The sequence below is a fragment of the Magnolia sinica genome, chromosome 10, assembly GCF_029962835.1.
Source record: "Magnolia sinica isolate HGM2019 chromosome 10, MsV1, whole genome shotgun sequence".
NCBI lineage: Eukaryota > Viridiplantae > Streptophyta > Magnoliopsida > Magnoliales > Magnoliaceae > Magnolia > Magnolia sinica.
In genome coordinates this window covers 77943477-78015565 of record NC_080582.1, presented here as the reverse complement: position 1 = coordinate 78015565, position 72089 = coordinate 77943477, and the positions used below count along the sequence as shown (strand labels likewise).

General features: G+C 40.3%; 3 protein-coding genes and 1 pseudogene across 8 annotated transcripts; 1 reads left to right on the top strand and 3 right to left on the bottom strand.

The window, feature by feature from the left end:
- Positions 1-7875, top strand: part of LOC131217619 (probable monogalactosyldiacylglycerol synthase, chloroplastic) — a 13954-nt pseudogene extending 6079 nt beyond the window's left edge.
- Positions 7876-9161: 1286 nt separating this feature from the next.
- Positions 9162-9673, bottom strand: LOC131217618 (pyrroline-5-carboxylate reductase-like). The gene is made up of 2 exons (XM_058212561.1): positions 9479-9673; positions 9162-9394 (listed from the first exon to the last, which is right to left on the bottom strand). Exons 1-2 carry the CDS (start codon positions 9534-9536, stop codon positions 9162-9164), a joined length of 291 nt encoding a protein of 96 aa, XP_058068544.1. The 5' UTR covers positions 9537-9673.
- A 17536-nt stretch (positions 9674-27209) lies between these two features.
- On the bottom strand, positions 27210-33333 carry LOC131217617 (F-box protein SKIP23-like). Its single transcript, XM_058212560.1, has 2 exons — positions 33263-33333; positions 27210-28506 (listed from the first exon to the last, which is right to left on the bottom strand). Exon 2 carries the CDS (start codon positions 28446-28448, stop codon positions 27210-27212), a length of 1239 nt encoding a protein of 412 aa, XP_058068543.1. The 5' UTR covers positions 28449-28506; positions 33263-33333.
- Positions 33334-36281: 2948 nt separating this feature from the next.
- On the bottom strand, positions 36282-69782 carry LOC131217072 (uncharacterized). Of its 6 annotated transcripts, XM_058211813.1 has the most exons (10): positions 69440-69782; positions 69271-69360; positions 68606-68686; positions 67247-67326; positions 66507-66556; positions 66011-66128; positions 62430-62474; positions 38198-38301; positions 36678-37696; positions 36282-36452 (listed from the first exon to the last, which is right to left on the bottom strand). In XM_058211813.1, the coding sequence occupies exons 1-7, from the start codon at positions 69453-69455 to the stop codon at positions 62466-62468; spliced, it is 444 nt and encodes a 147-aa protein (XP_058067796.1). In that variant the 5' UTR covers positions 69456-69782; the 3' UTR covers positions 36282-36452; positions 36678-37696; positions 38198-38301; positions 62430-62465. The 6 variants fall into 6 exon arrangements, 2 of the variants coding, with proteins under 2 accessions (XP_058067796.1, XP_058067797.1); XR_009157189.1 differs by lacking the exons at positions 36282-36452; positions 36678-37696; positions 38198-38301; ... (2 more) ...; positions 69271-69360; positions 69440-69782 and adding exons at positions 62579-62652; positions 66948-67019 and having other exon boundaries at positions 66011-66054; positions 67247-68004; XM_058211814.1 differs by lacking the exons at positions 36282-36452; positions 36678-37696; positions 38198-38301; ... (1 more) ...; positions 67247-67326; positions 69271-69360 and adding an exon at positions 62579-62652 and having other exon boundaries at positions 66011-66054.
- Between the last annotated feature and the right edge of the window lie 2307 nt (positions 69783-72089).

Sequence of the window (72089 nt, the reverse complement as noted above, 5' to 3'; positions counted from 1 at the left end):
GCCACTCATACAACCCTTCCTTGGTCTTAAATGCCGTTTTCCACTCATTATCGGGTCGGATACGAATCTGATGGTACCCGCTCCTTAGATCTAGTTTAGAAAACACCTTGGCCCCTTTTAACATATCGAGCATGTCGTCCAACCATGATATTGGGAACCGATATTTGATGGTAATTTTGTTGATTACCCAGTTGTCGACAGACATGCACCAGCTTCCATCCTTTTTTGGCATTAATAATGCTGGTATAGCACATGGGCTCATACTCTCTCTCAAGAGACCCTTACGGATCAATTCCTCCACTTGCCCGTGAAGTATCTCACACTTCTTTGGACTTATCCGATAATGAGGTCGGTTGGGCAAGTTAGCCTTAAGGACGAGATCTATGTGATGTTGGATATCTCTCATCGGGGGCAATCTATCAGGTAAGTCTTCAGGCCAGACTTCTTTGAATTCGTTTAGCAACAGTCTTAAGCTTGGAGGGATGTTTGAGGGTTCCTCTTCCTCGCCCTTCACCACTATGGCGTATACCTTGCCGGTTTCCTTGGATTCCTTCATGAAATTCCGAATGGTCAAGAGGGAACTCCCCTCCACTTTAAAGGCTTCAGGGTGGTTCTCTGGTGCCATAGGGGCAATGATTATTTTTTGACTATCCTTGATGAATATGTAGACATTGTCTCGTCCTCGATGGGACGCATCACGGTCCGACTGCCAGGGTCGACCGAGTAGCATATGGTAGGCTTCCATGTTAACCACGTCACAATGTATCTGATCCTTATAATGTTTGCCAATTGAAAATGAGATAGTGCATTGTTCAGTTACGTTGGTCTCATTCACCTTTTTAATCCAGCCAATTGAGTACGGGGAATGATGTTTCATCGTGGGTAGCTACAACTTGTCCATCATCACTCTTGAGACGATGTTCTCACTGCTACCACTATCTATGATCACATCACAGACCTTTCTGCTGATAGTGCACCGAGTACGAAATATATTATGTTGCTGTGGATGTAATTCCTTTCTTGGGGTATACAGTAATCGCCTTACAACGAGAGATTCGCCACAATACTCTCCCGTCACTTTATCGTCACCTGCTATTTCTTCAGTGGTTTGTTCATATTCATCAAAGCCATGATCTTTCTCTATGGCCTCATCTTCAGTGCCCCCTTCGTTTATAGTCAAGTGTGCTGCAAGACGTTGAGGACAAGTGTTTGATAAGTGGCTTGGTTGGCCACAGTGGTAACAATTGTTCGACCTTGGCCGAGCATAAGAATTTGGAATCCTATTCGGGCCCGCTGTTGTAAGTGCTGCGTGTTGAGGTCTGGATGGGCCACTCTCCGTATCACGGTTTGCGGTTATAGGAGGTTGAGGACGTTCTCCTACTGGATCTTTTTCTCGTGCCGGCACTGGATCTTGTGTGGGACCCGTCATGGGGGGTCGAGTTGAAGGATAGGAATGAGCAGGAGCTCTTGCAAGTTGTGTTTCTACCCCACCCGCCAATTGAACCGCTTCATCCACGGTCCCGACGAGGTATATCTGAACTCGGTCCTGAATTGTCGGTCGCAACCCACCTATAAATCGTGCCACCTTCTATGACTCAGATTCTGACAGATCGTTTCGTGTAGCCAACCGCTGAAATTCTTCAGTGTAATCGGTGACGGTTCGACTTCCTTGTTGGCAATTTTGGTATTGCTGAAATAATATCTGCTCATAATCACTGGGGAGAAATCGTGATCGAAGAAGACGTCTCATCCGTGGCCACGATGAGATGGGCGCCTTGTTCTAGCGGGCTCGTGAGAGTTGTAATTGTTCCCACCATGTAGAAGCACCAGATTTTAATTTAAACGCTACTAATTTCACCCTTTTATGATCTGGCACGTCCATATAATTGAAATATCTCTCTACTTCGGCTACCCAATCAAGAAAATCTTCGATACGTAATAAACCGTTAAAACTAGGAAGTTCAGCGTTACCTCGATAGTCTCTTTCAGCACGATCTAGATGATCGCCTCCATGGATTGGTCGTCGGGCAAAACCCTCATTAATGTTATCGTCGCTGGAACTTGAATCATCTAGTATAGCCCTATGGTTTGCCACTGATAGTGCTCTGCAATAATCGGGGTTACGTCGTACAGCAACCACGGGTGGTGGAGCCACCATGGGTGGTGAAGCAACCATAGGTGGTGGAGCACCGCCATCTCTCAGGCTGACAGCCACTTGTGCAAAACATCAGCACCATGGGGATAGCGAACCCTACCATGAAAATCACATAAAATAAAAATCAGGCTCATCCATACGTTAGTGAGATATACAGTTGGAATCAATTCGGGTGGGTAGGAATGTCCAACATTCATGTAAGATTTGTGATGCAGGGATGAACGTGATGAGGTCGATCACCGTCTTCCTCAAGGATAACTACTCCGAATCCACAGAACTTCTTTGGACTCTTCACAGACACTTCTCGAATTCACGAGGAAAGAAAGCAAGAAAATAGAAATAAATTCTAATAGAATTAGAAATTGATTAATGAATGAATAAAAATGAGTTCACAACCCTTTAAATAAGGGTACCAAGCAATAGGAAAGAAATCAGAATCAAACTACAACTAAAACTCTTAGAATCTGTGACTTACTATAAATAGTAAACTTACTATCTATAGACGGTCGTGATGCCTACTAGTGCGCAAGGTTTTCGACCAAAAATAGTAAGTGTCCTATTTGGCTTCACCAAACCGTTCTCCTAATTATTCTAAGCACTTTTCATGTTGGACACAACTCCTAAAGCCCAACGGATGAAGAGTTATAATTAAACTAAAACTTATTATTTATAGTAAAAACGAAAATAAAACAGGGAAACGACCGTCGATCCAGGGGTTTTTCGCAAATCCGGCTTATGCAACCTGGCATAGCGGGGCTGGTTGGTTAAAGTAGCTCGTTCTACCCCAAAATCATATATTAATTTTAAGTCAGATAACTCATTCCGGATTGCGAGATACGCCCGATCTAAGGTCCAACGGTCCGGATCACTTCTGTCATCAACCGTGCCTTTTCTGATCCATCTTGGCCATGAAACTGTCCGCGACGCGCTCTACATCAGCATGCAATGGCATAATCGCATAACTATGGCTTATGCAGTTGCACACTTCTTTGTGCGACCGCATAAGCCCTAATGGCACAATAACCACATATGCCACCATGGCATATGCGATTCATTGGTCCAAAATGGCATATGCGATGGCATAATTGCTTATGCGATCACATATGTTAACACTAATCAAGAGTTAGTGACAAAAATTATTGATGTTCCCTCGTTTCATAATGAGATAGTAGAACTCAAATTGCAGTAACACACACTATTTTATCAGACTATAATTGCAGTTCAAGTGATTGGTCGTTCCTAGCTGGGTTGTAATTGTTCTTGTATTATTGAACTCTGTGCTCCTATTGGTAAAATTTGTCTACTTTCAAATAATAATAATAATTGCAGTTTAAGTCAGTGGTGCATCCAAATGCAGCCTCAGGAATTTTCTAGAACTTCCATTAGTTGGAATTTGTATAATAGGATTATTGAACTTCTTAATCTAGATTGTGTTTAATACTTGCATAAGCATTAACAAGCTTTGCTTACAGTAAATGCATGGTATTACTTCTATATCAAACCTAGTTTTCCAGATGATGTTTTTCCCTTCTCGTTATCATTTTAGGGTTCCTCCCACTAATTTGGTGTCAGCTTTTAAATGGTAGATTGGAAAAAATTCTACGGTTGTCTTCCCATTAGAGATCAACCTTCATCTTTTACTGGGCTCTAGGGACCGTCCATGGTCGAGGCTCATACTAACACCACTCACATGCTAGGTCAGGTCTACCCGGTATTGACCCCTAGCCCAATTATTACACACAAGCTTGAAAGGACAAGCAAACATGCGTCATGAGCATGGTCTTCAGACCCACTCATTTGGGTCCAAGGAGTATTGGCTCACCAAAGTCGTACTCGGGGTGTTGAATCGAATCTAGGGCTGCAACTTGGATTCAGATCAGCCTGAACCTGACTGACCCAACCCGAGTTTGGGTTGTTAGGGTCCTTGGTTTGGATTAGGGTTGGAAAACTCCAACTATATTTAAAATCAGGTTGGGTATGGGTTGAGCAAATTCGAGTCAGGTTAGGTCGGGTTCAGAATTATCACATGTATTTGGGTTAGGTGTCGGGTCAATTTAGGGTTGAGTATGGAGGAATTTAGGTTGGGTTCATTGAAAACCTCCGGTTGGAATTCGGGTTGGGTCCTTTTGAGGTCAGATCAGGTGGTTATATTCACTACAAGAAAGTGGGCCATTGCCGGTACTTTTTTTTGCCGATGACTAGCACGAACTGCCAGCAAATGTAAGAATCATTAATCACGAAACTCTTTGCAGCGCTAGTTAAAAGCAGCCGCTAGCAAAAGGTGCGGAAAAAGCTTTTTTAAAAAACAGAACCCTCGTTCTTATATTCTCTCCTCTGTTTCTCTCTCTCGCCCTCCACCCCCGTTCCCTCTCTCTCTCTCTCTCTCTCTCTCTCACTCCCAGCGCCCTGTTCCCCTATTCCCTTTCCCTCTCTCCCTCTACAACTTGGAGCAGATCTACTTTAGATTTCCTTTTGCCTTTCCCACTTCACTAGTTTTTAGGGAGCTCTCTTCTTTTGCGATTTTCCAGTGCGTAAACGAGGATTTCAAATCCCTAATCTCTCTTCTTCTGCAATTTTTCGGTGCGTAAATGGGGATTTCAAATCCCTTTTATTGTCTTTTCCAAACCCTATATAGGAGTTTGACGATTCCTGTTTGCGATCAAGGGCGACTGCCTTGAGCATGAACTCCTCACCATCGTCAAAGGTGATATTTCTCCAGCAGGTGGTTCGGGCTCTCACTGCCATCTACTTTTTCGCCGATTGGAATGGCAGATCAATGTCATCATTTGGCGAAAGGGGGGTTTTTGAAACCCTAGCATTGTAGGAAGCGTGGAAGCAACGTACGCTCGATCGAGCAGGGGTGGAAGTCGAGGCTGGGAGCAACCATAGAAGATGGTGGTCGAAGGTTTGGATCGAGGATTTGAGTAAGCCACGTCATAGGATGACGGATTTAATGGCTGCCTGAGGTGCATGGGTCACTGATTTCTGAGGGTTGCTGGATTTAATAGAGGATCAAAGACGTAAGCCAACGAAGAAGAAGGCCCTGTGATTTTGCGATCTGCGACGGTGGTGGACTGACAATCGGAGCAGAGCTCTGCTCTTTGTTATTGTAGGTGCGGGTGAAGGCACTGTACTTGCATCAACTCAGGAAGACTTGTTGAGTTGACTCGATGCAGTCCATTTGCTAGCTGTGACAACAGTAAGTCCTTTGATTGTGATGCTTGCCCTTCCTATTATCTAAACATGCTTGTTCTGTTTATCTCGTTGCTGAAAATAAATCAATTCCTCCATTTGCACTGATCCATTCTTATGTGTGGGGAGGGTCTGCTGCCGGATTTTTCTCTATTCAGTTAGATGTTTATTTCATTTATCAATGGTTTTACTAAGTTTATATGGAAATATCTGATCTGCAGCATAAATGAAGTCCCATAAAGAATGGAGATTCTGAGTTGTCTACAAGGTGGAGGCATACCCGCAATTTCTCACCTGCTGCAAGCCAGTTAACACTCTACAAGGTGGAGAATCTCTTACAGCCTGTTTGAAGGCAAGTAGAGTGTTGGCAACAAGGAGATCATTGAAATTAACCAAGATATGTTAGCTACATAGACTGGTGTGTAAAAAAAAAAAAAAAAAAAACTAGGATTCATAAGGGTCACCTTTTCTTTTTTTTCTTTTTTTAACGTTTTGATAAGAAACCTATAGCTACGGATTGTCGATGTACATAATCCCTATAGCTACGAATTTAATTCGTAGCAAATGTTAAAAGAACTATGATACCAATGGCTACGGTTGTACTGTGGGCTAGTCCTATTTAGCTACAGATATTATCCGTAGCTTTTGACAAAATTTCTGGTAGTGTAACAAAAAAACTGACAATTTAGCGGCGGCCAGCACAACCGTCAATAAAGGTCCTGACCGCCGGTAAAGCCTTTACCGACCAAGGCTTTACCGGCTGTTAGCAGACCGCGGGCAAAGGATTTTCCAGCGGTTTTCTGGGTCTTTACTGGCGGTTTTAACCAGGGTCAGGTTGATCCTCAACCCAACCCAATCCACCCGAGTTGCACCTCTAATTGAACCGGTTTTGACCGAGTCTGAGGTGTCAATCTATGGTCATGAGGGGTAGTTGCCGGGTACAAACATGAATGGTCATGCTCGAGTAGTTGGCGCCACAAAATCGCTGCGACCCACCATTAGATTCTCACCAACTCTACTCACATGCCATACGCATATTTTCGAAACAACATTTACCGTCCTCTTCAGTTTAGAATTATTGTGGATCTCCTTTTCACATCAATGTAATTGGAACTTTCAATCTCCTCAGGGAAGAATTCGTACTTTGAATTTTCAGGTGAAGGGATTCGTTACTAAAATGGAAGAATGCATGGGTGCATGTGATTGCATTATAACAAAGGTAAGTTTCTCATGAAGGTATTGATAACTTTTAGTGTGTCAGCATGTATAGTTTATCATGCAAGGTGAATTGACATTTGCAGGCGGGTCCTGGGACTATTGCAAGCCATGATTGGGGGCCTTCCTATAATTCTTAACGACTACATCGCCGGGCAGGTATGATTGATTTCTGCAGTTGTATTTTTGTCAGTTATGTTTAGTTAGAGCTGGTTTAAACACTCAAGATTCGTCTTCGTTGAAATGTTGCACCTGGATCGCTAGGATCTTTCAAACTGAAAGACTGTTGGGGCATCCCCAGCTGCAGTGGGGCCCATCAGATTAATGGTCTGGATCACTGAACCATGGGCCCGCTTCTATAGAGTCAATGCCTTGAGACATTGTTCATGTCTGATGCATCGCCTGCTGTTTGAGTAAAAAACAATGGATTTCTACAAGGAGAGTGATCCCAAAGTGTAGGCAGGCTTTGAGCTGTTTGGGCCCCACCACGATGTATGAACCCTGGATGTGCCAAAAATCATGCCAATCTAGAACTCAGGCGGGCCATGCCATAGGGAAAAATGCAAAATCATGCCTAAGACCTCTATATCCATGTGATGTGGCCCACCTGAGTTTTGGGAGGTCCATCCTGGTGGGGAGCGTCTGATGTATGGATTGGATTGCATGTACCACCACGGTGGGCCTTACACACAATCTAGAAGATTTTAATGGGTGGGTGTCACCTCCTGACCGTTCTGTGTGGGGTGGCCCACCTGATTTTTGGATTGGACTGATTTTTTGGGCTCCAGGTCAAACTTTTGAGGGTGCACCTGATGGCTGGGGTTGTCATGCATGCATCACAGTGGGCCCCATCCTCCTTGACACCAAGTTATGGTAGTGTCAATGCTACAGGATCATTCATTTTTATAAAAATCACCTATACATGCTAATGTCACTCTATGTTTGAGTGTAAGGTTGCTCGCAAGGTATATATCGTAATGGTAATGGTAACGGTAGTCATAATGGCCGCTACAGTTACCTTTACGGTGTGGGGAGGCCGCAACAACAGTAATTTTTTTTATTATATAAAATTCAATCGAAACCTGTATTTAATTTTTTAAATATTGGAAACATAAAAATGATGCCATACAAATAAAACTGAATATTAAACAAAATTTATATTACTAGACAATAAAAAAAATATTATATTTATTACAATACACATCTTCACTTGAGGGTTATCTGGGGGGCTTATGCCATACAAATATCCTGCAATTTGAGTCCGAAGATTTGTGCTATGCAAATAAACTGCTTCAAAATGTTCTTAGGCATAATGTATGTGTAGCCTGCCTCCTATAATCAGGAATTACTCACATAAGTTCAGTTTCCAGAACCTTGAAAGTTAAAAAGTGCATACAATGGAAAATAGCCATAATTATTTACCTTAATGTCCTCGGTGTTCACATAAATATGATTGACTGCTATAAGTTGGCTTGCTTCTTTCACCTACACATGAAGATTTGCTAAAGATTATTAGCCAAGTGAAACCGGCAAAGAAGCTTCTCAGCTTGATAGACTTTTATTAAACATATCACCTGCTTCTCAATTTCTGCAATCTGTTGCCTCTGTTGTGAAGGTGGAGTTATCTCAGCCCCCAGTATTATATCACGAATTTCAGACTATACCAATGCCGAGGCATTTACATTATTCTTCTTGGCATAATCTGAGAGTATAAGATCTCTCAGAGCAACCTCAACCTGCATTGAAGGAGATATTAGCAACTCTCATAACAATGACATGCAATGCCAACCTCACACTGACATTACAATAAATGCCATAGATGATGCAAAGAAGAAAAGATTAGAAAAGAGATGGTGATCGATCTATCCAATTTTCAAATGTGACCCACCTGATGAGTGAACGGGCCTGATTTGTTGGCCTGGGCATGTCAACAGTGCATCCCACTTGTTGAATGACCTGGATCTTGAAGGTGTACCACATTAGCACATTTATGGGGAATGTCCTCTTCAGTCTGATTTTCAGGTCTCTAAATCATATTGATCTCTTACATGAGCAGAAGAAACTGCAAGAAACTAAAGAAATCACATTGCCAAGATGGGTGTACACATCAATTCCCAAATAGGAATTAGGAACAGAGCAGAAAGAGGAAATCAAGATCAGAAAACTTGAAGTCTCAAGTGTCCGAGATGTCCGACATTTGAGAGTGGAAGTTGAAATTCAGACTCCCAAGCCTTGAGGTGGACTCTGATTCTACAATTGACATCAATAGAAGATAAAAATAAATAAATAAGAGGAAAAGCTTGGATGAGATAAAGGAAGACTGTTAGCAAATATCTGAAAGTGTCGTTTCTGGTTGCCCATTAAGGACTGTAACCCATTAATAGATGGCGTATAACCCTGCCAGTCCAACATGATGGGTTCCTTCGGTTTCTAGAACATGCAATTAAATCATGTGTGAACGAATCTACAATGGAGAAAATGGAAGATGTTTATATCAGAACTACCTCTCTGAAAGCTCTCGACTCCGATTGGCAGCAGCAATGACTGCATTCATCAAAGTTCCACGAAATTCGTTGTTCTCCAACTCACGAACACCAAGCTATGTATCTTCCATTGGAGTGACATCATCTTTAAGTTGTCCTAGGTGCTTTCCTGAATTGATAGCCATAGCAGCTGCTTCCAAAACTGTTTGGGAAGCTAGCTTCAATGCAAGATCTTGTGAAAGACCAGCAGCAACTCCTCCATCAGCCATAGCCTCTATTGCTAGAAATATGTATGCTGGTCCACTGCCACTCAAGCCTGTGACGACTACCCTCGATGGTTGCATCATACCTGAAAACGAAGAAAAGGTACAACAAGTGAAAATTGATTCAACATGTAAAAGGAATAAAGCAATTTTCCTTTTTTTAGACATACCACTCCCCATCTTCGCTCCAGACAGCTTGAACCTTTGTACCAACAGAAAACCTCTCATATGGTTCTAAAAGTTTGCTCAATTCCTAAACAAGAATTTCAAACAAGTGAGCATTGGAAGAGAATATCCGGATTGGGAACATATAACTAGAGGTAAAACTGGAAAGTAGTTCATAAATGCAATCAAATCAAGAGTAAATATCCAACGGATCTGCACAGACAGCTTGAGGGGCTTGATGATCAACAAAATCAACTAAGCTTCCTCTGCTATTGACTTTGTGATGCTCAAGCCTTTCTCCCTCCTCCTTTACCGGGCTTGGGACCAGCATTGCCTTTCCTTCTGCAATTTCTATTCTTGTGAATATTTTAACATGAAAATCCGCATATCTTTATATATTTACTGATGTGTCTCCATATTTACATGTTATTAGTTTGTTGTCCTTGTTTAACACCTTGGGTATGCTTTTGGGACACAAACACACAAGTTACATTGATTTTTAGTTATGTTTGGGGTTTTATTCTGTGATGGCCATACTTGCAGCCCCTGTCTCTGTATTCTGCTCGCTTTCTAATATTTCTAATATTATATTCTGATTATCCATTTTTAAAAAAATTACTTCTTTCAATATGCATAGTTCTTCATATGCATATTCGCACATATACAAATGAATGTATGTGTGTGCACAAAAATATGGTTCAACACAACATTAGCATCTTAAGTGTCCATATTTAGGATTGTATGTGTTGCTAAGATCCCTTGCGAGGTAAATTTTGTTATCAAGAGACAGAGAACTGAAGAATAGAAGTTTAAAACCTTATATACATCAATGCATTCTGGTGCATAAAATACGGTTATTTATTTGATTAACAGCCCAGAAACAGTTTCATTTGACAATTACTCATGTTTCTGTAATCATGGATTTTGAAACTCAAGCATCACTTGCTCCATACATAAAACTTGTCCCTTGCTCATGAAAAGAAGTTCAAACAGGATTTCCATCCAAGAAAGATTTACAGAACTTGCCTAAGAGTGCCACATAAAACATAAGCTAGCAATGATATAATCAAAACTAGAACTGACTGAAAGCTCCAAACCAATATTTTATATGAAGAATAAGAAAATAAGTGGACGTGATGCAAAATTGGACAGGATAGTTCTGTAGAAAGAGTGAAATGACAGAAAAGCAATGTTAATCATTTTCCAATACCTTCACAGGGCCAGCGAAAATGGTTTAATGAAAAGAAAAGGTAGATGAACACCGAATACATTCTTGAAGTTGAAATTAAATTATCATATGGACAAAAAACCAACTACGGATTTCAATAAATTTTTTTGAAGGATATGGATTTCAATAATGAATATGAAGTTTTAGTGACAACTAATCACCTACAACTGCCTGTACGCTACAGCCCATTTTTATTTTTAATTTTTTTATTACCATTTATTTTGGGTTCCTTCTAATCAACAGCCTGCAGTACTGAGCGAAGGAAGGATCTTGCATGTGCAAATTGACCCATCAGGACACTTTCACATCTTGATCCATCAGGGCCCAATGTGATTGGTTGACTGCCTAGCCTAGAAACCCTACTTTGAATATTCTAAATAGGGCACACAATAAAAACCAGTGCCATTGGGAAAATACGTTTGTTTGATAGCCATTATGTTTGCCACATGGCCCATATACCTCGGCCACCCCCAATGAACGGTCCAGATGATCCTCAAAAACTCCGAAATTATCACCTGCTGTATATTCGGCCCATCATCGGTGATCACAACAGTCCAGATGACATGCCCGCCATGAATATCCGACTGTAAAATAATCACACCAATCAACCGCGAACTTTTAATCGGTGGACTCCCGAAAGAGAGAAACTTTGATACTCTGGCAGACTGTGATGGATTATACGCAGGCACTCAGAATTGCAGGTGTGGTATACAAGTAATTGAAATTAAACCGTTCCAATTGTGGGCCCCAAGTGTAGATGTATCACGTACGAAAAAATAAACTTGTTTGGTTATCTGAGTATCCGATTGAAGGATAATTATTGGACTGTTAAAATAAAAGTATCTAACGGTATTATTTCAACAAACAAGTGTCCACGAATCAGACGGAGGTTGATTTTCACTCCCCAAGTGCAGGGTTGTGATGTAGCAATAAACTCGGTAAGACCGAGGTCGAATCCACAGGGACTGAAACCTGTACGTTATTTGAAAATAACTAGATCTAGAACTAGGCTAAGATGAAATCTAAACCAATTGTGATTTGAGGAATAATAGTGAAATATTAATCTAAACTTAAAGAATTCAGAGAAAGTGAACTAGGGATTCAGAGGATCCACTTGTAGAGATCAGGGAGATCTTATGCCTGCTTCATGGATATTATACTGAACTTACTTGATATAGTTTTCAAGAGATGAAAGGTATAAGAATTAGGTATGATTCCATCACAAATTCATGCCTAAGAGACAAGGTAAACAACAGAACTTAGACCAATCCATAACCAACTAAAAGATGTATGAGTGTTAGGAGCTTCACCTCTTAGCCCTAGCTAAGGGATTTAGCCTAACATAATCATAGAAAAAAGAAGAAAAATAAAGAAAAAATACATAAAAATTCCAAACACTTCTCTCTCCGCCTTTCTCTCTCTATCTGACGTTCCCTATTCAAGCATACCCTCTTCTCCACGTTTGGAACTCTTTTTATAGCTTTTGGAGTGGTGGAAATCGGATTTGGGAAGCTATCGCACGCGCAGCGAAAGCCTTTTCGCAGCCGAGTTCGGGGCTTCATAACTCTCGCGTTCCTTGCATTATTTCTGTAAAATCAACGTCTCTTGGAAGTATTTTGGCTGGCCTACACGATGGACGGTTCAGATCTGCCATATGATCAAAGATGGTGGGCCACAACTGCCTGAAAAATTCGATTTCGCGGACGTGCGTAGCCTTTCGCACGTCCGGCGCTGACGTGATCGGTGGGCCCCACAGAGGTATTTTCGGGGAAATCCACCCCGTCCATTAGATTCAGGACGAAATTTCAGTCAAGAATGGGTGGTTTTGAACGTCCATTGACGCGGCCCAGAGAAGAAATCACCCCAAAAATCGTTTTGAACGTCGCAGGACCGCCTATTTGTGGCCTCTGTATCGCGCACGTGTGCTTGCATGGGTCCAAAAGTTCAGCAAGGTTTTGTAGTAGTCGAGGCCCTCTACACGATGGACGGTTTGGATTGTCCACTGGGACAATGTGTGGGGCCCACTAGCGTCCGCAAAAATGGACAGCATCCGTCCGTTATACAGCGCTTAAAACGGAAATTTCTGTTTTGGAAGAAGACGCGGGTCAGCGCTGCTGACCCGCCTAAGTTGGTTCGATGCACCGCGGACGTGTATACCTTATGTACACACGCTGTGTAAACGGGGCCCATTGTGATGTTCCTACAAAATCCAAACCATCCATTTGTTTCCTCATCTTATTTAAACCGCCGAGACCAAAGTTGAGACAGTTCCAGATATCAGGTGGGCCCAGAATCAACGGTTTATGGGTTGATCTGTCAATTGGGGTACTTCCATAGTGATCCAAGGGCTGAAATTTGATATGTACGGTTAATTTATGGCCCTCAGGCCATGTATAAAGTTTTGAGCCAATCAGATGGCGAGAACTATGTGATCTTGCATTTTTCACCAATTTCGGGCCTCTTTAACGTGAATGGCTTGATTTCCTCGGATCCCTGGTGTGTAATTCCATCGATCTTGGTCCCCTGGAGTCCGTCCCTTGCCTTGGGTGTCATCAGAGCGTTAAATCCATGGTTTAAGCACCCTTTTTCAATTCATGCTTGTAAATACACTCTGCATCACAAAACACGATTAAGTCAGGCTATTAAACGGTATCATGCTTGTAAATCCATGCAATAACTAGGTCTGATATGTAATATTTGACCCTCAACACAACCCCCAACCAGCATTTTGCTAGTCCCGAGCAAAATATGCGAAAAGTAAGTTGAGAATTACAGAACAATTTTTATAAACTCGAGTGATTTTTGTAGAATAATCCAGATATGAGAATTCCCAGATTCATGAATGTTGGATATTACTTTCTCCTAGACTCAAGTGCACGATAAACTTCATAATCAAGTTCAAAGTATTATTCCATTAATTAGAAAAATTCTAATCATTGAGATCTATGAGCGTACAGTGTAATCTCAGCTTATCATCATTAAAATTCACTTCTCTATTTCAGGATATCATTGGTAACCAATAAGAAGATTCATGATAACCAAAACTTGCCTCACAGATCATCTTTTCATTCCTTCAGCTTTTGATTTTTCCATTAAAAGTAACGCCAAGAAGGGGAATCAAATCCTCACCTACAGGGAGCAAACCTATGATGAAGACTGTACACCCAATTTTTTTTTCATATTATTCATAAGGAATTAAATCTACACCTATAGGGAGCAAACCTATGGTGTAGACCATTCGCCCAATCCTTTCAATTTCTCAGGTTGGTTCCTTTCAAGCTTAGTGAGTACCAAGTAAATCCTTCAATATCAAACTGAAACCTTAATGTGAAAGCGAGATGTGACATGTGAGATCATAACTCAATCAATGTTTACAACTTCTAATTTTGGATTAACAATTCAAACTTAACTATGAAATCCAACAGATACTGAATCCAAGCGTCTTAAATTACCAACATCACGTATCTTGAAATTCCAAGTGCCCTAGATGGCCGTCAAAATCCCTTCGAATTCACAAAAATGTCCAGAAAAATTTAAAAAAATTTCATAATTTTTGCTCAAGACTAAGAAAATGCTGATTAGGAACCCTAATCTCCCACCCCTAACCTAAAATCTACATTGTCCTCAATGTAAAAGAAATAAGTATGCAATGCGCATGGGACAACAAAAATATAAGAGTGATGGAAAATAGTACCTGGACGAAAGAATCAAAAGGCTTTCCAAAGATATCAACGTAAGATCGGGTCAGCAAAAGAGAGAAACCAACAGAAGTAAAATAAAAATAACAAAAATGAAATCTACCTATACCACTTTCGCAAGTACTCTCGATTGCATTTAGCGTATGCAACAAGCCTTTAAACCCCTAGGTTGCCCCTAGTGGACGAGTTGTAGTCTCGTGAGGGTTTGCAGCAATGTTACCCACAAACATTGAACTAACTAATTAGGAAAATGAAACAGAAAGAAAAACTGGGTTGGCTCCCAGGAGCGCTAAGTTTACCGTCTATCCTAAAACAGCATAAAGGAAACTATCCTAGTCCTATGAAAACAGGAAACCTACCTATACCTCCATCAGACTAGGAGATCAATCCTGGTAAGCAGGATCAGTCAGAGGTATGAACATGTCCTCTGAATCAAATTTCTCGACAAATGGCTTTAAGCGATGTCCATTTACTTTAAACTCCTTGCCATTGTCCGGATCTCTTATCTCGACGGCCCCATGAGAGTAAGCAGTGATAACAGTAAAAGGGCCGGTCCAATGAGATCGAAGCTTACTCGGAAAGAGATGCAATCGAGAGTTATACAAGAGGATTTTCTGGCCTGGCATGAATGATTTTCATAAAATATGTTGGTCATGAAACGCCTTCATCTTGTCCTTGTAAATTCTCGAGTTCTCATAAGCGTCGTTCCGGATTTCTTCGAGTTCATTTAATTGAAGTTTGCGTAGCGAGTCATCGTTGTCCAAATTGAAATTCAAACTTTTGATCGCCCAGTAGGCTCTATGTTCCAACTCCATAGGCAAGTGGCAAGCTTTTTCATAGACAAGTCTAAAGGGAGACATTCCAATAGGGGTTTTAAAAGCAGTACGGTACGCCCATAAGGTATCGGTCAATCGAATTGACCAATCCTTACGGTTAGGGTTAACCGTTTTTTTCAAAATGTGTTTGATCTCCCTATTGGAAATCTCAACTTGCCCACTTGTCTGTGGGTGGTATGGGGTGCTCACCTTATGAGAGATACCGTATTTCTTCATTAAACTCTCAAATGGTTTATTACAAAAGTGTGAGCCCCCATCACTAATGATAGCTCGAGGCGTTCCAAATCGGGAAAGGATGTTTTCTTTCAGGAATTTAATGACCGTGCGATGGTCATTAGTTCGACACGGAATCGCTTCGACCCATTTAGTGACATAGTCTACGGCAAGCAAAATATATAAATTCCCAAAAGATTGGGGGAATGGCCCCATGAAATCGATGCCCCAGCAATCAAATGCCTCGATGATAAGAATGGGGTTCAAAGGCATCATATTTCGACGGGACAACGCTCTCAATTTTTGACAACATCATGATGCGATGTTCTGATTCGGACCGTTTATTAGAATTCTACGAGTCAACTGGCCAAGGCTTCGATGTCAAGTTTCCAAGAAACAATGAGGATATGATTTCAGCCATTCAAATGAAGGATGGAAGGTGTAATGAAAAACTCCGTGGGCCACACCAAATTTAAGCCATAACACATCATTCCCGATTAGTTTTTCGAGGAGAAGCTGTTGGGCAGGGTGGATTTCTAAGGGAATTGCAATAATGGGACCCACCATCAACTTAGCGTAAGAGACTGACGGTTTATATCTCTGGGTGCGTAAAAGCTACGCACGCATATTGTTGTGCGTAAAGAGAGCTTCCGCACCGACCTCTTCATCTGACCAACCTACTTATCACTATAAAAGAAAGAGAGGAGAAGTGAGAAGGGGATCCAATCTCGGCTGAGAGCATCAGATCTGCTTGGAGCGTGGGAAGAAAAGAGAGAGATAGGTGGTTTCTTTATTTTCTTTATGTTTAATTGAGATTAGCCTTATTCCGTTTATGTGTGGCTAAACCTCTTAGCTAGGGCTAAGAGTTGAAGTTTGTAGCGAGATGGGAGACTCTATTTTATGCTTTTAATTTAATTTAAATTTATGAACTGAATTTGATTTTAGTTTGATTATTAAGGGAATATTTTTAGTCTTTAATGGTCTGTTGTGACTGAAATTACAATGGGTCTGCAATGGCTTTGAGCGTGTTCCTTTCCTTTTTTTATGTTTATGACGTCAGGAAGCCCTGTTGTTCGCCATCGTCTCCTGAGCATGGTTGGATGACGCTACCCTTCTTAACCTTCATATCATGTTCATTGGTTGTTAATTAGTTTAATTCTATTATTTACTTTATCTCCTGGGCATGGTTTGGTGATGGAATCCATTCTAATTCATATATTTTTCATCTCTTGAAAACTATATTAAAGGAAGTTCAATCTTGATTTCCATGGTCATATTCTTCAACTGGATGAAGATGAGACTTTAAGTCCAATTGAGTTCTTGATACAAGCATAAGATCTCCCTGATCTCTACAAGTGGATCCTCTGAATCCCTAGTTTCCTTTCCTTGAATTCCTTAAGTTTTAGATAATTATTTCATCATTCCTACTCAACTTACACTCGATTTAGATTTCATTTTAGTCTAGTTCTAGTTCTATTTAGTTTCAGATTACGTACAGGTATCAGTCCCTTGGGATTCGACCTCGGTCTCACCGAGTTTATTAATACATCACAACCCTATACTTGAGGAGTGAACAGTTTGGACCCTTTTGGTCCGGATATTCAGACCTGATCTGTTCAGATATAGTACTATTCGAACCAGCATTCCTGACAAAAGGTTTTTCTAAGTTTGAACCAGTGGATTTCTATGTCATCAATATACTGTCCAACACTGAACTGCAAAAAAGATGAAAAATAAGATAATTACTGATTGCCTAGCAAGTCCCAAAATAGTGGGATGAGTTTTTCTACTTTATCAGTGGGATGAGTATGACCTACCTCTATTTCTCGTCCAAATACTTGTTCCTACACAACGATGAAAGATGATTTCCCTTCAAATGAACTTAGGACACAACTAATAAGAAGTTTCGCCACTTTAGAACCTCCTGCATGATGTCTTGTCACCACTCAGTTCAACAATTTAAGCTCCTTCATTTTCAGTTTACTGACTTGTATTTTGCACTTCAATGTTAACACGCAAGCCTGCAATCATTTGTCAATGCTCCATGAACACAGTCCATAATCAATGTTATAAAGAGAAATAAATTGACTGAGATGTTCATTTTGGGATATTTCCCTTAATGTATTATTCGGATATTCCGATCTTTGTCATGCTCAATTTCATGTTTGCCTCGCTCAAATTCCAGTTTGCTCCGCTCAAATTCCAGTTTGCCCTGCTTAATTTCTAGGTTGCCCTGCTCAATTTCTAGTTTGCCCTGCTCAAATTTCAGTTTGTCCTGCTGAATTTCTAGTTTACCCCACTCAATTTCTAGTTTCCCCGGCTCAATTTCCAGTTTTCCCTGCTAAATTTCATGTTTGCCCCACTGAATTTTAAGTTTGCCCCATTGAATTTCATATTTGCCCTACTGAATATCATGTCTGCCCCGCTCAATTTTTAGTTTACCCCACTCAAATTCTAGTTTGCCCCGCTCAATTTATAGTTTCTCTCGCTCAATTTCTAGTTTGCCCCGTTCAATTTTCATTTCCCCCGCTGAATTTCATGTTTGCCTTGCTCAATTTCATGTTCGCCCAGCTAAATTTCATGCTTGCCCTGCTCAAATTTCAGTTTGCCTCACTGAAGTTTATGTTTGCCCCGCTGAATTTCATGCTTGCCCCGCTCAATTTTCAGTTTGCCCCGCTCAATTTTATGTTTTTCCCGCTCAATATCATGCTTGCCCCGCTCAAATTTCAGTTTGCCCAACTGAATTTCATGTTTGCCCCGCTCAATTTAACTAGCGTGAGTTTTTAAGAAATTTGCTTGAGTTTTTGCTTTACTTAACTTGACAGGGTTTGAGTCGATTTTATATTTTAAAAGTATGATCTCAATATACTTTTATTGTGAAATATAAAATTGAAGAACTTAAGATTTTCTACAAAAGTGGTTAAATTCTCTTTCGATTTTTGCAGAAACTCCATTTTCGATATCATTTAGCACATGGGTTTTGTTTATGATAATCCAATAGGAATGATGACTCAAGAACGTACCAATAAACAATAAACAATGGCCTAGATATAATGTTTATATTTGAAAATTGAAGAATTTTTGCTTGGAATTGTTTGGTAAGAAATGAAAAGATTTTTATCTCACCACCAACCAATAAGCAATTCCTCGATTAGATAAATAGAGTGGTTAGTTAGTTCATGTATGCTCCTCAAATTACAATCAGATATTCAAGATATCACGACGACTTTAAAACATACAGTTAAACTGAGTTTTCTTGAGCAAATTAGTCTTGATCGTTAAGGTTACAGGACAGGCCATTAACCAATCTAACATGTTTGATAAAGATATGACTGTTTGCATCAATATCTCATGTATAGAGAAAGGATAAAACACATTGAGATGGATTGTCAACTTGCATCCATATCTTAGCTGTAGAACAAGGACAAAACATATCGAGACGGACCATCATTTTATCTGGGTAAAAGGTGCTAGTACAAATGCATTCAATACAAAATGTTGCAATCATCCACCTTAATCACCAACTATATGTCAACATTGCTTATGTACTCATGGGTTATCAGGGATGCAGATTTTTCAATATAACCAGTCCAAAATGAGACAACCAACATAGGAATTTGATAGCTACATAATGCATGCATACTTGTTGATGAAGCATAACCTAAATATCGCATTGAAATGGTGATATTAATAGTCGGATTTTGGACCACTGGCTATTTTACTATAATCCTCCATTTGATGTCCATCAATTGGATGGTTAGGATTATATGATCAATCTGAATTTAGAGACATGGAACCAAACTAGTTTTCTCATATAAAGATCAAAGAAAATGGCTAATTAAAAAAAAAAAAAAAACAAGCAAACATGAGTGGTGCATGGATACTTGATTATGGAGAATAATTCAAAAATTACATTGAGAAGATGATGCTAACCATCTGATTTTACCTTGAAAAGCCACATCCCATTGACCCAGTCGACCCCAATTTAATGTCTTGTCCCACTGTTGGGTCGGTTGCCAGATCAGCTACGGTACATATGGTGGCGGTTATAATCCGTAGCTATAGCAGACAGTAAATCCGTAGCCATAGTCCGGCTTACTTAAAAAACAGGGGTATTTTTGTCCTCAAATTCGCTAGCCGTATGAGGAGGTCTAAGTTTGGAAGTTAAGTTTGTATTGCTACAAGAATATCCAATGGATAAAAGGTGGGATCCACAGTCGTAAATTTCTCCCAATGTAAAATGGATTTTTTTTTCGCACACACCCTCACACAGTCACACCCATACACACCACAATGGGTACTCGAACCCAATGTAAAATGCTTTTCTAGTTTTAATTTTCAACCATCCATTTGCAGAGTTGGTGTGGGGCCCACCAGACCATCAGTAGGACTTTCAGGTCGTAGTAATCCAACCTGGAATGGGATTGCGTAGGGAGTAAACTCTGTGGAGCCCCATGGATGTATGTACCTTATTCATGACATAAATCCATTTTTCCTTATATTTTAGAGTATGATACCAAAATAAAATTATATCCAGAGCTCAAGTGGGCCACACCATAGAAAATAGTGGGACTGTTGAAACTTCTTAGGGCTTATTTGTCATTTAATCTCTTTATAAGGTCACATAAACATAGATAAAGGGAAAACATGACAATTAATCAACTGCAGTTGCTGAAATCATGTTGTTTCCTTTGGTGTGGTCGACTTCAGCTTTAGTTATGCTTCATTTTAAAACTTGTGCAGTAAAATAGCTGGTAAAACGGATGGAAAAGGTGGGCTAATAAGGCCACTTCTTAGTGGACATGCAGATTGCCTACTACTTTGTTAGCAGCCGGTTATGGTGTACATCGAGTTGAACTGAGTGGAGCTGGCCTCAGCTTGACTTCGCTCGGTCACCAGCTGACCTCAGCTTGAAGTCGGCTTGGCTTGGTCTTTGAGCTTGACTAGCCAACTCGGCTTGATTCAATCAGCAGCTCGGGCCAATTCGAGACGAGTTCGAGCCAAGATTGAGTTGAATTCGCCATTGCAGCATTTTCACAAACACCTAGACTGCACCTTCAAAATCTCACTGTATTTGAAACAACAACAATAGTTTTACAGGTATTTTATCAAACAACTTCTAAACAATATAAAAATCAAGAAAAAATAGGGTGTTGGTTTCATATACATACCTTCCTTGCCACCAGCCACACTTTTTTGAGTTATTTCATCAAACACTTGGTGAGCAACATTAATATCAAAGTAACCAAGTCTCTGAACTGGTTCAATCCAAGTTCAATTCGAACTGGGTTTGATCCGAGTCGAGTTGAGCTGGGGCCAGCTTGAACTCATTTTTGAGCTAAAAAAATCAGCTTGACTCGGCTCAAACTCAGCTTCAAACCGAGTCGAATCAAGCTTTTTCGAGTCGAGTCGAGCGAGATAACCAAGCTAGCTCGGTTCGTGTACACCTCTATGGCCAGTAGGTGCTATGATCTCTGTGTTTTACCCACACTATCTATCCATTTTCAACATTATCTTAGGTCATTAACCCAAAATATTTGATATGGACCGCACCATAGGAAACAATGGTGATTGAACATCCACCATTAAAATTTCTTAAGAGGCTAAGAGTTTAGATGCAGCTGATATTTGTGTTTTCCCTTCATCCAAATCTAGTGGGAAATAAATATTACAGTGGGTCTTTGGAAGTTTTTAATGGTTGGGCATTATTTTCTTGTAGTGTGGTCTGTTTGAGATTTGGATCTATTTCACTTTTTTGTGCTCCCTTAAAATATCCTGAAAAGATAGATGTACAACTTAGATAAAACACATATACTATCATAAGGCCCACAATGAACTGTACATGGAGCGGATTAGGTGAGACCCAGGATCCTGTTTCATTGTTTGGGCTCCCCTGAATTAATATGGAAAGATAGATAAACTGCCTAGATGAAACTATATTATTATAGGGCCCACATAGATCTGTCCAGTAGCGACCCTCTTAGTGGAAGCGGATTAGGTGAGACCCCCAATGCATAGACGTGGGTGAAACCCCTGACTAGCGGCTCACATTCCACAACGTCTTAACATTTTGAAAGCCCTTTTTAGGCAAAAAAATGAATCAAATCCAAATCTTACCACATAAACAGTAGTTATTGAAGCCCCGACTAGTAAAAGTTTCATGGAGCCACTGGAATGTTTATTTGCCATCCAACCTGTTGATAAGGTCACAAAGACCAGTATGAAGAAACCCACAAATATAATCTTGATTCGAAACTTTTGTGGGCCACGGGAAGTTTCTAACGATCAATTACGTTTTCTGTATTGTGGTCCACCTTAGATTTGGATTTGCTTCATTTTTTGCATCATGCCTAAAAATGAGCTTTCAATATCGATGGACGGCGTGGATGTAGTCATATGCATATCTCCGTGGCGGTCCCACCCACCTCGGTCGATCCGGAAATGGATTGGCTACTCCCCAGCCACGAGCCCGGTGGCTGGTGGTCAGTGCTCTGTGAGCTCCACCATGATGTATGTGTTTTATCCATTCCGTTCATTCATTTTTACATATGATTTAAGATCTTTATTCTAAAAATGAGAGGGATATAAATCTCGTGTGGACCACACCACAGGAAATTAATAGTGATTGGATATCCACCGTTAAAATCCTCCTAAGGCCCACTGTATTTTATATTTGGCATCCAATCTGTCGATTAGGTCATACAGGCCTAGATTAAATGAAAAAACAAAGATCATCTTGGCTCAAAACTTTTATGGCCTCCGAAAAGTTTTTAATGGTTGATGTTCATTCAACACTGTTTCCTGTAATGTGGTCCACTTTATATTAGGATATATCTAATTTTTGCTCTCATACCACGAAATGATCTAGAAAAATAGATGGACGGCATGGATGAAACATATACATCATGGTGGGGCCCACAGAGCACCGACCAACAGCCATTGTATAATATATCCAAATACCATCATCTTCATCCTCATCTTTATGACTGTCTCCTAAATATCAAATAACCTGTAATAGCTCCCCCAATGATTCCACTAAATACATTGACCTGCCATAGATTTTCATTTCTGGCATGACCTCCACCACCTCAAGAGGACCATCAATGTTGCAACTTGCAACTCTTCCTTCACAATCTACCACGTAGAATTGTTCTTTATAATGCACAATGTCTTGATAAGGACCCTTGTCTCCATGTCTACGTAATGCCAATTTGCGAAGCCCACCATGAATGGCCATAACAACATAGTCGGGGTTCGACACTGGATCTGAGGATACCACAACCTTCTTTATGAAGTGGGTTCTTATCCATTCGGAGTCTGGGGTTTCTACTACACCATCAAATAAACACCGGAGGCTGTATACTCTTCACCCACTCTGGATTTGTCAAACCCTAGTACTTCTGAAAACGTTGTTATGAGAGGAAGATCAATCTGAGCCTTGGTAAATGGATTCACTAAACAAACAATAGGGGTCTCCTCTACCACAACCAGCCAACTATATATTAATGGAAGAACCACAGTGCCTTAGCCCATGAGCCTTGTAAAATATCTTGTTATCAGATGGACTAAAGGCACTATTGGACTTGCTGTTCTTGTCATATGGAAGCATTGACAATGGTAGCTGGTAAGGGAAATGGAGAGGCATTTCCTCTACGGTTGACATGTAACATACAAATGTTACCACAGCTGGTGGATTTTGATTTCTTAGACCAGGTCATTTACAGAGTGAGGCCCACTTGCATGCTGGGCGGGGAACCTGGCAAGCGTGTTTCAATTGAATTAGAAGCACATGAGGAAAGCAGCCAATTCAAGATCAAGTCAGGAAGATGATTCAAAGAAAATACATTGTTACGCAATGATGATAAGGCTTCGATAAGGAAAGCAGCCAATTCAATGGGCTTATTGTACACACTTGGATGCTCACCATAAGTAATTAAAGGGACCTATTGTACACATGGGGATACTCACCCAAAGGTAATAACCGAAGTTTTCAATTGTGCAATCGAATAAAATTCTTTCGAAAGCCTTTCACAATCAAGCACTTTGTTTTCTAGACTTCTCGAATGTGTCAAAATACATTCACGTAATCAAAAGATTTCTAACCATGGGTCCAAATCATCAGTTTCTACATAAATTGTCAAGATCATCTCAAATTTATACTCTCGAAGGATAACCTCAAAAACAGAAAATAGTGATATGAATTTTCAACCAGTGATAACAATGAAAACAAAATAGCAAGATTCCAAATCATAAATTCAAACTCTTAAATAAGTCACAAATCCAACCATAATGTTACATAAATCTTGTTGAGGGCTTTGCACAAAACCTTAGGATCTAGCCCTTCAGAACAAACCAGAATTATGGAATAATAAAGTAATAAAATAAATCAAAGCATCAACCACACACCACACAAGAGATTTTTAAGTGCAAAACCCTCAAAGAGGTAAAAACCATGGGACCTCGTTTAGATCAACAATCCACTATGAAGTAGAACTTTACAACCGATCATAGGCACACCCTGTTATGATCAAACCTTCATCACTCACGCAAGAGTGGATAAACAGTAAGAGAAACAAAGGAAAAACGGAGAGATCTCACCGATTACGAGGACGTGAAAGTGCTGAGATATGGTAAATCACCTCTACGAGCATAGCCTCTCTTCCACAAGCTTCCTCTTTCTTTCCCTCTCTCTTACACCTTTTAATATCCTTAAACCCTTTACGAAACCCTCTTGTACTTTTTCCTTCACACATCACCACTTAGAAAAACCCTAGGGAACCCTTTTTATAGTTTTAGGAAACTCCCTTCCACATCCCGGTTACGAAAGGACTTGCGATATGAAATTCGCACAAAATCGTAGAATAAATCTGCGTAACCACGACTGGTCGAGCACACCCACGACCGGTTGAGATCCTCCTTCGACTGGTCGAGCACCCCAGAAAAAAATAGTCCAAAGTTGTTGGACTTTGAGTCGTGCCACGACTCGACTCTACAACTGGTCGTGCACCAACCCTCGACCAGTCAAGTGAGGCTCACAACCAGTCGAGCATGGGACAAAAAATCCCATCAAATCTAATAGTCTTAAATCCAATATAAAATCATGCTCATATGCATTTACTAATGCGATGAAAGGTATGCGGCAACTTACTTTATTAAATCATGACTCGGTCGGGACCAGCCTTGACGCAGTTCCAGTTTTCTGTGCTAACTCAATAACGACTGAATCTCTCTTTTCTCTCTTCCTATCGTCAAGTAGCTTTTTTATAGCCATCGCTTGTAGTTCCGAAATTGCATGGCGGATCCAGCCATGTGTTTCGACCTGTTATTTATCAGTGGGCCCAGCGTGATTTATGTATTTTATCCAATCCGTCCATCCATTTTATTAGATAATTTTAATGCTTTAAACAAAAAATGAAGGGTATGCTAATCTCATTTAGCCACACCACAATAAACAGTGTGAATTGATCATCCACCTACCGCTTGGAAAATTCTACAGGTTTTGGATAAAGCTGATATTTGTGTTTCCCTTTCATCCATACCTGTTTGATCCTGCGAAGAGGTTGGATGACAAATAAACATTAGTGTGGCCCCTGATAAGGTTTCAATGGTGGAAATCATTATTATGCCCATTTTCTGTGGTGTAGTCCACTTGAGATTTGGATATTTTTAAATTGTGGAATGAACCTCTAAAATGATCCAAAAAATTGGATGGACTTCCTGGATAAACCACATAAATTCAAGGTGGGCCCAGCAGAGTTTAATCAATACCATAAAGCTTAGTGAGTTACTCAATACGCAATCGGATTTCATCCTTGGTGCATTCCAAAGGAAACCAAAAAAAAAAGATCCAGTCAATGGTAAGATTTTCCCTGCCCACCTTTTCCTTTAGTGCGGTACACTTGAGTCTTGGATACCGATGAATTTTGGGCTGAAGTCAGTAAAATAAGTTCAAAATAGGGATGGATAGGGTGGATGTCTCACAAACATCACGGTGGGCCACGCCTAAGTTTCCTGCGTGGGAACTTCTTGGGAAAGGCCTTTGCAGATAATCCGCATCCGTGCATTCCAAAGGAAAATCGGACGCTGATTTCCTGCAAAATGCTTCCGCAGAAGTTCCTACCAAAGGATTCTGGGTGAGGCCCACTGCAATGTTTGTGAGAAATCATACCTGTCCATCCATTTTTCGATCTCATTTCAGGACACGTGAGAAAAAATAAGGTGGATCCAAAACTCAAATGGGCCACAAGAGATGAAAAAGTGGGGATTTAGTTTTCACCGTTGAAATATTTATATGGCCACAAAAGTTTTGTATAGGTGTAAGTTTCCAGTGTTTTCACTTCATCCCAGTTAAAATGACTTTATAAGCGGTTTGGATGGCATATAAACATCAAGACAGAGCCTAGGAAGGTTTCAACGGTAGTAATTCCTTTTCCCATTGTTTCATCTTGTATGGCCAGGTGAGTTTTGGATTCTCTTAATTTTTTATTGCATGTCCTAAAATGAGCTTGAAAAATGGATGAACGGGTTGGATTTCTCATAAACATCACAGTGGACCCTTTTTTTTACCCTTCATTCAGGTCTGTACGACCTAATCAATAGGTTGCATGCCAAATAAACATTACAGTGGGCCTTAGAAGGTTTTCAATGGTGGACATTTAATCACTACTGTTTTCCCGTGGTGTGGTCCACCTGATTTTTATATCTCCATCATTTTTTGTATAAAGACCTAAAATGATATGTAAAAATGGATATATGGCGTGGATAAAGCACATAATCAGACCTATCTGTGATTAATGTCCGCGACACCAAGTAAAACTATTTTGGAGAACAATCTTTGTGCAGAGCACTATTTTCAATCATGTGGTCCACCTGAATCATGGTTGGGGGCAAAATTTTCAGCAATTAGTCTAGCATGGGGTGATGCACCTGTTAGGGGGGTGGATTTCACATAAACATGGGGTCGTCTTTTGTGTGCTGTGTATTTCCTCCTGATTTTTTTTGTCAAGGCCCTATATTACTGCCATTTTAGATCCGCATGGAACCACCACAAATAATGTATGCCCTTTCATGTTTCCCTTGGAACTAAAAAGTGAGGTTAATCCAAATCTGAAGTGGGCCAAACCCATGTCAAATCGTTCTGAATACCTCTAAATCATTTGGAATGACCGGAATTTTGGGCTATCCATTCATCTAAGGTGAGAGCATCTATTGACGGCACAAAAAAATAAAAAAAAAAGTGTAGGTCCCACAAAATAAAAAGATAAGGCTAGCCCCACACACAATTTGGAAGCTTTTTAGTCATCAGTGTCTTTGTCCTAATTGCTCTGTTATGGGTTGTGCACTAATGAATTATATTTGGATTAGCATGATAAGTATGCTGATGGTGGACCCCACATGGACAGGTGAATAACCATTAGACGGAGGTAATAAGTCCTCTAATTAGGTGATTACTGTTACACTGGCCTCCTTGTATAATCAATATAAAGCAAAACAATCTAACTTCATACTGGAATTGAAGCAACTTTACTCTGAAAACTTGTTTCTATTGTATGTTTAACTTCATAGAACTTAGAAAATGAAAATCTAAATTTCTAAATGCACATAGATATTATGGTCAACCTTCCAAGTTTGCTTCTTCAGTCTCTCATCAAATTACTAAACATTTAATAATACAAACTAACAAAAGTCGTGGAAAGAAATAATGTTAATCCAATGTGTATTTGAGAAATAATTTTTTTTTTTTTTAAAAACATAAATGCAATTATTCTTCCAACGCATCATTACGACGATAAGATGTGTGCAACCATATGGGTGGAGGCCAAATCATTCCCAAGTCATTGCTTGAATGGTATTGGCATGGCAACGATGTGATGCTATTATCCTCCAAGTTGAACATGCCTAAATCATGACCCCCTCGTACACCAGCCTTATACGAATATACTGCGTCATCAGTAAAGTAAATACAATTTCTTTTGAATCTGGGAAAATCGTGAGCCGAGAGAGATAATGAGTTATTTGAGCCTAAGAACAACATACAATCACCAAGAGTTTTCACCTCAAACCTCTTCCTCCTACTTATATCCATCTTAAAAACTTTAAATCTAATGGTATAATATATCCAATTATGAATGTCTTCACAATATCTAACATCCTCACCAGTATGAATGTCTTGACAATATCTAACAACCTGTAACAGCTCCCCCATTGATTCCACTAAATACATTGTCTGTTGATAGATATCCATTTGTGGCGGCACATAGATATTCATTTGTGGCATGACCTCGACTGCATCGGGAGGACCATCAATGTTGCAAATTGCAACTCTTCCATTAGAGTCTACCACATAGAATTGTTCTTTATAACACACAATGTCACAATAAGGACACCATATCTTTTCAATTACGGTCCACTCCTTGTCTCCATGTCTACAGAATGCCAATTTTTGAAGCTCACCATGGATGGCCATAACAACATAGTTGGGGTTCGATGTAGGGTCTGAGGATACCACAGCCTTTTTTATGAAGCGGGTTCTTATCCATTCCGAGTTTGGAGTTTCTACTACACCATCAAATAAAGACCGTACATTGTACTCTGCACCCACTCTGGATTTGTCAAACCCTAGTACTTCGGAAAACGTTGTTATTGGAGGAAGTTCGATCTGGGTCTTAGTAAATGGATTAAATAAACGAATGACAGGGGTCTCATCTACTGCAACCAGCCAACCATTGGAAGAACCACAATACCTTCGCCCATGAACCTCTGATAGCTTGAGGTAAAATATCTTGTTATCAGATAAACTAAAGGCACTGTAGGCCTTGACGTTCTTGTCATATGGAAGCATTAACAGTGGTAGCTGGTAAGGGTAATGAAGAGGCATTTCCTCTACGGCTGATCGCCATGATTTGCAAGTGGCACGAAATGCCAGATAATCCCTATTGGCAGATAGTAATTCAGCGATTGTACGTAACAGTTCATTTTGAAGTTGGGACCAGTCAGCCATGTATATCCTTCTCAATATTACTGATCACTCGAGATTATGCAACAGTGTTTCCTTGGAGCTGGAAAAAAAAAAAAGTGAAATAAAACATGAAAATTAGATGAGGGATCATGGTGAATATTACATTTCTATTACAAAAATACTTGGAGCAAAGTAAATCAATAGTAAATCTCAAATCCAAACAGGCTTTAGCTTATACTACTAAATCAGGCTCATAAAACTTCAAGAATTTAAAAATTGTAGCAATCACCAGTGCAAGCGGATTCGGTCTATTGCACACACGCAAGCACTTAGATAGAGAACATATGCTTTGACGCTCACCCGAGAATATTACATTTCTATTACAAAAGTACTTGGAGCAAAGTAAATCAATAGAACATCTCAAATCCAATCAGCTTTTAGCTTATACTTCTAAATCAGGCTCATAAAACTTCAAGAATTTAAAATTGAAACCGCAGTGTAATTTTCTGGTTACCTAGAGTGGAAATAAAAAGATAATTACTATTTTAAAAGGTATATTGTCAATCCATTTTTATATATCATTTCAAGACATGATCCAAAATTTAATCATATCCAAAGCTCAAGTGGACCAACCATAAGAAACACACCATTCATCCATTTTTACATGGAAGTATGGGCCAATGCACCAAAAACTCCAAAGCTATGAAGAAATAGAATATCGCTTTATCTAGGCCCTTCCGGTCAAACCGACCAAGATCTCCCCGTAGGCTACCCCGAATCTCACAAGTCCCACGGTGGGAACCACCCCATGGTCATTATGCATCTCATAGACCCCATCTTATGAGTCACCTCACCATAGTGTGGAGATGCACGTGCATTAGGTTGGGAGTTCAAATCTTACTCTAAGTATATTATATTTTTAATAAAATCCCATCATTTACCGTTCAAATCACATTAGAGTCGGCGACTTTTAGAACAATGGGGTGTATGTTGTAAGGGCCGTAAAAATTTACTAATAATAATAATAATAAAGATATTTTATCTTATCTTTATTTTGTATTTATTTTAAATTAATCTTATCTCCTATCTTAAACCGTATAATTTAAATATACCTCTAACCCTCCCCACATCTCTCAAGATTCAAACATTCAGTCGTAAAAAGAGTTTTAGTCAAATTTAAATATTAACAAAAAGGCTACCTGCGATAGCAGAGAAAGGAAGAAAGAGAATTTTGGAGTGCTTAGATCAGATATGTATATCGTCTTCCTTTTAGTATTTTTTTTATATATTTAATATAATTTAATTTGGTGTATGCAATGAACGGTGTGGATTGGTCACACGTTCATTGTATTGAATTATGAGTAGATGCCATTTAAAGGTGAGGGGAATATAAAATTATGTAATTGTAATTGGTGTGTATCTGATCAAATTAGATTAGATCTATACTGATCATATAATCCCTAAGGCTAAAATATACAAGGGCCCTAATATTCAGATCAATCTAACCATCAGATAGGCCACATTAGTTAGATCTAGAAGTGTTTAATAAAGAAATCTTAGATATTTTGCGCAAGTGTTGGTATCACTTGGTGTAGAAGGTCGAGATAAGTCATTGGTGTATGTGTGGTTAGATCCACACCATTCATCAAATGCGTAGAGGCAAAACATGACAAGACCTTAAGAATCTGAATGATCTAACCATCCGATGGGCCACCCTGATCAACTAATTTCCATTCAATTTTATAATCTTAAAAAGGAAAAAAAGATAGAATAAAAATTTTAATTATTTAATTATTTTGGATTTAGCTACATAGGATGTTAATCAAAGGTGGGCCCCACCATATAATACAAATAAATGAATAATAATATTGTTGATATAATTGATAGGACCTCGGAATTCAAATCAACTTAATTATATTACAGAGTCAATACTACCAAACTCAGGTGAGTAACCCAACTTGTTTCATAATTCATTAAAATTAAAATAAATCTTTTGTGATTGTTGAATTGATTTACTGATTTGAGTATTTTGATATGATAATTGTACGCTAAATTCATAAGTGAATATTTTGATCAAGAAAACTATGTCAAATATGAAAAATATGCATTTACATATCATCCATCATTCATTGCATTGCATAATGCATCGTCGATCCTAGGGGTCCTCCGTAGAAGAAATGTCGATCCTGGTAGAGCGTTACCAGATACGGACTATGCCCAAGCCTACCGAAAGGTGGAAACCTACCCAACGGGTAGATGCGGGTTGACGACCTCTAACCCAAGCAGATGGACGATCATCCCATCTAATGCATTCATACACCATTTTACATTTATATCATTGTACATGCATTTTTGTATTATTTTAATTGCTATGATTATGAACCATGTTAGGTTATATCACTAAGCCTGAGCAGCTAATACTTTTATTGATAGAAAAATCGTACAAAGGAGCCATTAGCAAATGATATGGCACAAGAACCGGAATGATCTACTATATCTGAACACGACCCATGTGACACGTGGTCATACTTATCTGAAGATGAAGTGGCAGCATCAAATCATTTCTAATTATGTAGTTTATTTGTTAGTATAATTTGATTAACATATAATGCATATTGGTATTGATTTTGAGACTTTAAGAAATTATTTAGATTTATTTCTTTAAAACAATGTTAGCATGGAATAAACATCATTAGTATAATGGTATAATAAATGAATGATTTTAAGGTTTATTTTATTTTAAGGGTCGTCAAGATTTCTATATGCTTGGTTGATTGGTGTTAAGTGTTATGTATGTGTGATTAAGATTATGGTGGATCTTATATTGAATGTAATTATCACATGCGATTAAACTGATTAAAGAATTAAGTGAGTACAGTTTGTGTATGAGTTACGAACAGAAACTCGGGTCTATGGGTGCACACTTTGTACCCGGATTTTGGGGCGTAACATATGTTCCATCGACTTCCTTGGTCATCAGGTGCATCAGTGCACACTTCGATGTTCTAAGCCTGATTTTACATTACTCCACCTCATGGTGTAGCCCACCTTGGTTTTGGACAAGGATGATTTTGGGCATGTATGGTAAACATTAGAGGCTGCACCTAATCGAAGAAGTGGATGTCACATGTAGGACATTGCTTAAGATATCGGGCCTCATAAAGATTTCCATCTTCTTATGGCTATAATTGGCAATCAATGATTAAAAAAGCAAAAAAGATAGAAAGAAATTACGTGTTCAAAAAACATATATATATATATATATATATGAATGCTCACCGACCCACCTACATGCATGCGTGTGCGCTTTTGCACGTGTCATGGGCATCTAATTCGAAAATGCATCCCCTGAAACCCAAGGCACCAATTTTCACCTGTATGAAAACTCTGGTGGACTATAGCAAAGAGCGATGCAAATCAAGGGAGAAAACTAATTTATTTTTCCATGTCCCAAAAAGTTTTGGATAAGAGTAAAAGTTGGGAGTTGGGGTTTCATGGGCTGCTGCATCACGTGGACTATTTAGATTTTGGACTCACATCACAAATGATGAGTTCTCAAAAAGTTCTCATGAGTTCCGTGAAAACTAGTGTGCAGCGGAGCATATATATATATATATATATATATATATATATATATATATATATATATATATATATATATAGCAGTCGCTTGTGTGAGCAGATTCTGATTCGGTGAGACCCTGGCCTCACCAAGATGGTGAGGGTGAGGCCTTTACTGTGGGCCCCGCCTTGATATCTGTATTCTGTATCTACTCCATCCATTTGTTTTTCCGGATCATTTTAGGGTATTATCCCAAACATGAAGCAAATCCAATTATCAGATAGACCGTTTCATAAGAATCAGTGATTATTTACCTTTAATAGGCCACGGAGGTTCTGGATCAAGCTAATATCTATTTTTTCCCTTCATCCATGCCTATGTGACCTTATCAATAGATTAGATGGCAAATAAACACTACGGAAACATTAAGGTGTGTCTTAAGAAGTTTTTAATGGTAGGTGGTTCAATTACCACAGTTTCTTATGAAACATTCCCCCCATAATTGGATCTGCTTCATGTTTGGGATAATGCCCTAAAATAATATTTAAAAAAACGGAGGGACAGTGTTGGTATGTAGGAGTATGTAAGTGTGCATGAACTTTCACAAATATCTGTCAGGCCTGCAAATCTGGCCTCTTGTACACACTCGGGCACTCACCCAATTCGCTACGATCGATAGAATATACACCAGACACAATAATCGGTAAATTGGACACGCGGGCACTTATCTAACCCAAATACAATTGATGAAGTATACTGTCTATTGCACACACGTAAGTGCTTAGCTGGAGAAAATTGCACACGATTATTGTACACACTTGGATGCTCACCATAAGGTAATTAAGGGACCTATTGTACACACCAGGATACTCACCCAAAGGTAATAATTGGAGTTTTCAACCGTGCAATGCATGAATCAAACAAAGTTCTTTCCAAAGTCTTTCACAATCAAGCACTTAATTTTTAAGACTTTTCGAGGCGTCAAAATATATTCATGTAAATTATAAGATTTCTAACCATAGATTGAAATCATTAAATTTTACATAAATCATTAAGAACGTCTCAAATTTATACGCTCTCAAAAGATAACCTCAAAAACAGAAACTAGCAATATGAATTTTCAACAAGTGACGACAGTGAAAACAAAATAACGAAATTCCAAATCATAAATTCAAACTACTAAATAAGTCACAAATCCAACGATAATGTTACATAAGTCTAATATTCTTGAATCTAATTTTGAATCATGCTCATATGAGATTACTAATGCGAGAAGAGGTAAGCGGCAACTCACTTTATTAAATCAGACTAAACTCGGTGTAACTCGCCCTGATTCAGCTCTGACTCGGTTTCGACTCAATTCCAAACCGGTGTAACTCGTCCTGACTCAGCTCTGACTCGGTTGCGACTCAGTTCCAAATCGGATTTCTCACGACTTGGTGAAGTTCTCGTTATCTTTATCCTTCCTGTATCTCTCTTTCTCTCGTCAGGTAGGGTTTTTATAGCCATCTCTTGGACTCCACTAAGATCCGGAAATCCTGCTGCGAAGAACGAACGGTCTGGATTCATTCTTGGAGCCGAAGTTTCTTTTTTTAAAAAAAAAACTTTCGTAAACAGTTCGGTCATGACGCCTGTGGTTTCTTACTAGGTTGGATTGGATTAGTGTTGCACGGATGAGATTTAACCGTTTGAACGGGTAGGATCTATTTAGGGTTGATTTCATGGATTGATCGAATTCCGGCCGGGACGCGGATTTCCTGCGAATACCTTTCGCATGAAGGGAAGCGGATTTCGCACTGAGTAACTCAGTACCATAAGCGTACTGAGTAAACTCTGTGGGGAACTCCGTCCATCTGTTTTATCATATAAATTTATGGCTTTAGCTCAAATATTAAGAAAATCCAAAGCTCAGCTGGACCACACAACAAGAAACAGTCTGAATTGAAGTCTACCGTTGAAAAGTTCTTGGGGCCACTGAAGTTTTAGATCAAGCTGATATTTGTGTTTTCCCTTCATCCTTGTCCGTGTGATCTTATGATAAGTTTGGATGACAAATAAACATCACTGAGGGCCTTAGAAAGGTTTCAATGGTGGAAATCAATACTTTCACTGTTTCCTGTGGTATGGTCTACTTGATCTTTTGATATACTTCAATTTTGATCTCAACCTCTAAAATGATCAGTAAAAACGGATGGGTGGCGTGGATAAACCAAATGAATTCAAGGTGGGCCCCACAGAGTTTATTCAGTACGATAAGAGCGTACTGAGTTACTCAGTACGCGATCCGATTTACGCATGAAGTTCGTGTGGAAGGATGCTGGGTGGGGCCCACTTCAATGTATGTGATAAATCCATTCCGTCCATCCGTTTTGCGAGCCCATTTTATGACGTGCGGCTAAAAATGAAGTAGATACAATACTCAAGTGGGTCACACGAGAGGGAAATTTTGGAAAAGAAATGCCTACCGTTGAAACCTTCATGGGGCACCACGTTAATGTTTATATGCTATCAAAACCGTTTATAAGGCCTTAAAATCATCTCTAAAAACGGATGGACGGGATGGATTTCTCACAAACATTTATGTACTCCCACCCAACATCCTTGCGCAGGAACTTCTTCGGGAAGGCTTTCGCAGGAAATCCGTTTCCGAATTTCCGGAACGAAAGAAACGGAAGAGGAAGTTCCCCGGAAAGCCGATTTGCGTACGGAGTAACCGAGTACCTTAAATTTATAAATTGAGTGAACTGTGGGGTCCACCATTATTTATGTATCTTATCCACTCCGGTCATCCATTTTATAAGATAAATTTAGAAATTGAGCCCAAAAATGAAGCATATCCAAGTTTTAATTGGACCACATCTCAATAAACAGTGTTAATTGAACGTAAAATTCTTGGAGTGCTGCATAAGTTTTGGATCAATCTCATAATTTTTTTTTTCCCTTCATCCATATATTTGTAATCTTATGAACAGGTTAGATCACAAATAAAAATCACTGTAGGCCCTAAGAAGATTTCAATGGTGGAAATCATTATTCCGACTGTTTCCTTATGGAGTGGTCCATTTGAGATTTGGATATGATTCAATGCCAGGTTAAACCTCTAAAATGAGCTGGAAAAACGGATGAGCGGCGTGGATAAACCACATTCAATCACGGTGGGTCCAAAAAAGTTTATTTATTAAGTTAGTATTAGTGGGATCCTTGGGGCGTTCCAACAGAGAAAACGGAAAGAAGTGTTTCACGCTCGAGGATTCTTTCTTTCTTATTATTTTGTTTTTTTCATGCGAGTGGGCCTTGTTTCCCATGCGAGCATGCTAACGTGCGAGTGTATTCTTGTTTTAATCTACACGTGGGAATGGTCAGGGCTTGATTGTACGCTGGCCAAAGATTTAGCATTTAATGGCCTACTAATTGAACAGTTTAGATCATCACAGTGAGTATTCAATTGACTTATCTAAGCCCAGTGGTTTAGATGAGTTTTTTTTTTTTTTCAAAATTAACAGTCAGATGGTCTTACAATTGGACACGGATTTTGCCCTACCCGCCGGTCTCTAGCCCCGGCAGTGCTATGGGCCGGCCCACTGTGATGTATCTGTTTATTCACACCGTCCATCCCTTCTCTCATATATTTTAAGGTATGTGCACGGAAATGAGTTAGATCCAACGCAATAATAAGCTTGTGTTGCATTAAATGCAAGATTTATCTATGGTGTGGTGTGGTTGGCAATCCGCTTTCGTTACAATTATGATTTGAGTGGCTCACGGAACTCCTTGACATATTAAGATATAAATATATAGACGGTTTGTCAAATCAATGGTCATACTTCAACATTCCCTATGAGAACTAATTAGGAATAATTATGTGTGATTTGTATAAGTGCAGTGCTTTTTCCGGCAGTTATGCTGGCCGCCAGGCTTTTACAGTTAGATCAGATGTATTTCCCGTTGTGACTGTTCACCGGTTTTCCTTCAGCTTGAGCCTTTGGTTTGTTCATAAAATAACAATTTATCATGATGGCTTGGTTTATTTATCAGGTGGGCCACAGTCGAAATCAATGGATGTCTAATCGTCCAAATCAACATACAAGCTTGGATGATCTAATCAGTAGACCAGCCTGATTTTCATAGAAGGCCATCTTGATGGTCTGATGAATCTTTTGCACGGTTTGGATGTCCCACATACAAGACTATAAGTGAAAGCTCACATGCATGCAGTACCTGTACTTTACACATTAATACATTGCTAAGAAAGCACCAATCTTATTCCATCACGAATCGCTTTTCTCATTAATACATATGAGTACATGATTTATTACCAGATGGGCACTTCTTCCCACAAGTGTTCAATAGCAAGGTTAGGGAGACTGGGACATTGAGGTTTATGCCCAAGATATTGGCTTTAATGGCAGTGCAAAGACAGACAGCTGCTTCAAGGTCAACTATGCGGGAAAAAGATCCACGGAGACATTTTCCAGATCCACCAACTGAAACAACCATAGGCGGGAAAAAGATCAGATTGCAGAAGCAATAGACAGTCCATCCGCCACAAAAATGAACAAAGAGGGAAGATGGCAGAAACTAACTAATTAATTTTGAAAAATTTTGACCATTATTGTAAACAGCAATGCTGGATTCTGTTACACAGCATCATGTTCTGTTCAACAGATAATGCAAAGAAATGCTCTCCAGAAACATTTGAGGAACCAGACCTAGTAGATTACACTGGCTTTGCATTTACTCTGCCAGCTTGTCTCTTAGAATCAACTGTCTGTGTCGCCAATTAATTTCAGAAGCCCATCCTGTTTGACCATTATCAGACATGGACGACTTTTGAGACATTTCTGGATGCCCCCAGGCTTTTGGGGCAGCAGTTGAGGCTCCCCTCTGTTTCTCAGCACCATTCCCAGTTCAGTTCTTAGATTTCTTGCCACAGACCTCCCATGCACCATCTATGCTATGATGTGTCACTTCTTGAATCAGCTGATCAATCTTGGGGCTGTTGTTGCCGAAGTCAGAGCCTCCAGAGTAATGTCCATACAGGGGAACCATGCCTTTTCCATTACGTGATGAATTAGCAGCAGCAGCAGCCGAGGAGGCCATGCCACCAATCTTTTTCGAATTCGTTTCAGTATTGTGTTAATTACCTGACTGTTTCGGATAGGGTACTCCAGTCAAAAGCTAATAAAATAAGTCCAAAACCATTTAGCATACGGAAGAAATATGATAATAAACACATTGAAGAAACTGTGACATTAGTAAGATTCAACTAGATCCAAAGCTCCCAATTAAACATACCATATACCACTATACACAGTTCTGAACAAACAAAATCACACTGTCAAATAACTTACCATTCCAACCAATTTCATATGCTATAAGCATAATTGATTTCAATGATAATCCATTAGACTCGGATTAGAACTGGAAAATTTTACTAGATATATGCAAGTAGTAACTACACAAACGTCATCATGCCGCCAGTTACACAAAGTAATCATTATGAAATTTATAATTACACACAGAAAATGTAGAATAATCATATAATGCACCTGGAAGCCCATGCCGGTACAACCTATAGAACTATTGATAATGTGCTGGATTTGGGTGCCTGACTGGCACTCTCAAAGTTGCTAAACATTAGCTTAGATCGCTGATAGTTTATTTTTTTCAAATAAGATTCTAGAGAGAATCAAGACATGATAGTGTTTGAACGATGGGCTTCGACAACCTGCGATACAATCACCAAACCTTTCAAATGGAACACAAGGTGACCTATTGTCGATTTGAACCATGCATTCAACTAGAAGCAAGCCATGTTGCAAGAATCATGCCGATTTGATGAACCTAACCCTTTGAATGGGATCAATTTGTTACATCTGTCTATGGCTTATGAGCCATAAATCACATGGTTAGAATCATAAAATCAAAGTGTTACTTTAGAATCATAAGAAATACAAAGAGTGATCTGTTACTAGATGCTTCAAAATGATGGATCTATTTTGTTTCTCTGGTCGACCTTGACTGTCCATTTTCATGCTATTGATCGGAAGCATAGGATCACCTAATTGACATGTTTTTTTGCACCATAGCTTGCTCGTTGTTGGATGAGGAGCAGTCTAATTTCTGTAGATTAACCTCTTAGAACTTGAAATTACAAACTTAACACCAAAATATTGCAAGATTATCCCCATTTCATAGATGTGAGACAATTTAGTCAAATTGAACTTACATAATGTTCAAGAATGGGAATAAAGGGTAAGGAGAAACAAAACAAGAAGTGACTGTATTCTTGCGATCTGCATTCACTAGTCCTTCGACCTTCTTTCTCCCTTTCTTTAATAAAACTTTGTTAATGATCAAAAAACGGAACAAGAACAAGAACACGGATTCGTAGGAACATGCAAGGGCAAGACATTCCATGCCAATTAAATGGGTCGACACAACTTAATATAGCCCAGATATATCCAACGCATTGCCTAGACACAAAACTTCTCTCCCAATAGCATGCAGTTCTAAATCAAACAATTCTATGAGAACCAGGGTGTCCCGTATCCGTTACGATATGGGCGTATCGGCCGTGGCCGTTACGCGATACGGGGCCGTAACGGTTACTGCCCGGTAACGGCCGTTATGGTCAAAAAATGCCTTTTTTTTCTCTTTTTTTTTCTTTTTTAAGGTCTGTTTTTTCACTTTTTTTGAAACTTCTTTCTTCTAAACTCTTTCTAAATCATTCTATTGCTATTTTCGACTACTCTTGGCTTGATATTACAAATAAAAACAACTTATATTAAGGATTTTCTTGATTCGAAGCTCTGTGGGCCATTTTCCAGAAATTTCTCAAAAATAGGTATTTATACTTTTTATTCAATGTTTTATTGTTTTAATGGTAGAATATGATGTGTTGATCATAATAGAAGATAATAATATCCATTTTACAGATTGTTATTATCATTTTATATTTTTTTATAATTTTTTTCTATTTACGCACTATTTTTGACCCTTTTTTTTAAATTCGAAAAATTATTTTTTATTGAATATTTTGATGTTTTAATGGTAGAATATGATGTGTTAATCATAGTAGAACATGTTAATGTTCATTTTACAGATTGTTATTGTCATTTTATATTTTTTTTATGAATTATGAAAAATAATTGCAAACACCTACACATGTAAGATATTTTCATATTACATTCATTCTAATATATCTATCATTGATAGTAGATAGTTAGAAAATTAAATATATGAGTTTTGCAGTCAAATCTAGGTTGTCTGGTTCATAAATTCATCAAACAGTCCGATACAACTCTCACCAAAGAGTGGACCGTTACACCACCATAAACATATTCCAATTTATAAATGAATGTATATTTGGAATGCTTAGAATATTCCGGATTTAATCCATATTTTCTTATATTTTTTTGGCAAAAAAAAAATTTTGCACCACTACGGGCCGTTTCGCCCCCGTATCCATATCGGTATCAAAGGGTACTGATACCGATACGGAATACCTTGATGAGAACTGATGATGGATTTTACAGGGCTTGGCTACAAAATGAACTTCAGGCATGCATGCATATCATAACATTTCTACTAAAACTTAGAGACATGGAAGAAAACAAACGAATGGGATATAATAATTTGATTTTTCTAGAGCTCAAGTGCTCATTAGTACAACAGCAACTTCACATCAAGTGGAGGTCCTTTTTCCTGAAGCTATGTTTTGAAAAAAAAAAAAAAGAGTCAGATAATACTCTCAGTTTGTGATTTCCACACAAGATGCAAAGGTCATTAGAACTGACATAGAAATCCTAATGCTCGGATTGAAACAACAAATGGTTAAATTGAAAATTACTCAAAATTTGCCCGATACTAAACATCTGACAAGGGACCTTAACAATTGGACCTCTAACAGTATGAAAGGTTATATCAAAATGAGGAAAAACTGAGAAACACCAAAAAATCAAGCAGAAGTGAATGACTGGATGGAATTTGAACTGGATTTGAAGCCTTCAAAACATTTCAAATGATTGGATGGAATTTTAAGTTTGCCAAAAAAGACAACAACAACAACTATGCCATTTGTGCTAGATTTGAAGCCTCTAAAACATTTCAAGTCCTAAGTAATGTGATACTACATCAGTGCCACATATTAAAATAGAGACATTACTGGGTGAAAAGTAGCTACAGAAAACCCATTCCTACAAAAACCCATTTTTCAGAAAATCAATTAAGAAGACAGGAAGCCTCTATTTACAAAAAACTCCCTTTTCCTCATAAAACCAACACATAAACGTGGTTACAGGACAAGCGGCGAGAGGAGAAACAAAGGAGTTCAAGTAATGGCGAACGGTTATGGACCATCACAACGTGGGAAGGATCTAGATGGGTAGATAAATTAAACACTATAAATAACAAAAGAATTCAGCAAGAAAAATACTCTCATACCAACCCAAACAAACCAAATCTATCCTTCAATTATCCTGTTAATTTACCAATCAAATTACATTCCATAGTGTAATCATTTACTTTTTGTGTCAAACAAGTTACATTTCCTAGTGTAATCTTTTACTTTTAAGCTTACTATTTTACATTCCATAGTAGTGTAATACGTAACATTAACCAAGTAGTGGGTAACTTTTAGCTATAATTTGAACCTGCACTCGTGCGTTGGATTTTGTTCATCAATTGGAAAGGTGTTCCGCAGTTATTTTTCGTGATCGACTGTAAGAATCCCTTTTCCAATTTCATTTTATCTATATCGAAAAGTCCTTTCGTACAAAAGGCAAAGGTGCAACCCATCATCAAAGGATGAACCCCACCCTCTTAATATCACCTGATCCAATTTTACACATTGAACGAGTGGTTGAATAGGCCACCGATCTCATCAAATCTCGATCATACACTACGTGTTTACCTATCTTAGTGCTTAGGGTCATTATTGTTCGGTTTGAATTGAAGCCGCAATTTCAATTCTGGCACGCCCACACACCCAGTGCCAAAAACAACAACAAGAAGTTTTTAGCATGCCCAATGGGACTGTGTCTAACTTACCGGTGTAGTATTGCCAACTATGAATAGAAGAAGTGCTCGTACTGCCGGGGTTGATCCCTCTACGCCAACCGCACCACCTCCAGTAGATGACGTGTGAGTTATGACAACCCCTGAGACATTGAATTTAAATAATAGTCCAACATCTGTTGCTAGGTATCAGGAAGGAGCGTCAACTTCCCGAACTATTCTTCTAGATGAGGTAGTTGTTGTGCTCCGAGATGTATAGATGAGCATTTAACTTGTGCAGGAATATGGAAGGGCCCAGGGAGAGTAATTTCATATTTAAGCTGAAAATACCAATCGATATATGGCTAATTAGACTGAAGCCATGCATCGATTGATAGCTATGATGGCCAAACGAACACTATCAGCAACATAATACAATGTCGAGGAAAGTTCTATTGGCAATGTAGCTTTGTTGTCACACATGCCGTATCCGCAATGTAATCCACCATCGGTTCCTATCCAAGAGATGAGAAATGAGCCACCTCCTATGGGAGTTAGGTGACTGGAGGGAGAGGGTAGGAACTTTATACCTGAAAACATGAATCTAGGATTGCCAGGAGGATTCAATCTCCAACAGTTCCCTACGTTCCAGGATAATGTGAACCGATTTGGTCCCGATCACCCACCAGTCTTAGAACCTCAGCAGATGGATCGTGACTAGATTGTACAAATTGTCCAAGAAGTTGTTGGCCAAGTACTCAACCACAACATTCTCTCGGTGTATCATAAACCATACCCTGAATGGATAGATCAGCAACACTCATTGCCAAGAAACTATCGACCGGATTTTACCTTATTTTCTGGCGAGCCCGGTCAATCGACTATCGAATATGTTGGTCGATTTACAATGAAATGTGGAGAATTGGCCAACAACGACTATCATAAATTGCAATTGTTTGGACATTCACTAACGGCAATGGCCTTCGCATAGTACTCAAACTTACTGTCAAACTCAATACACACTTGGCAAGAGATGGAAGAAAAGTTCTACGCTTAGTTCTTCTCTAAGAATAGAGATTACTATGTCCGATCTCGTACGTTTTCAGCAGTTGCTTAGCGAAACGTGTGAGAGCTATATCATATGGTTTAAGCGGGCGAAGTGTTGTTATAAGGTTGTCATGGCCGAAGCTGAATTTATGCAACTTGCACAAGACAGGTTTGAATACAAACTTCGTAAGAAGTTTATAGGCACGGAGTTCGTAGATTTGTATGACTTGACCAAAAAAGTCTCTTGATATGAACCTCTGCGAAAAGGAACTAAGCAAAGTACTCGTCATTGGGGACATATTTGATGCAGGACAATTGACCACTTGCTCTAAAAGCTCGAACTGTTAGAGTATGACGAATTAATCCATTTATCTCATAGCCTAGGCCCCACGTCTCATGGGTTAGGACCTCGGCCGAACCCCCCTCATGGGCTTGTGAGCCCCAAATCACATGAGTCACCCACCCCAAGTGTCCCCGCATCCTGCGGGCTACCCCACTCTAGCTCGATGTGAAATGCCCCTGTATTAATCACCCCCGGTGAGGAGTCTCGAACACGAGATCTCTCCCATGGGCTCCAAATCACATGGGTCACCCACCTCGAGTGTGTCCCCACATCGCACGAGCTACCCCACTCGAGCCTGGTGTGAAAATGCCCCTGCGTTAGTATTACAATGACTCAAATTACGAGATCACAATTGTTGTAGTGGTGGCTAAAAAGCCACCAGTGTGTTCTATACTAGTCAAAGAGGAATCAGCCACTTCAGCCGAACAAAAGGCTCAAAAAGTTTACACCTTTAACGTCACAAAAGCTGAGGAAATATTTGATATTTTGTTGGCCGGGAAATTTATCAAAATAACATGAATCATAAGATACCCTCGGTCGATCGGTCAATGAGTTACAAAAGACCAAATACTACAAATGGCACAGAACTCGGTCTCATTCAACTAACAAATGTGTTGTATTCAGGAACATTATCCAGGATCACATCGATCCCGAATTACTGAAGTTTTCCGAGAAAGGTGAGGAAGCAATGTCGATCGATATAGACCCGTTACCATCCAACCTCGAAGTCAACATGGTTACGACTAATTTGAGGAATCAATCAACCAGGCAATCAACGGAAAGTGTCACATCGAACAATACAAGGGCATCGATGGCCCTCACATTCGAACGAACGTCGTTAGGAGAACCAGTTAGGGTTCCTAGCTATGCGACCGATGTGCTCGAAGGATTTTTCTGGGTGGGGGGACCCTCCCAAGTCAAGATGGGGAGGTCATTACATGGTCCTTGGCTAGTTAGAAGTCACGACTGTTCACAAACCCCTATTGCAGGGTTGCGAAGTAGTAATAACTCGATGAGACCGAGATTGAATCCACAGGGAATGGGGAACACAGCCTAGAACTAATCTAAGTCTAATGACTATGTCCACTTATAGTAGTCTGGGTGTTTAATCTAGCGAGATAAAAATGGTTTTAAACAAGAAGAAAAATGACTATGTCCACTTATAGCAATCATAATATCTATTTTACTAATTCAACGATTATAACTTAATAGGAATCAAGTCCTATCCTATCCAATTGGAAGATAGAGTGGTTAAGCTAATCATAAACAATATTAAAATATGAATTTAATTACACAATTCATTCATGAAGCACTCGAACATCAATCGTAGGGAATTAAAAGCGTCTATAACATCCTTAAACAACCATAGATCAATCAATTATACAGATTGAATCCTTTTATAAATCAAGGCTAAACAATTGTTAAATCAAAGCATTCATTATACCCAAAGTGTACAACAAATCCAAAAATAAACAACTCAAAGACTTAAAAGTAAATCCAAAATCTATTTAATATAATATCATAATTCTAACAACTGTTTGTTGAATCAAATAAACTAAATAATGTAATAAACTACAAGCTCCATCCCTTAGCCTCAGCTAAGAGATTAGCCTAATATGGCTAATAACTTAGAAGAAAAATAATAAAAAAAAAAAACAAACTAGAATTGAGAAGTCGAAGAAGAAGAAAGCCTTTGTAGAGACTCCACCACCCACTGGTATCTTTCCCAAGCTCTAATTAGTATTTAAAACAACTAAGAAAACTCCTTTAAATAGTAAAAACTCTCACCGACTTGCAACCAACTTCAATTTCCACACTTTTGTTATGCTTCGGTCGCACCAAAGTTGCATTCGGTCGCATATCGAATTTCATCTGAAAAATCTATGCAGAATCTGTCTTTAGGTCCCACCTAAGCTGTCTTAGGTGGGACTGAAGTTGGCTTCAGTCGGACTGAAGTTGGCTTCAGTCGGACTAAAGGTCTGAGCCAAATTAATTCTGAAAATTATAATTTCTTGTTGGGTTGTTTTGTGCACTTTTGATTGGATCAAACCGACCTTAGGTGGGACCAAGCACTCTATTTTGTGTACTTGATTTTCTTGGATCTTTGGCATTTGAATTCCTCATTAATGATATCCAAATCTCCAATTCTTCAATATCTTCTTTTAAGCTCTAAATCCATCCTTTTAGGCGCATATTCATCTTTAGATCCAAAACTACCTCACATGATTAAAAACATATATAATTATATTGGATTAACACTTAAATGGCAGGAAAGGTAATATAATTGAAAGGATAAATATGTAATATTTAGGTCTCAACAGTGACTGCCACCAACCACAATAGATGACTCCCAATCACCGCCCACGAAGGGAGCCATTGACCCAAAGGATGGTTAAACCTCCTACAACACGAGAAGGAATATGGAAACGGTTTACACCCAAAATTTTCAGCGGTACCAAAAGCGTTGACCTAGACCCAAAAACGTCGATGGCAAGACATCGGGTTGCAGTAAGAAGGAAATCAAAGGAAAATGCAAGACCTCTTTGGTCATAAGTAAGCTTTCATAGGCCTTTCTGAAGGATCCCAATAAACAAGGACCATGTGGCAATGAATACTGTAGTAGTACTATCTCCCATGCTGCAAAACTGAAACTCAAATGCTCTCAACCAGACTGATCGGTCGTAAGTCCTAAGGAAGAAAGTTGTTGTAACTTATTAGACTACCTCAGCAAGAGTGTTTCCTAGCTGATGAATGGTTGGCCAATGAGCTATCATCGACAACCAAAGTACTGAAAATCATCTCACCTATTGATCCTTCAGCCAACCTTGCGGCCAGTGAGTGTACAAGTTAGATGGAAAATGTCTTAAAAGAAGCAGGCCTCGAAACACCAAGGGGACGATGTCCATGTAATGAAATTGTATTTGGGACATTGCCATTCATTGGAACATGGTTTTCACATTATCGTTTAGTTTTCAAGCTAAACCTACTCAATCGAACAGGATGGTGGGCAATGTAGAAGAGTATACTCCTAGTAATAATACAATACGTTTCTTTTCTATTCGAAGAAGTACTACAAAAAAAAAAAAAGGCAACACCAATGGCTAAAAACTGTCGGCGATCGCTTTCCCTGACAACAGGGCGTCTGCGTTGCTCGCCAATGGTTATAGCCATCGGACATGCCAACAGCTTTTTTCGACAGTTGTAGCCGTCATCATTTCTGACAGGTATTAACCGTCGAAATTATCTGTTTTTTTACGGTTATAGCCGTCGGCGTTTATTTAAAAAAATAAAAATGCAATCCCAACATAAGTTCCCATGATTCATAAGAAAGTAGGTAGCGAATGCTTTTGGGTTGGATTTCGATGGATATTCTTTATTAGATATTTTGATTGAAGAAGAATTATAAGAAAAAAATAAACGATATAAATAACATGTGCACCCATAGCTTTGTTTACTAAATCACTTGAAATTGAGATTTTCTTGTCATGTGATAAGTGATAAGTAACAGAAGCAAACCAAAGTGCAGTTCATCCAAGCTGTTGCTGGGCATGTATTCATATATCAATATCTTTTCTTCCACATGAATGGACCTTTCTTTATAAAGAGATGCTTGTGTTGGAGTTTTGCAATAAGTTCAACTTCATTCTTGTACTCTTCCAGGCATTGCCCATAACTATTAGAAAGTACTTTTACTGATATTTCTTGACCTGTTAGCAACTTTGCCTTAAAAAAAAAAAAAAAACCAGCATCACTGTTATTAATCCACTTTGCATTCACTATTTCTACCGACCTTCCTTTATAAAGAAAGGTTTAGAGTTCAACTGGTTAAACCACAAGTTGTCCACACTACAAGAAATGTGGGAATTGTCGGCGCATTTTTACCGGCGGCTAACACAAACTGTGGGTTTAGATATGAATCATTGGGGCTCACTCCTTAATGTAGGAAACAACTGCAGGAAAAATAAACACCGATGCTCTCTCGTAATAAAAATTCATTTTCCCCTTGACTTTTTTTTACCATTTACGTCAAAAGCCTATTTCTTCTCCAAACCCCCAATCGTCGTTATTACAAACCCTAGCAGACTACCACTATTGTCCTGCTTTCTTCTCCAAACCCTAACCCATCAACCACCGCTGCTATCCAGAGTCTTCCCCATATCCGGTAGCAGCGGATCTTGTCCCACTGCACAGCCACCCAACCTCCATCAACAGCAACTACCATCATAAGAGGCTGCCTGTCCCATATCATCAACAGCAAAACCCATCTCCACCTGCAATCGTCGACCATTAAATCCAGCACTTTAGTTCCATCATCCACCCGTAGTGGCAACCATCAAATCCAATAATTCCAAACCGGGAAGCCCAATGTGAGATCGTGACGCAAACATTGTTGTTCCATCTTCATTGATGTCGTTCTCCAAATCTGCCATCAATGCACGCAATTGCTCTACATCTACATCTTGATCTGAGATCTAATGTGTTTTTCTGATTCATTGGATCAATGGCCCTCCTTACTGATGAAAGTGGCTGAAGATCGTATCTGGATCTGTTGTGCTCAAATTCCAAGTCTTCTTCATTGTTCGTATCTGCTGGACTCTGCATAGTTGTTGATCGCGAATATCTCTGGACCATTGAGAAGGAATCTGCCATTAATCTGTTATGGTGGGCCAGCATCTCTGATCACTTCTGGATCTTGATATGCTCGTGTTGACATTGTGGTCCCCCTTGGTTTGGACGCTCTCATCTGTTGTGATCGGACGAACTAGATGGTGCTGGATGGTTTAAGATGCTCTCTCTCTCTCTATGCTGAAATATGGCTTCCCTGCCTGGACAGAAGGCTCGCTGAAATATGGCTTCCCTGCCTGGACAAAAGGCTCGTCGATTCAACATTGAGGCATTGGATTCAAACCCCAATGAGAGAGAGAGAGAGAGAGAGAGAGAGAGAGAGAGGTGAAGTCATTCTTTTATTTGGTTAGCTGATGTAGACCATTGTCACAAATGTTGCCGAGATTTTTAAAATACCAAGACATTGTTTTGCAGAAAAATGATTAAACAATATTATCATGATAATATTGCAAGATATTTTAAAACACTATAAGTTTTAAATTTTCGCTATTTATTGCAAAATTATCTCAATCTTTTATGAAAAAATATATAAAAGTTAAAATAATTAATTTTATACGTGTATATTTAAAATTTTATAACTATTTATAAATTGATAATATTTTATTTTTGGGGAGATTTTACAAAAAAAAAAAAAAAAAAAAAAAGGAAAAAGAAAAAGAAAACATTGAAAATGAGAATACTCTATCCATACGTATGTATATCATGTCTAAACCATATCACGGTATATGTATGTATTATCATGTCTAAACCACATCACGGGAACTACTGAATGTGCCATATAAACCATTTCTTGATGGATCTTCACACGGTGGCACAAGGGGTGAGCAGCTTGGGCGTGCATCTGGGGGCGAAACTGTCTTAGTATTCTTCTCCAACGACCAGATTTTGCTTGGTTTTTTTTGTTAGCTTTCATGCTTGATGAATCATGGCATTTTGTTAATTGGATTCTGTTATTTTTAAGTGCCATTCTTTCAAGGAGAACCCATTGAAGCTGAGATTTTGAGGATAATTTGCTACCTTGATCCTTAATTATTCAAGAAGGGTATTTCTTCAAGGGGTTTGGTTATATTTTTTTCAACCAAAGTACATCATAGGAGAATTAATTGAGTACTGGATTTATTTTATTTTTGCTTGGATGTCCTTAGGAAGACGGGCCAATGGGATGCAGTTCTGCCAACTTAATGTCTGGTTTATACAACCTGGTGTGCAAAAGGCTGAAAAATCGTATTCTGGATGATGGGTTACTGATTTTCTGCAGTTGACGCATATACATGCATTAAAACTAGTCATTTATAAAACAGGACAAGCTCCTAATGAACTTGACTGGAGTATTGACATTGGATCTTTATAGAGAGAATCTTCTTCCTTGACTATACATCTACACGGGCCCTTTGATTTGACCCTCGATGGATCTTTAGGATGCCAAGACAGTTTATGCATTATGTGTAAGTATTTAATGCAGCATCTTGCACTAACTATGCAAGCTTTCTTACCAATATCCACACTATCCACCGACGTTTTTTAATTTATATACTTTTTTATATTCTTATGGTGAATTTCTCATGACTTAGTTGCTTTCTTGGAAATATCCAAGCTATCCACTAATGGTTTCAAATTTCAGGTTCCAAGTTCTCTGCATTGCTGTTAGTTCCATCTTAGCACTAATTGGCTTGCTTCTGAATTGGACTTCTGGATTTTTGGTGTGGAAACTTGGCTGACAGTCATGGTCAGCTGCAGTTGAGGCCACATGCATGCACATGTTGAAGGTGATACTTTTTCCCTTCTGTATTATATGTATGCAGCTGGTGCTTGATGTGGAAATCTGACCCCTGTTGATTTGGGGTCCATGTTGATGTTTGGGTGGCGCTTTTACGATGACTTTTACTGGCGGTCACAAAACTGCTGGAGGAAAGTTCACAAGAGTCTACTTGTATCTTTAATTTCAGGTTCCATTTTTTAATGTCTGCTAGTTCTAGAAAATAGTGTTTGATCATTGCACACAATTGATAGCTTAGACATGGCAATTTTTGGGTGGATCATTAGTTTGCATTTAGATTTGATAAAAATCATCTAAACAATGGGCAGGATCCTGTTACCATGGTTCCAATCGTAGTCCAGATTCCATGTTCCTATTGCTAGTTATGTCGCTCATTAATGTGATCATTCTAAAACTCTCACTTCTTATTTCTCTTGTTTGTGCATATTTAGCAGCTTTGACATGGAGGAGCATATGCGCACCATCCATACTATTTATCTTGATCTACTGGATTTTCCTGAAGTGCACGATGTCAAGGATGTCAAGGTGCGCCAATGTCCATTCCAAATTTGAGTAATTCCCAACACCATGACCCTTGAATTGCTGGGACAGATCATGGGTGGGTCATGCCCTATTTTGGCTCTACTAATTTGCATTTGACAAGCTCTTTAAAGAAAGTAGCTAGTCAATGGTAGATTTGAATGTTGTGTATGTACATAATAAAGATTTAAGACGATGTTGGCTCCTCTATATACCATTTCAGATATGCTTCTCGTGGCTAGTCATAGCATTCCATTTGGGCCAACCATAGCTTGCCAATCTCTCTCAATCAGATTCTCTCACAAATTTCATGTACTCTCTCTCTCTCTCTCTCTCTCTCTCTCTCTCTCTCTCTCTCTCTCTCTCTCTCAAAAGAAGTACTGGTTTTCACCTTAGATATATTAAATAAATTAGTGAGGTGTGTGACACATCCAATTAAACCAGACTAACGAAAATGTAATGTAGCCAAAACTAATGCATATAAAATGAATGGGACTACGAGGTACTTGATAACATAAATTAAGGAAATTCTTGACATTGGATAGAAGCTTAGTTCAGAAAGGAAAAAAGAATAAGAATAAAAAAATGAAAGGAAGGATGTTGGGTTCACATTTTCCCTACTTGGATATAGGTATTTTCTCATGTCTGCATGCATGTAAGAAACTAGCTGGAACTTGCAAAGGCAACATCACCATTTGAGACTTTTGTACTATTGTTCTACTTCCTGGAACCCAAAACTGTATCTAGAGGTGCAATTGGACTTGACTGGAATGTGAAGCTTGAGTCCACCCTGGCCAGGTTTGGGCTTAGCCTAGAGGATTATAAGTCACACGTAAGCTGAGTTTTTAGTCCCACTTATGTAGATTGTATGTATGTGGATTGCAGATACACAATGATGGAACAACAATGTCACTTACATAGAACAAGAAGTTATCACAGTTTACTACTGATAATGCTCAGTGGGAAGATGAACAACTTCAGAGATCTGGGAATGTTAGAGGGATAGAAGTGCAGACTGAATTCGTCTGATCATAAATTAAGAAATTTCTTGCAAGCTATTTTTGATGGTCCATAACTATCTTGATAGACTGTTTCAACACACTCACATGACAGATACCGCCATGGCAGATTCTGCTACAGTGGAGTTGATAGTGAATGTGCTACACAGGTGCTTTCCATCATTTGATAATAGGTACTGTTTGAAATGGTTAACCAATAATTCTAGTTTTATATATGGAAATTCTTCTTTAGCCAGTCTATTATCAACAGGCTTTCATTTGATGCTTTCTTTGTTTCTTTGTTTCTTTTTTCTTTCATTTTTTTTTTTTTTATATTCAGGTTCATGATTTCGAATGTAGTCCAGAAGCACAAGAGAGCCAGAAACATGGTTTGGAAAGATTGATGCAAGATCAGGAATCCATGAGAAGCTCTCTTCTGCAGTGGCGCTATGCTAGCCACGGGGAGGTACATTTTTCTTTTCTTTCATCTGTTCATTATGAATAGAATGATTAGATGCTTTAAATTCTAATTAGAAATTTTGAATGGGGTTAGTATATGCTTGAAGTTTGTGCAGAAAAAAATTGATTTAGAAATATGATATCGAGTGATGATACCTGTGTGCAAACAGGTGAAGCATTGAAAAAGACTTTGGATAGAGTTAATGCTAATGGTAGCTGTTACGGGGAAATATAGTGCGACCATCCTCTGGATCGGCTCGAGCTGACGAGCACACACTCCTGCTCCACCATGCCCAGAGGAGATGGAGTTCACTTCCCCAAGCGCAGTCTTCGGCAGTGCACGCCCCCAAGCTTCCACCTAGGCACCTCACAAGGACTGTCTTGAAATGCCCTGGTCAATCCAGCTCAGCTCAAGACAGGCCCAAGGGGTTGATCGGCTCGGTAAAGTTGAGGAAGAGCTCATCGAGGACAGATGGAACTGACGAGAAGATAGGCCCAACCTCCAGCTCGGAAAAACCAATAGCCCAGATAACCAATATAGAATTTCCAAGCTACTCAGAGCAATCCCTGACCGATCAATCGTTGAGTTCAGCTCCGCTTAGGGCAACGCTCGGCTCGGTTCGGGTCGGCTCCATCCGCTCAATCGGTTGGTCTAGTTCGATTCTGACACAAGTAAACGGAGGTTCAACCCAAATCTTTGTGATGTCCTACTGAGGGGTCCACACCGTGCTGACCCATAATGTCCTGACTAGAATCATGCCGACCTACCTCCTCGGCTGGGCAGATGATTTTCCTCGACTATGCACGACTCTGGGGTAACCGTTGATGCCCATCATTAGCGCTTAACAGTCCACCGCATAATTCCAGGGTAGCTGCCCACATTCACCACTCGCGCACATCCCACCTAACAGCTGAAGTCATGCCTAAGATTGCGGACGACCCTATCCTCCATACACTATAAATAGAGGACCTACTCCCACTGAAAGGGTACGCAGAATCTCTCGCCCTAAACCCTTCAATAACGACCAAACCCAAATTCCAGGCCTGATTTTGGCATCTGAGGGTCTCCTTTGTTCTTCTCCTGTGCAAGTGCTCGAAGGTCGGAAGAGGGCGATCCAGATTCTTGCCTCAACATTTTGGCGCCGTCTGTGGGAAACAACATCAAAAGTCGTTCCTGCTTTATCAAAAAAGAACAATGGCGAAAGGAAGGAAAGCCCCTCCCACCACTGTTGCTACCAGCCCTGAGCCTGTTGGGCAGCCCAATCGCAGAACTTGTCTTCCCAACTCCAAACCGAGTCCGCTCCCACGGGCCTGATGCAACGATCTCGGAACCGGAGAGGCCGCTACCTTTCCTTGCAGAACCAGGTCGAAACGCTAGCCAGTGAGCTCGGCCAAATGAGGCAAATGCTAGAAAGGCAACTCCCCCTCCCTAATCAGGAGACGGTTGCCCAGGCGGCTGCCGAGAACTCTACGCTAGCTAATTCTCGGAGAGAAGTATCTCGTGGCGTATCCCCTCAAGCGCCGTCTCATGTTTCAAGGACCTCAATGATGGAGCCTTCCGATCTACATCATGAACTGGAGAAGAGGAGGCACGGGAAAGCACCTGAGAAAGATCTGACCCTCGAAACTGTCGCCGAGAACAAGGATCCCTGGGAGGTCTAGCTTGACGAGCTGCGGGGTCAGATCAGCGTCATGCACCAAGCTTATCGGGCACAAGCCCCGACTTCGATAGACGTAATGATGGAGGAAACAGTGCCACTATTCATCAACGACACCATGAGCTCTACTCTACCCTCGAGGTTCCGGATGCCACCCATCACCCCATATTCGGGTTCTGGAGACCCTACAAAGCATCTAAAATCCTACAGAGCTTGGATGGAGCTCCAATCGGCATCCAAGCCAAACATGTGTCGTGCCTTCTCCTTAACCTTGACAAGAGATGGCCAGAGCTGGTACAGGCAACTAAAGCCGAGGTCGATCAGCTCCTTCGCCAACCTCAGTAAGGCATTCCTGACACAATTTATTGTCGGGAAGGAACAGCGAAAACCGTCTACTCACCTACTCACCATCAAGCAAAGAGAAGGAGAAACCATGAAAGACTACATTGTGCGGTTCAATGGGAAGGTAGTGCAGGTCGATGATTACTCGGACAAAATAGCTCTGACCGCTACGATAGTCGGTCTCGGGGAAGGGAGGTTCCTCTTTTCAATAGGGAAGAACCCTTCGACGACCCTAGGAGAGCTCATGAATCGAGCACAGAAGTACTCTGATGCCGAAGACCTCTTCAATTCCCGAAAGGCTACACGGAATACCAAGAGCTCGGCGAAGGACGAAAAGCGCAAAGAGTAAGCCCCACCCCGGGCGACCTCTAACAAAAAGAGACCGGACGAGGATAAAACAAGAGGTCAGCGGCCGAGCAAACGTCCTGAGAGTCAGTTTAGTACATACACCCCTCTCAATGCCTCGCCGGAACAAGTCCTTCTGGAAGTCCGAGATAAACGACTGCTAAAGTGGCTGAGTTGTATGAAGACCAACGCAGACCAGCGGGATAAGCGAAAATAATGCCGCTTCCACCGCGACCACAACCACACCACCAGCTATTGTTTCGACCTCAAGGAAGAGATCGAAGCCCTCATCCACAGCGGGCATCTGCGAGAGTATATCAAAGGGGAACAATTAGGTCGGAAAGATGAACAACCCAACAGAGCCGCCGACGGTAATCTCGAGATCTTTACTATCTGTGGTGAGCCGGGAGGTGACTCAAACCAAGCCCGGAAGGCCCGTGCTCAGAGTACCGACCCAGACCATTATATTCATCTCACCAGCAGACCCTCCAAAGAACAGCGGATGCGCCAATGCAATCTGACATTTTCCGAGGACGCTCACAGTATCCAGCAACTGCGCAACGATGCTCTAGTCGTCGCTATGACTCTAGCTAGTCGAAAAGTATATCGCATTCTCGTAGACACAGGCAGCTCAGCCGATATACTCTCTGCCAAAGTGTTCAATAAGATGGGGATTGATAGGTCATGTCTCCGACCCGTCAAGACCCCGCTGCATGTCTTTGCGGGAGATGAAGTCATCTCTGAGGGTTCTATCATACTCCCTGTCACTGCAGGAGAAGGGTAGAATCAGACCACCAAATCAACTTCTTAGTGGTGGACCGCCCCTTAGCCTACAATGTCATCATCGGATGACTGTCCCTTAACTCCATGAGAGTCGTGGTATCCACATATCACCTCATGATGAAATTTTTTACTGATGACGAGGTCGGCTATCTCCAAGGAGACCAGCGTGAAGCTCGGCAGTGTTACTCAACCGCTCTGAGAACTAAAGCTCCCGTCCAGACCCTAGTGGTCAACTCGCTTGACCCCAGGGAAGATTCTTCCGAAAGAGGATCTCCGATAGAAGATCTTTTGACTATTCCCCTTGACAAGTCTGATCCGACCCGATCAGTCCAGATCGGATCATTGTTGGCTCCCGACTCCCAAAAGCAAATGATGGATCTCCTCCGACGCAATGCCGACGTATTCGCCTGGTCCCATCAGGATATGTCAGGCATTAGCCCCCAAGTGATGGTCCACAAGCTGAACGTAGATCCTGATTACAAATCGGCCAGATAGAAGAGGAAAGTGTTTGAGCCAGAGCGATATGCCATAATCGTAAAAGAGGTCGACAAGCTTTTGGATGCAGGGTTTATCGAAATAGTCTATTACCCTGACTGGATCACCAATGTTGCCCTGGTGAAGAAGTCCAATGGGAAGTGGCGAGTTTGCGTCGACTATACCGACCTGAATAAAGCCTGCCCCAAGGACAACTTTCTTCTCCCCAGAATCGACCAGCTGGTCGATAGCACGACCGAACATGAGCTCTTAAGCTTCATGGACGCATACTCAAGCTATAATCAGATAGCCATGCACCCGTGTGACAAGCAAAAGACGACCTTCGTCACCGACAAAGATCTTTACAGTTACAGGGTCATGCTTTTTGGATTGAATAATGCTGGAGCTACATATCAGTGGCTCGTGAACAAAATGTTTGCTCAACAGATTGGACGGTCCGTGGAAGTCTACGTCGACGACATGCTGGTGAAAAGCATCAAGGCCGCCAACCACGCAGCTGACCTCGACGAGGCTTTGTCAATCTTAAAGCAATACCAAATGAAGCTGAACTCGACCAAGTGTGCGTTCGGAGTCGGCTCGGGTAAGTTCGTCGGTTTCTAGGTTAGCCAGAGAGGAATTAAAGCAAACCCCGACAAAATCAAAGCTCTACTAGATATGAAGTCACCTCGGACGGTGAAGGAGATCTAGTGCCTCACTGGCAGGATCGCCGCCATCAATCGCTTTGTGTCCAGGGCAACCAACAAATGCCTCTCCTTCTTTCAGCAGCTGAAGGGTAATAAGAAGGCAGAATGGACCCCAAATTGCGAGCAAGCATTCCAACGGCTGAAACAGTACCTAAGATCACCCCCCTTGCTATCGAAACTAGAGTAGGTAGAGCCCTCGTTAAAAACTGGCTCTAGCTCTGATAATATCATCTCAACAGCTTCGCCCATACTTCCAAGCTCACACGATAATAGTCTTAACCGACCAGCCTCTCCGCCAGGTACTTTAGAGGCCCGAGGTATCAGGGAGGCTCACTAAATGGGCAATTAAGCTCAGCGAGTTCGATATCAAGTACCAGCCGAGAAGCGCCATTGAGGGTCAGGCAGTGGCTGACTTTATCGTCAGACTTACTGGTCATGAGAACAAGGCTGCCTCGAACAGCCCGGAAGAACCTCTTGACCCAGCCAGCAGGTCTAGTCAAGAAAGCAAAGCCTGCCGATTAACCACCACACCAAATGATACAAGGCTCGGCCAGTTGATTAAAAACGCTCGGACGACAAAAGTTGACCAAAGCATCTGAACGTTGTATGTGGACGGATTGTCCAACTCCAAACATGGCGAAGCCGGGATCGTCCTCCTAGTCGCCGACCTAACATCAATCCAGTATGCTCTGAGGTTTGGTTTCCGCACTTCGAACAACGTGGCTGAATATGAAGCGCTGCTAGCAGAACTCAGGTTAGCGATGACTATGGGGGCTCGGGTCCTCAAAGTCCATTGCGACTCTCAGCTTGTCGTCAACCAGATCTCCGAAGAATACTAGGCAAAGGAGATGCGAATGATTGCATACCTGTGCGAGGCTCGAGAATTGATGGGCAAATTCCAAAAGTGTAGTGTCAATTTAATCTCAAGGACGGAAAACTCATGGGCGGATGCGCTAGTAAAGCTAGCGTCCGTGATTGAAGGGGTCATCCCAAAGAGTGTCCCAATAGAGTTTCTAGCCGAGCCGAGCATCAATCAGCTTAGGTTGAATGTCATTCTACCCATGTGCATGACCCCAAGCTGGATGGACCTGATCATAGAGTACCTCAAAGAAGGAAAGCTCCCCGATGAAAAATTGGAGGCACGACGACTCAAACTCAAATCGGCCTGGTACGTGATGATTGGGGACATCCTATATAAAAAGGGGTTCTCCCTGCCCTATCTCAGGTGTTTCCAACCAGAAGAGTCCGACTACGTCCTGAAAGAAATTCACAAAGGAATATGTGGCAATCACTCTGGCAGCCAAGACTTAGCCCACAAGGTCATTCGGCAAGGCTACTTCTAGCCGACCCTCCAAGAGGACGCTAAGCGCTTTGCTCAGAAATGCGATAGTTGACTCCCATGACTGGACCCTAGTCGTTCGCTCAATGGGGTATTGACATCATAGGGTCATTACCCCCGGGCAAAGGGCAAACTCGATACGCCATTATAGGAGTCGATTATTTCACAAAGTGGGCGGAAGCTGAGCTCGTGGCTAGAATCACCGAGCATAAAGTCACCGATTTCGTGTGGAAGAATATCATCTGTCAATTCAGTATCCCGCACACCATCGTCTTGGACAATGGGAGGCAGCTCGGCATCCGAAATGCATATTCGTCAACTTAGCACCCTCAATCGAATGGACAAGTCGAAGCGTTCAACAAAATAATAAAAAATCATCTCAAAACCAAGCTCGAGAAGGCAAAAGGTGCCTAGGTCGAGGAACTCCCTTTCGTACTTTGGGCCTATAGGACTACAGCTCGGTCTTCAACCGAGGAGACCCCGTTCTCCCTTTCATTCGGAGTCAAGGCCATCGTCCCAGTTAAAGTGGGACTCCCTACAACACGCGTGCGGTCTTAGGACGAGGACCAGAACGTCGAACAGATGACTATGAGTGATGAAGGACAATTAACCAATTGCTCTAAAAGCTCGAACTGTTAGAGCATGGCAAATTAATCCCTTTATCTCATAGCCCAGGCTTCAAATCCATGGGTTAGGTCCTTGGCCGAACCCTCCTCATGGACCCCAAATCCATGGGTTTCGCCCCCTCGTGGGCCCCAAATCCATGGGCTCCGCCTCACACGAGTCACCCGCCTCCAAGGGCCCCAAATCCATGGGTTATGCGGGCCACATGCCTCGAGTGTGCCCTTGCATCCATGGTGTGCCGTTACGAGGCCGTTACGTAAAGGTAACGGTGGCAACCATTACACATTACAGGGTCGTAACGGCTGTAACAGTCGTTATGGAAAAAATGACTCGTAATTGCCGTTAACGGCACGTTACGTCCCATATAAAGGCCATAACAGCCCCGTAATTGTTTGTTATGGGGCAAATACAAGTTTTTCATACTTTTTAATCAACATTACAAAGCAAATACAGGTTTTTCAGGATTTTTTTTCAATAAAAAAAGAGATCGTAATGGCCATTATGGGGGTCATAACAACTGTTATGACCCATATCGTAAAGGTAACGGCGGTGACTGTCACGGCCACCGTTACTGTTACAAAACACCTTGCCTGCATCCCACAGGCCACCCCACTTGCGCGCGGTGTGAAAATACCCCCGCATTAATCACCCCCAGTAAGGAGTCTCGAACACGAGACCTCCTGCTCTGATACCAATTTGATGCGGGACAATTAACCAGTTGCTCTAAAAGCTCGAACTGTTAGAGCATGGCGAATTAATCCCTTTATCTCATAGCCCAGGCCCTAAATCCATGGGTTAGGTCCTCAGCCATACCCCCTCATGGACCCTAAATCCATGGGTTTCACCCCCTCGTGGGCCCTAAATCCATGGGCTCCGCCTCATACAAGTCACCCGCCTCCATGAGCCCCAAATCCATGGGTTATGCGGTCCACCCACCTCGAGTGTGCCCCTGCATCCCATAGGCCACCCCACTCGAGCCCAGTGTGAAAACGCCCCCGCATTAATGAGTCTTGACCTCCTTAAAGAAACAAGAGAACTGGCCAAGCTCAAGATCATGGCTCGGCAACAACAGGTTGCCCGATTCTACAACTCCAGGGTCAAGGTTCGAAGGTTTAGACCAAGGGACCTGGTCCTCCGCAAGATATTCCCAAATACTTCGGAACCTGGAACGGGAGCCCTGAGAAGGACCGTACCGGGTATTCGGTACAGCTCAGCCCGATTCCTACCGACTCGAGGACCCAGAGAACCGACCTCTGCCCTATCCATGGAATGTCGAGCATCTAAAGGTCTACTACCCGTGAGCTGAGTCACGGAGAAAAAGCGACCGAGGTCAAAAGCTACTTGTATTGCATGTAAATTCCTATGGATTTTCGCAATAAAAACTCCTCAACACGGAAGATTTTCATCTAAACTCCGCGTCTGCTTATTCACACTACCAAGGACCTCCTTCAATGCAAGGAGAGACACTCCTTTGATGGGCTGACCCTTGAAGAAGTGGTCACTCCATTAACTATAACTACACATGTCAACAAATAAGCCAAGTCAACGCTTATAAATCAATGTGGCTAACCACACTACTACTACATACAAGTGCACGACCCTACATATCTACTAGGTGAAGAGCCATCTCCCCGAGCATCGCCTTACACGCGGCCATGCCCCAAATTCCCAAGCTGCGCCACGTCTTTAATGAGCAGCATTAAATGCCGCAGACGAAGAGTCATCTCCTCGTCTATCACTTTACACATGGCGATCTCTCATTCGTTATGGCCGATTTGCATTCTTAGTCAATGCAACACGTCAGCACAACATGGGTCTGTAGCCAAAAAGTTTTCATAGCAGAGTACAGCACCCCGCTAGCTGGCAGTTAAAGCGTAACATCTCGTCCGCCCGACCTCGTTCCACCGACTTACTTCCCAAGCTCACATTGTAAACTCAAGATGTAGGGGGCTTCTATTATGGGGAAATATAGTGCGACTGTCCTTAGGGTTGGCTCGAGCTGACGAGCACACACTCCTACGCCACAATGCCCAGAGGAGCTGGAGTTCACTTCCCCAAGCGCAGTCTTCGGCAGTGCACGCCCCCGAGCTTCCACCTATGCACCTCACAAGGACTGTCTTAAAGTGCCCTGGTCAATCCAGCTTGGCTCGGGACAGGCCCAAGGGGTTGATCGACTCGGTAAAGTTGAAGAGCTCATCGAGGACAAATGGAACTGACGAGAAGATAGGCCCAACCTCCAGCTCGGAAAAACCAATAACCCAGACGACCAATACAGAACTTTTGAGCTCCTCGTAGCAATCCCTGGCCGATCAATCGTTGAGCTCAGCTCGGCTCAGGGCAACGCCCGGCCCATCCTCGGCCGATTGTTGGGTTCAGCTCGGCTTGGTTCGGGTCAGCTCCATCCGCTCAATCAGTTAGTCTAATTTGGTTCTGACACAAGTAAACGGAAGTTCAGCCCGAATCTTTGTGATGTCCGACTGAGGGATCCACATCATGCTGACCCATAATGTCCCGACTAGAATCATGCCGACCTACCTCCATGGCTAGGCAGATGATTTTCCTCGGCTATGCATGACTCCAGGGTAACCGTTGGCGTCCATAACTTGCGCGTAACCGTCCACCGCGTAATTCCAGGGTATCTGCCCAGATTCACCACTCGCACACATCTTGCCTAACGGCTAAAGTCGTGCATAAGATTGTGGACGAATCTATCCCCCATGCACTATAAATAGAGGACCTACTCCCACTGAAAAGGTATGTAAAATCTCTCGCCCTAAACCCTTCAATCACAACCAAACCCAGATTCCAGGCTTGACTTTGGCATCGAAAGGTCCCCTGCTCTAGCCAGGGTCTCCTTTGTTCTTCTCCTGTGCAGGTGCTCAGAGGTCAAAAGAGGGCAATCCAGATTCTTTCCTCAACAGTAGCTAACAACAAAAAAGAAACCTAGGGGAAGCTCATAGTTGTCTTGCAGTAGGCAAAAGAATTTTCATTAATTCAACATCTTTTGGTTTCAGCAAGATAAGGTTGAAGAGGAACAAAACTTTTTTTATATTATATTTTATCTGATTTTATGAAACTAACCTAAATCAAGTGATGAGCTGATTTAAATTTCTCCATCCATTTATGCTACTAACTGCTAGGATTAGATTTCAAAATGTGATTTAAAAACTTGGTATTGAGATTAGAGATTTATAGGAGGGTGACAATGTGGTGTGAGTGCCTAGTTTTTGCTGAAACTTGATAGATGAGGAACTTGTTGATTTTGTTGGACTGATGGAACCGCTTCATGGTGCAGTCTCTTTGGGGGTTATGACTGAAGGGTTTGGAATCTTGATAAATTGGGATGCTTCTCAGTTAAGTTGATCTATTTTTTCATTTCCACTGCTCCCCTATCTACATAGGATCCCATTCATTGCATATAGGCACTACAAGAAATAAGAGAATATGTTACTGTATTAGATATCCATCTATTATTCTGTAAGTTGTGGATCTATTGTTGTATCGGCAATAAATCTAATGTTTATGTATCATCATCATGGACGTAGAGCTGAAGGCGAGTAGTGATCTCGCCAAGGATGTAGAGCTAAAGGGCGTGTTCTTAGCCATTGGTTAGAGTGAGAGGCTATAGAGGCTATTGATGCTTATTGGTTGAAATTTAAGTTTGTTAAGTTAAGCATGATTTTCAAGCATGGATTTTTGCGGACTTACGAGTCTGTTTCTATGATAAGAGTATTTGTCTATACATAAATGTGACAATGCTTATTAGTTGAAATGGGTTTTATACGTGGCCATGGACATTGCTCAATATAGTTGATATATGGGCATGGCTATAGGTATTGCTAAACATGGGTATTTAAGATGTTTTATTTGTTTTGTATCTATCACACCTGTTTAGACTAATTGTATAAACGATTTGGATCATTGGAAGACAATCCAGATTCAAAGATAAAGCCCCAGCATATGACATTGTGATACGGTGGGACACATTTGACCAAACTTCCAAGTCCCATGTCGTTTTGAACCTTGTTTTCTAAGAATTTACCTTAAGAAATTCAATATTTGTAATTTTTTCACCTACACTATATATAGTTGGTTGTAGGAACTTTTTGTGCATTGTTCCAGTCCAAGATCTGGCTCCTGATTTGGTTTCTTACTCGTTCCTGCACCTGAATTCTATCCTACTCCCGATTGAGCATTGTGCAATCAAGGGAGAATCTCTTGAATTAGGATGTGTATCAATGAATGGAATCATGTAGTGTAGTTATCTTGTGCATCATGTAGTTATCTTGGTTTGTACTTATTCAGCTGAAGTGATGAAGTAAATAAAAAAAGTTACTTGTAATTAATCTTAAACCAAACTTACTTATCTCAAATAAGTTACGTATCTACTACTATAAGTAGAAAATGCAACTTATTTGGTGGTATCCAAACAGGTCCTTGGTAGCATGGCTAGATTATCTTAAACTAGTTCTAATAATTTAGAAACTGTTGGTCAGTTAAATTTGCTCTTCCATGGAGCTTTAAATTCTGGGATTGGGTTACAGAGATTTCTAAACATGGAAAACTAACATAGAATCCTCAAAAAGCCATGTAGATATGGAAAACTAACATGGAATCCTCAAAAAACTCCCATAGACAATTTAGAAATCTGGCAGTCTCGTTTAACAAGTTATTTGGCAGTATCATTTTAAATGTATTAGGGATAAATGGATTTTTCATGGTGGCCTGAATCCCACTGTTTCCTGTGATATGGTCCACCTGATAATTGGATCTGCTTCACTTTTAGCATAATGCCCTGAGATGATCTGGAAATGCGGATGCACAAAGTGTATCCACAGGGATTAGTCTCACTGTAGGTGATTGCGTGTATCCGCAGGGATTAGTCTCACTTCAAAAAAGAGGTGGGGACACCCTGTGTCTTCAAAAAAAAAAAAAAAAAAAAGAAGATGGTCTGGAAATACAGATGGACAAAGTGGATACATAATAAATACATCAAGGTGGCCCAAAGTTGCAAATGTTGTATTTGTTTTAAACTCTTGCATAATCTGTGTCATATGCAATGGATATACCTATCTCATGATTCTCATTTTGCATATGAAAATCCACATCACCCAAAATTTTGGTTTTGAATACCCAAATATGCACTATTTTTGTGGTCTTTGTGAACGAACTTTCAAGGACCAACCCAAGTAAAAGACAACAAGCTGAAAATTATATAATAACATAGCCACAAATAAATAACAGAATGAAGATGCAAAGGATTTCACATGTTCAAACCACATCTGGAAAATGCTTAAAGATGTTGTGCAATGTTAGATGAGGATGTTGAGGAAAACACGCGCGCAAAATGCAGTTATATCAATCTATTAGTAATCACATAGAAGACACCCAATCAATAAATAAATTCAAGGATTCCAGGTACTGACCTTTTACTGAACTTGTAAATGCATTCAACATCACGATCAAAGTACCTGAGACAAGGGGAAGTTTTCAGAAATATAATGATTGCGAGGACGGTTGTTAACAAGTAAATAATGGGCTAACAACTTAAAACATTGGAGGATGTATTACATAAATTTGTGCATTGCGATGCGAAACAGACAACGTTTGAGGGAAGTCAATCATTGTAACCTCCTCATTATCATTGATCTATAATAGAACAGTTGAGTCAATTGATTAAAGGTGAGTATAATTATCAAATGATGCATAGCCGAATATATATTGAGGAACTTATAATGAGGAGGTTGCTTACTAAGGGCTAAAGCTGATAATTGTGAATGGCAAAAAAAAAAATGTGACCGGCATTGCTCACAACTCTGCACACACGCATGCCCATACACACATGCACACACAAATTGGTTAAAAGTTCACACGCGCGATACACACCCACCCGCACACAGTGTTCGAGTTGTCGGTATCGCTACAAGTTTCGTGGGCTGGAGATAAAGATATAATATCGTTATCGTCGATAATATCGCCGATAACCGGAAATGCAAGGAAAAAGTGGGAAATATGGGAAAAACAGCGGAATTTTTTAGTGAAACTTCAGGACATGCCTAGATTACATATTTGCATATTTAGGATTTTTTTTTTTTTTAAAATGTAAAAAGAATGTATTAAATAATAAGTTCTCATTTAACGGGAGCCAAAAGCATGCGTTGCCGTAAAATTGCCGTAAAATATCACTCCAATAATAAACAAAATGAGTTTATATAATAAAAATGCGACTAGCATACAATAATTAATACATGTAATAATAAATGAATTCAAAAAGTACACTTTTCTGGCCATATTTCATCCCACATGGAGTGACGAGGTGGCTCGTAGTCATCATCTGGATCCCGTTGCAATTGGGGCGTGGTACTGTTGCCCAACATGTTGGCAGTATTGTTACCAGGTCATCCTCTGCTCGTACTATGGTCCATATGAGATTTGGATATGCTTCAAGTTTTGGATCATGCCCTAAAATTAGTTTTTAATATAGATGAACGGCATAGATTTAGTCACATAATCAAGGTGGCCCCACACTTAGGGGCCCCATGCACCTGGTGGATTCGGGGATCCACTGGAGCCACTCCCGTGTTACCCGGGTAACACCATATTACTCTTACTATGTGGGGCCCAATTTTATCATTGTGACAAATCCACTCCATTCATCTGTTTCAGAACATCATTTTAGTACCTGGTCCCCAAAAATGAGATAGATCCAAATCTCAAGTGGACCACACTAAAGGAAACAGTAGTGATTGAATCCCACCATTAAAAACATTTTACGGGCCATGAAAGTTTTTGATCAAGATGATAATTGTATTTTCACTTCATCCAGGTCAGTGTGACCCAATCAAGAGGTTGGATGGTAGAAAGACATTACAGTGGCCCCCACAGATTACCAAGCCAAGTCGCACATGCTACTTCATCGTGAACACACTGATTGGTGTTGAGCATACCGAGGAAACTCTAAGGGGCCCACCATGATTTATATACTTTATCCACTATGTCCATCCATTTTACCATATAATTTTAGGTATTCATGTAAAAAATGAAGCATATCGAAACCTCAAGTGGACCACACCACGGGAAACCATGTGAATTGAACATATACCGTTGAAAAATTCTTAAAGGCCACATAAGTTTTAGATCAAGCTGATTTTTTATGTTTTACCTTCATCCATGGTTGTATGATCTTATGTATAGTATTGATGACGAATAAACATCATTGTGTGCCCCAGAAAGGTTTCAACGGTGGAATCATTATTCCCACTGTTTCCTTTTGTGTGGTCCACTTGAGCTTTGGATATGCTTCAATTTTGGGATTAACCCCTAAAATGACCTAGAAAACGGATGGACGGCATGGATAAGCCACATATAGTCATGGTGGGCCCAAGAGAGTTTACTTAGTACGATATTGTGTACGAGTTACTCAGTACGCAACAAAAAAGCTGTTACAGGCTTGACACAAATTAGCTAGGGACGCCACCAAGTTTTGTGGACCCCACCATGATATATCTGTTATATCCATGCCGTCTATCCATTTGGCGAGATCATTTTATGGCATGAGCCAAAGAATGAGGCAGATGCAAAGCTCAAGTGAACCCCACCAAAGAAAACTGTGGGGATTGAACGCCTACCATTAAAAACTTAATGGGAGCCACAGAAGTTTTCGATCAGGTTGATATTTATGTTTTTCCATTATTCCATGTCTGTGTGAACTTATGAACAAGTTGGATCTCAAATAAACATCATGGTGGGCCCTAGGAAGGTTTCAACGGTGCGCGTCACTGTCCCCACTGTTTTCTGTGGTGGGGTCCACTTTGACTTTGGATATGCATCATTTTTGGGATCATGACATAAAATGATCTCGCCAAATGGATGGATGGTATGGATATAACATATATATATATATATGGTGGGGTCCACACTCCACAGAACTTGGTGACGTCCTTCAGTACGAGATCGTTGCTGAAGCCGTCCGTAGCTGAATCTGCATCCCTATATCGTTGAGCCTCGAATTAAAAAAAGGAAGAGAGAGAGAGAGAGAGAGAGAGAGAGAAAGAAGAAGAAAACCCTAAAATTTCATTCGCGAGGGATTCTTGCCGAAGAAAGGGGGTTTTTGAGGGAGGATTTTGAAACCCTATATCATTCCCAAATCGGGAGGAAATTCCCAAAATCGCTGATTTTTTGCCGAAATTTCAAGCTTCCAATCGAAAAAGGAAAAGGAATTTTGAGGTTTTTCTTACCGCTTTGCAATGTTCGAAGACCGACATGAAGCATTCTTCCAAGTTGAGAGTTCCGATTAACCAAGTATGCGATCACTCTCACGTATTTACAAAAACAGCAAAATCAAAGTGATTTTTTGATTTTTTTTTTCCTTATTTTTACCTATTTATCGAAAAAATAGGTTGTTGGCTACGGTTTTCCATTGATAGGTTACGTGGTTGGTGGCTATAGTCGATATTCTCGGCGATAATCCAAAATTATCGACAATATGTCCGATTTTTCGCCGATAATCGGGAGAGAAACGAAAAATTGGGGTTTTGGTATCGCTAGACTAGCGACACCGATATTATCGGCGATAATATCTACATTTCGTCGACAACTAGAACACTGCCCACACACAAGAAAATTGATTGTAACAACTTCAAAAATGAATGATACACACCCACCTGCGCGCGCGCACACACATGCATATTGCTTGCAACAACTTCACACACGTGTGGCACACGCACATGCATAGAGAAAACATAAATACAATAAAATAGCTACATTCCATATATTTGTATCATATGTTTATTCAAGAAAAAATAACTTGCATAGAAATCAAGCAAAAGTCATTATGAACTCTTCTGTGATAGAGTTACAGCCACATTAAAAATATCTAGAAAAAGAAAATAAATAAATCATGATCTGCTGATTATAACACCGAAAAGTTAGGAAGACAATAGAATTTCAACAATTCTAAGGAAATGTAAAAAATGGAATCATTTGCTTATCAGAGATAATTGCATACCATAATGTTAAATTCATTGAAGTCACAGTGTATGAGACCATGTTCTGCAAAACAAACAACAAGACCAACAATTGCGTCAAAAACAGTGTCTGGGTTTTCCAATTGCTTCACCTGTACGCTGCATGGAGACAACTCACTGAATCATAAACTGTCATTTTCCAGCAAGCAAACCTCAGAAAACATGTAAATTTACATGAGGATAAAGAAGAAAACCTGCACTTCTGATACATGTTGAAAAAAACGTTCTACAAGTAAATCAAACATCCCCTAGTAGCCAGAAAAGGTGGGCTTCGAAATCAAGAGTATTTCAGAATCTTAAAAGGATATCTTAAAGTGGATAACCTTGGACAAGCAACATAATTACACAATGCCTATTGCAATCTACAGCAGTTGGAACAGGAACACTACCAAATGACCACCTATAGAAAGAAAAGAAGCACAAAATATTACAAAGTGTGTTGGTGCCAAAAAGATGGAGAACAATATAAATACTCACCTATGAACAAAAAACTGCTGCAGTTCACCAGCCAGACAGCAGTAGCTCATCTGAAATAGAATCCAAACAATTTAGCGCACCAGAAACGCACACAGACACAGCCACACATTTATGAACGCATTCAAGTGATGTGTGTACGCTTTAGTATATAAATGTATAAACCAGTGCTACATGCACAACTTAAAATTTACATAAACAACAAACATCAGGCATTTTATGTTATCCTTCAAAACAAAAAATTTTAAAAAAGAAAAAGAAAAAAGAATGGGCATATCCAGATAGGTAGTCACAGGTGGCATTGCAAATACTGACGATAGACATTAAACTCAAGTGTGTGGAATGGATCTTAAATTTGAAGATGCTAAAGGCAATCAACATATTAAGCAGCAAGCTTTTACCTTCAGAATATTTGGCAAGAATGTTCAAGAGAAGAGCTTTTACCTACAGAATATTTGGCAAATGCACCCTTATGTTTTTCATCTTTCTTTCATGTCAAAAATTTCCCTCCCTCAACTGGCAAAAGGAAATTATTGAAGTACGAATTATTTAAAAAATTGATGGAAATATAGTACGAAATGTTTATTAATCTATGAACTTGAACAAAAAGAAAAATTATCATACAACACCTATTCGGACGAAAGAAAGTGTAAACTTATCAAACGAGGAAAGAATAATTTAAACTTTCATAATCTTGTGCAAATGATCCAGCCATACTCTAGGAATCATTATGAAAAAGATACCTTTGATTCTGTGATTTTGCCATAGGCAGCATGCTCCTTTGGTACAGCAACCAATTGAGCACTTACGTGGGCTTCTAATCCTATTAATAAGAAAGTTCATCTACAATCCTATTAATAAGAAAGTTCATCTAAACCAATTATAAGAGAGAGATTAAAAGAAACCGTCAAAGTAAATTCAGGTTGAACCAGCAGAATTGAAGATCAAACATGACAAATCAATTCCAGAAGACGAAACTTGAGTGGTAAGAATGTTGTCTCAGGCTGCCCAATAATTTTATCAGCCTGAGAGGCTTAGATTGACTTCAAAATTCCTATATCTGAATTCTAAAGTTAATCTAAGCCTCTCAAGTTAATAAAACTGGCGCGAAACTACAAAGAAAACAACCTTTGAACAAAATTTGAATCACTAGACTTCAAACTTGAAGCCCACTCCAAAAAACTCGACTTCAAACTTGGACAGCGACAAATGTTGCTGGAGGGTAAAAGTAAGTAGTTGTAATAGACATAGTACAGAATTTGTAACCAGTAAAGAAAGAGCAAAAGCAATTTGATGGCCATACCTGAAATCAAATAAGATATCATAATTTTTATTGGTAAAAAAGCTCACAAAAAATAATTAAAACGAAGCCTGAAGAAGTATAGGAGGAAACAATAATACCAAATTCCCTGCTAAGAGACACAAGGCGTCCACAAAAGAGGTGTCAGGAGGGGAAAAGTATTTGCAAGGTAAGCCTAACTTCATTAGCTGAACTAGGAACTGGATTGCATAATTAAAAGAAATGATCTAAGGAATAGAAAAGGATTGTAGATCAAACACAGTTACCAAGCATTGTCATAAATAAAAGTCTCCAGAAATAGTCATGGAGGAGAAAGAAAATAGGTTGCCCGATCAATGATGTGCTAAGAAAATCTGTTGGCTGATCAATAATGTGCTAATCCTCCACACTACTTATAGTTGATTTACAACATCATGCACCATTTATATTAGGGGTCATTTGGCATCATGGATTCTGAGGGTTTCCAGGCATTTCAGTTTCTTTAGACTTTAGTAGCAAGGATTTTGAAGGTTTGGATTTTTATTCTTCCAAAATCCCTCCAAAGAGTCCTTTTTGCATTCCGACCTCAAAGCTGATTTGTAAAATTCTCTCAATTCCACAGGTTTCAAAATCCACTGGATTCAAGAGGATTTAAATCCATACTGCCAAATGAATCCTTCTATAGACCATTCAAATCAATCACACAAGGAAAGAAGCCATTCTTAGTTACTTGCAGGTTCATTTCAATCTCCCTTCAGCCCATAATACATATGCAAGAAAAGGCAGGTAACTTGTGGTGGTACCCCAGAGTGTAGTTCCTTACCTCCACCATATGTGGGACACGCCTCAGTGATTGGAACGGTTCTTCTGGTGGACCCAGCATCGAAGGCCAATAACCAACAAACTAAAATGTAAAACCAGTTAAGAGTAAAAAAGGTACAACCTAGAGTAACGCTGCAATGCAAGTACGGTGTATGCCTTGGAAGTACAGTCTTGACCATACATGTAGAAATGTGTATGGAAGTTGGACCGTTGATATGGTGGGTCATCATGTAGATGGGCCATGGCTCAATCTAACTGTTTGATCGCTATGAATTTTACGTGTTGAATGTGGACCATGGTTCATCTTCCTCAATCCTTTCCTAAGCTACAGATCAAATGACTACCATAGTTTATAGCATTTATCTTAGGATGTGGAAACCTGATGGCCCACCAAATCAAGGCTTCTGATCACTATACACATGCTATGTGTACAGTGGAGGTAGCACTTCTTAGGAGGATTCCTCAAAAATGATAATCCCTTTGGTAAACAACCCAATACAAGTTGATTCTCTCCCCCACAACCAAAAAAAAAAAATTTCAAAGAATCTAAAATACACTAAAATTAAATGCTAACAAAGCAAGAGAAAATTCAAAAATAAAAATCAAACAAATCATAGAATCCAACACCAGCTTCAAAAAGAAGAAAAAGAAATCGAAATAAATTACATTTTAGATCGGAAAACCGAATCCAGATCCGGAGTCTCGATCCTCTTGCAGGAGGACTCCAATCTGCCTTTGGAAATCCGTTCAAGTGCACTCCAGAAACATAAATGACAAAAAGGAAAAGGCAATAAAAATCGAAATATCCCTGCATTAAAGAATACAAGAAACAAACCTTGGATGGAGGACATCTAGAGCTTGCGGCCGGCAATGAATCTAGGAAAGATACAGAATCCGATCGATAGAGAGGGACGCGGTTTGCTTTTCGGGGGGAGGGACATGGTTTGGTCTTTTGGGAAGAAGCGGGTTTGGCTTGCGACGACTGCCACTGGCCAAGTGATCGGTCCTCCGTGGGCCCGACCATGATGTATTTGTTAATCCACACCGTCCATTTATTTCTCAAGTTCATTTTAGGCTTTGATCCCAAAAATGATCCACATCTAAATATTAGGTGTACAACACCATGGAAAATGGTAGATGCTCGGATACGGTTTGGCTATTAAAGTTGGCTAGTGGTCGGTGCTATGTGGGCCCCACCATGATGAATGTGTTTTATCCACGCCGTCCATCCATTTCGGGGATTTTGATGTTGTTGGGGGATTTTGTGGGAAGGAGAGGTTGCTAGGGTTTCTCTGATTTGGGGGTTTTCGGGGGATTGCGGAAGGGATGTCGGGAGGCATCTCTCTCTCTATCAGATGGGTCCCTCAACGTCTCTGCTTCGATTTTCGACACATGGCCTGGCTACTAACTCTTTAGAATTAAAATCCTCTTCATTCTTCGAATCAGAAGGCGATGATAGCGATGACATAGATGGGGACGATCTGTCATCCTCCTACGACTTCTCCCTATACTCTTGAATTAGATGGGTGCACCTTCTTGCATATCTCTAGACGATTCTACGAAACATCCCTGTCATGACCCTTTTCTCCTATCGAATCTTGCTTATCTCAAGCCTCCCTCTGCTATTCTGTCAAAAACGGGGCTTCTTACCTTCGCACATGTCCTAACCCCGAAGTCTTTCCCTTCAAGCCACATTAGGGCCTGTTTGGATGCCTGTAAGTTGGGTAAGTGGGAAGTGACTTACAGGGAAGTCACTTACAGGTGGTGTTTGGGGGAGAAAAATCACCTGTAAGTAACTTACAACCTGTAAGTCACTTACAGGCAAATCTACCAAAAAACTGCAGGGGGATGGGGGTGGGAAGTCACTTCCCTGTAAGTCACTTACAGGCTCAACGGTCAGATTTTTAAAAAGAGGGGAAGAGGGAGAAACGCACCAACCCACCAACCACCATTATAGCCATGAAGCTCCAGCCAATGAAGAAGAAGCACCAGCCATTGAAAACGGCAATCTCTCTCCGTCTCTGCAATCTCTCCCCCTCCCTCTCTGCAATCTCTCTCCGTCTCTGCAATCTCTCGCTGCAGTTACCGCCTTCCGTCTCTTCTCCTCCTAAAACGGTAGGGTTTCATCTACCTTATTTTCTCCTTTGAAAACGGAAGGGATCGCGTGCTGAGTAATGCGTAAACTCTGTGGGATCATCCATGATATATGTATTTGATCCACACTGTCCATCCATTTTAATACTTAATTTTAAATCCTGATCCTAAAAATTAGCTATATCCAAAGATCAAGTGGACCACAAGATAGGAAATAGTGTGAATTGAGTGTATACCGTTAAAAATTTTGGGGGGGCCACAGAAGTTTTGGATCAAGATGATTTTATTTTATTTTCCCTTCATCCATGTGTTTGTGATCTTATGAATATCTTGGATGACAAATAAAGATCTCTATGGGCACTAGAAGGGTTTCAACTATCCAAATCAATATTTCCACTGTTTCCTGTGGTATGGGCCACTTGAGCTTTGGATATTCTTAAATTTATGGCTCAACGTCTACATCTAGATGAAAAAATGGATGGACAGATTGGATAAACTACATTGGGCCCAACTGAATCTGATTGCGTTACTGGTAACACGATAGTTGGTGTTACCCCTGCCGTGGGCCCACCTTGATGATGTGTTATATATCCATTCCACCCAACTGTTTCTCCATTAGGGATTTTAGGCCCACCTTGCTTGTGTTGCCAAGTTTTTCACGAAGGAAGAAATGACATGTTAAAATATACTGCAGTTTCTCCATCAGGGATTTTAGGCCCACCTTGCTTGACATTTCTAGATGGTTTGGATTTTCTAGTTTGTATGGACTGTGGCGCATTTCCATTCATAGTAGAAGCCCATTAAAATTTGATTGGTGGGACGTATGCTTACAGTGTAAGTTTTCATTGGCCAGCAACCACAGTTCCCTTATATGGACCAGTGGCCTGGATTAGAAAACCGTAAATCCATCATGTATCTGGTACATAAATCCTATTTATTCTTATGGCCCTTGCAATCAAGGCCATTGTTCAAATGGACCCACTATGGATGGACCATGTCCCAATTCTTCACTTGATCATTAACAACTGTTCAACTGCAAATATCCACAGTACATTTGATTCTTGATTTCTATAATGGGAGCCATGGTTCAGCAATCCAGATGAATAGGCTGCAGTAGGGCTGACCATGGATAGCATTTCTTCAGTTTAATGCCGGCCATTGATGTACACTTTGGAATAAGTCCTATTCAAAGGAATGAATGGTTGGGGAGGATAATTCCCCAGTAAAAAGTTTTAAATTTAATTTCTATAGTTAAAGAAGACATTGGTAATGTAATTTAATTAGTAGATTTTCTATTAATGTTTTTAAGTTTATTCTCAATGCTTAAATTAAGTTATTACTCCATATTATAGATATTTTGAATTCGTGGGCCCACTTTTATAGCCCACTCG

Excerpts from the sequence above, each read along its gene's own strand:
- LOC131217618 (XM_058212561.1), bottom strand. The coding sequence starts at position 9,536 with ATGAGAGGTTTTCTGTTGGTACAAAGGTTCAAGCTGTCTGGAGCGAAG. Across the intron at positions 9,395-9,478 it reads TGGAGCGAAGATGGGGAGTG|GTATGATGCAACCATCGAGG; the intron begins GTATGTCTAAAA and ends CTTCGTTTTCAG.
- LOC131217617 (XM_058212560.1), bottom strand. The coding sequence starts at position 28,448 with ATGGCTGACTGGTCCCAACTTCAAAATGAACTGTTACGTACAATCGCT.
- LOC131217072 (XM_058211813.1), bottom strand. Across the intron at positions 68,687-69,270 it reads TCGGTTTTCCGATCTAAAAT|TTTGTTGGTTATTGGCCTTC; the intron begins GTAATTTATTTC and ends TTTACATTTTAG. Across the intron at positions 66,129-66,506 it reads CAGCAGTTTTTTGTTCATAG|CGTACAGGTGAAGCAATTGG; the intron begins GTGAGTATTTAT and ends GTCTCCATGCAG.